Source organism: Sorex fumeus, unplaced genomic scaffold (assembly GCF_029834395.1).
Source record: "Sorex fumeus unplaced genomic scaffold, SorFum_2.1 ptg000169l, whole genome shotgun sequence".
Classification (NCBI taxonomy): Eukaryota; Metazoa; Chordata; class Mammalia; order Eulipotyphla; family Soricidae; genus Sorex; species Sorex fumeus.
In genome coordinates, this window is record NW_026606226.1 from 4,284,683 (window position 1) to 4,356,771 (window position 72,089).

The window sequence follows — 72,089 nt, forward strand, 5'->3', positions numbered from 1 at the left end:
ACACATACACCCTCCAGAAACTGAGATTACATAGAGTTGCACAGTTCAAGCAATTCCAGTCAAATCTCAACAGGTTGTATGTGTGTGAATGTGATAATATGGTCAAATTTCTAAGAAAATTCCAAGTCAAAAGCCATCAAGACACTGATTTAAAAAAAAAAAGTCACTGGACTTACTTTGCCAGGCATTATTTTACTTCCATAAGCATAATTATGGCAATGAGGCTCAATTGCTAAAGAAACCAAAGTGCTTCCAATAGAATGAAAAGAACAGAAGTCCTAGGGTGGGAAGGAGAGATAGTACAGTGGGTAGTGCGCTTGCCTTGTACACGGCAGACCCAGGTTATATCCCCAGCTCCTCAATGGTTCCCTAAGCACTGCCAGAAGTAAGCCCTGAGCAATGCCAGGTGTGGCCCCAAACAAACAACAACAACAAAACACAACTCCTAAGGCATGAGAGACAGACACTGCAGAGTAGGCAGTGAAGGATACGGCATTCCAGCAACTGCCTCAGGGATGACAGATATCCAGATGAAAAAATGCAAATCCTAGCACAACATGATGCTACACTCATAGGCATGTGTCCATAATGGCTATGGACCTACCATGTGAAATGCAAAGCAAGGGTTCTCCCTCAAACGTTCACTCTCATGCTCTAGACCCATTCTGGGAAAACTGTCTCCACTCTCCAGCATTCCCCTGCTCGATCCCTCTGCACATGATCAGGATATAGCTGGGCCTCCTGAACCCCAACCCACCCACTACTCCTAGGGGCTGGACAGCCAGGATCAGTGAGATGAGTCCACTAGTCACACACTTAGCTGCCTTGGGCAGGTCACGTTTCGCTAAGAACTTCTGAATGGGTTTGTTCAATGGTGCCACAGCTGGAGGTGAGAGAAAGCTCCTCACATGGTGGGGGCATGCTCTAACACTGAGCCACATTCTCGATCCCAATGCCGATCACATACCAGTAAGAAGCACATTTTAGAAAGTAGCTCAGAGTCTCAGATTACTTTTTATTTCCATAGAATTAACAATACTGCTCGGCAAAGTCTGGCAAACTTCCCGTGGTGTACCCAATATGCCAAATACCAGTAACAATGATGGGTCTCATTCTCCTAACCCTGAAAGAGCCCTGAATGTGACGCTTTTTAAAATCTCAGGGCTAGGGCAAAGGAGACATTACTGGTGCCTGCTCGAGGCAATCGACGAACAACAGGATGATCGTGAACAATACTGCTGAAGAAAAGATCTTCTTGATATCAAGTTTATGTGACTATGCATTTTTTAAGACAATGTCAAAAGAATTCAGACAAAAACATGCCAAATGTTTAGTACATTGAAATAAGGATTTTTTAAAAAATCAAAACATGTCATTTAAAAGACTCTGCTCTGTTCTCTTCCGGGAGCTGGGTTTTATAGTCTCTGAGTCTTGGCCGTTGATGGGATTACACTCCTCAGACCCTGACTCACCAGCCACGGGGTTATCACTGGCAGAATCTGAGCTGAGAATCAGGAGCATCGTGGAGGAGCTCAACCAGCTCATCCCAGCACGGCCGTTCACCCATGTGAGCTCCACCACCAGCGCCACACACAGCACAGCCACCATCCTCCACCCCCAAGACACATACTGCAGGGGGGACCGGCTGGACGTCCTGCTCCAGGCCAGGGACCACTTGGGACGCAGGAAGGAATATGGCAGGGATTTCCTGAGGGTGCGAATATCCTCCCCAGCTCTGCAGACTGGTGCCTCAGGGAAGGTGACCGATTTCCACAATGGAACCTATCTGGTCAGCTTCACCCTGCTCCTGGAGGGCCCGGTCTCCCTGTCTGTCCTGCTCATCCACCCCAGCGAAGGTGTGTCAGCTCTCTGGAGGGCCAGGAACCAAGGCTATGACAAGATTATTTTCACGGGCAAATTTGCTAGTGGCACATCCCATGTCTTGGCTGAATGTGGCCTGACCCTCAACTCAAATGCTGAGCTGCGTCAGTACCTGGACACTCGTGAACACGAAACTTTCTACTGTGTGAAGCCACCACATGTTCCCTGCGAGGCCCTGACCCACATGTCCACCAGGAACCGTGACAATACTTATCTGACTGCTGAGGAACAGAGCCTCTTCATCACGTAAGTTTGCTTTCCAGAGATGTGGCTGATGGGATGCATAGGTAGGAGGGTACTGCCTGGTATCAGAGACATAACACAGTGGGTCAGGCACTTGTGTTGCTTGTGGCCAACCTGGGTTCGGTTGCTGGCACCATTTTGGTCCCCCTAAGCATGATAGGAGTGATCCCTGAACACAAAACTAGGCGTTAACTCTGAGCCATTGGATGTAACCCCCAAACAAATACTAAATAAAAGAAGGGTACTGTCCTTCAATTGCAGCATGACCCCCTAAGGTGCTTCTGACACTTAAGTGCCATCATTCACAGATACCTCCCTCCAGCACTTGACTCCCTGTGTCAAGGTGAACTCTATGACATGGATGCCTACACTTCCCCACAACGGCCAGTACCCTCGCATTGGACCACATCCTCTCCACCAGCCCTCTAGCTTAACACTTTGAGTGCACTCCACAGGGTAAACAGCAGTTACATTGAAAGAGAGTAAGTGTGCAGTAATATCTCTTTTCCCACATTCCTGCTGTTCTGTTGGGATGTCGGTGAGAAAATGTCCCAGAAGATATTTCAATGGTGTGAAAAACACCGTGGGCTAGGGAGGTAGCTCAGAGGCCTAAGGTTCTATATTTTCCCAAGGGAGGCCCAATTCAAGCTCCAGCACCACATGGACTTGTGAGCACAGTGCAAGGAGTTACCCATAACCACTGTCCAGTATCAACCCCCACAAAAGAGAGGGGGTCTTGGCTAGCATGAGGCCCTTCACTTAATCTCCAGGGGTGCCACAAGTCTCCAGGAAATCCTGACAGCTCCAGAGGCTGGAATACACCCAAAGAAGGGGGATAATGCTGAGAAACCAAATTGTGGGTAGCAGACATGGGCAAAAACACACAGAAGCTTTTCTCCAGTTTTCCCAAGAAAATGTTGACATGTATCTCTTGTATAAATTCCAGGTATATAGCATGATTGGATTTATACGTACAGTGAAATGACTAGCACAACAGGCTCTGCTAACATCTGTCTTCTCATAGAGATTCAATATTAAGGAATGAAATTGTCTCCCTTAACCAGAGCCCTTCAGATTTACTCTCCGAGCTTTCTTGTAAATCATAGTGTGGTGTTCACTGTAGTCACTCATTACCTCCCATTTATTTATTATAACTCAAAGTTTGTTCATTCCGACTACTTCCCTCTACTTTCCCTTCCTCGCTCCAGCCACCACACTGATTTCTTTTCTATGAATGTTTTAAAAGTATTTCACAATATTTTATTACTTTTAATACTCAGACACCAATCCCAACACCATTACACCTTCCCACTACCATATTTCGGGTTTTTGCATTCCAAACCCCAATCCCTGCCCCAAAGTAGAACCGAAATAATATATTTTGTATTGTTTGTTATGAAAAACTGCTGAAAATGTTACCAAAAAAATTATCTTTTGAGGAAAGAGGGTGAAGATTGTTGTATTTCATCCAGGGTCCATTAAACCCTTCTATAAGAGATCATAAACGTGTGGTTAAAGGTTGAACCTTGTGTGTTTATATATGTGTGTGTGTATGTGTGTGTGTGTATATATGTATACATATATATATGTAAAAAGATTCACTCTAAGATTCATTGCCTACTTCTTTGAACCCCATCAAATATGGTGCAGTACTCTTGGAGTATGGGTAGGGAGTGTCCTATAAAGTGTCGGGTGGCCGCAAGTGTGGCTGCATGGTCCAGCAATAGGTTCGTGGGTGAGGCTCAGCTCAAAGTGTGTGGAGAGTGGCAGTGAACATGGCCACAGTTGAGTTCTGGAGGTTTTTGGCTTCCAGGGCAGGGTCCCTTGAGGTAGGAAGGGCTCTCCTCCGCCCCCCTCTGGGGTGCCCCAATGAAACAGTCTAGTGTGGGTTCTGATGGCATGGTTATGGCAAGCATCATGTAATGTTTCCTTCCAGGAAAGAAGGTTCTATGAATTTTTAAGACTACATATAAATGAGGTCATCATGGTATCTTTTTATATCTATGTAACCTCATATAATGACTTCAAAGTCCATCCACCTTAGAGCTGACACTAGCATGTCCTTGTTTTCATGGCTGAGTTCAATATTTCACTACGTATGGCCAATCCCTGTCTATTCATCAAAGGATGCTTAATCATGTCAGCCGTGCTGTGTTTCTAAGATTTTAATCCATTTCCATTTAAAGTCATTATTGATAAGTTAAAGATTTCTTATTGCATTTTGTTGTTTCTAATCCTCCTTGTTTGCATTTTAATGTCTTCGGTATTATGCTTTGTTGTGCTTATTATCCTTCTCTGAGTTCCTGCAATTAGTATATAACTTTCCCTTGTGGTTCCATGTGGTTACACATAAAATCATAAACTCACAACAGCCTGTTTAAAATTGATCATTTCAGGGACAAGGAGGCAGTACAGGGTTAGGTTCAATAACCAGAACCCTATGCCCAGCCAGATGGTTGAACATCACTGAAAGTGGTCCCCTAAAAACAAATAATACTGACCATTCCAAAAGAGTTCATAAACTTTGTGCTTTTACTTCATTTTCCCCTTAGGTTTTATTAATTATTTTTTTCTGGACTTTGTATTTATATTGTGCAACTGAAAATCTGTAGTTAAGGTCATAAAATTACTTTTTTAATCTTAATGACTAAATAGTTATCATTTTCAAAGTCGCTTTTATGGTTTTATAATGTTTGTATTTTCACTTTCAACTCAACGAAACTACTTTAGAAAGTCAGACCGGGTGAGAATAAACTCCCCAGATTTTGTTTGCTTAGGAACATCTTGATCCTTCTTCCATTTATGGACAGATAAGCCATCACAAACTTCTTAGTTGGCAATGATTTTCTTTGAATATTTTGATTATTTTGCCCAACAATTTTCTGACCTGAAAAGACGAACTGGCCAGTAGTAGTATGAATGTCCCTCGTATAGTTTCTCTTTGCTGTTGCTGTTCAGGTTTTTGTCTTGACAATGGGCAAGCATCATGTAGATCAGTGAGACCCTGTGAAGGGTTCATTCATCTGGGTCCTTCCCCGGTTCAGGAATCTTTCAGCCATGAAAAACACTTTCTGATCCTTCCCTTGTCTCCTATAACTCCCACCGTGTGTTGATTCTGTCATTAGCACATTAATTCCGCTGGGCTTTCTTCGTTCTTTGACATTCTTAATTTTTCTTTTTGCTCCTCTGACAGTTTCAAATTTCCTGCGGTCCAAGCCACTGATTATTATTGGGGTTTTGTTGTTGCTGTTGTTGGTTTGGTTTTCGGACCACATTTGGCAATGCTCAGGGGTTATTCCTGGCTCCACACTCAGGGGTTACTCCTGGTGTTGCTTGGGGAACCATGTGAGATGCCAGAGATTGAACCCAGGTCAGCTGTGTACAAGGAAATGCCCTACTATCTCTCCAGTCCCAAACACTGATTCCTCTGCATGAACAAGGGATCAGTTCTACATTTGAAACTTGGGTTTGGTTCATAGAGTCAAAATCAGTTCCACTACTCTAGAGTTCACCACAAGAATTTTGTTTCCCTGGTACTGTCCTATTCACCTGATATTTTTGCGACCCATACTTCCTTATCCTTATACCGGTACATCTGAGTAAAGGACTTTATTTTCAGAAAATATAGGTTTGCTTGGGCAGAAACAACTCAGCCTGAGTTCCTGCCACTATGCTCTGTCTTGGATGAGACAACTCTTTGTCTCCAGAGAGGGGACCAGTGAGGATGCTCCTTGCTGGCTTAGGTCAGGATAAGCTCTATGGGTTTCTGAATTCTCTGACTGGTTTACCAGATATTTTGCACTGGGCACTATGCTGGATAATAGATGAGACTAAGAATTAGCTGTTATAGCCTAACAGGGCCATAGGCCTGCACCTAGATCATGTAAAACTCAGTGTTGAAGGTCAGTTTCAGGCCGGAGTCTGCACCCACTTCCCTGACTGCTGAGAATTCTGGGTTCGTCCCACAGACGGGAAGACACAGCTGTGCTCTGTCCACCCAGCACAGCTTTTGGTGCTCCTGCTTAGGATCCCTGCACCTGTGGGATATACTCCACTGTGAATGGACTACAAACCAGACTTCTATCTCAGGCAGAGCCAGAGAATCAGTCTTCAACTGAAAATACTTTGTGATCTCAACAAGAACCAGTCACACTTACAGGGTTCCTAACCAACAGGGCATTTTGTTCTGTTAGCTTTTCTCTTGGCTTGGGCCCTGCTGGACCCTCAGAGTATCCCCCAGATCTGCAGGCCAGCTGGAGCTGCAGGGCGGAACTGCCTGCTCCGGCAGCCTGGAAGGCATCCGGGTCTAGTGTTGGCTGTGCTCTGGGAAGTCATTTATCCTGCCTCTTATTAAAGCATCCCTTGGGCATCTGGAACCAGGAAACACACTTACCAGCAGTTGGGGTTAGTTTTCAGCACCCTTGCATGGTCATGGACACACCAGGTTCAAGAACCAGCAAAAAAAAAAAAAAACATCCTCTTTCCAAAGGATCCAAACAGGTGGATGGGCACCCGCCATGTTTCCTGCTCAGAATGTGGGTGTGTCATAGATGATCCCAATTTGTCCTGATCCCGTGAGCAGTCGGGCCCTCTTACCTTTCCCCTTCCCTGCCACAGTTACATTCCCAGAAGGTGAGACTGGCATGTGTCATGGCTGTCCTGGAGATACAACCTGCCCCACAGTGTCTGGCTTCTGCCCACCACACCAGGGCCCCGTGCCATGGAGCGTGCAGACCTGGCAAGGAGCTGCATCTCCTCCCCTGTTCCACAGTCTGTCTGCAGCACTGAGGTGCTCCAGCCTCACCTCTGTGTTCGAGACTTCTCCCGGTGACATCTTGTTCTTCAGTTGCCATTGTCTTCTTGCACATAAGTCAGGAATCCATTATAGAATCTTACTGAATTCCCCAAGCTTTGGTTCTTGAGCTATATGGTCTGATTCTCTTCAGCAATAGCTTATAGCACTTGGACGTCTGTTCAGTCCCTTTACCACAAGTGATTCCGATCACCACATCTCCTCTGAGCCCCTAACCAACTCTGCTCCCAAATCCAGAGCAGGAATGTTTCTCCCCTCCCGGGACTCAACCTGAACAAACTTATCTGAGAATCAAGTCCCACTGATCTCTGCAGGACCTGGGTCTCCCTTTCACTCCTGAGTCCCCTTTTCTGTCTGTCACCAACTTACCCCTAACATGACTCAGAGCCATGCAAAGGGAAAGCGAAAGCTCTGAGACAGTCATCATTTCTGGAAGGCGAACGTATCCTCTCTATTTATTCATGCATCAGATTGAACAGGACTTCCTGTCAAACACTCTCACAGATATTAGGGTAACAGCAACGGATGGAGTGCTTATCCCATCCTTCTAAATTTATCTTTCTATGGGAAAATTGCAGAAAAACATGGTAGGAGTCACAGATTTAGAGGAAAGCAAGTGCCCCAGGATAAGAGGTTTGGATGTCCTGTTCAGAATCCTGAACTCCTTAATAAACACAGTGTGGGTTTTAAAAAGTACCGCAGGGATTGGAGTGATAGTTCAGTGGGTAGCGCACTCACCTGCATGTGGGCAACGCAAGTTTGATCCCTGACATCCAACATGGTCCCCTGAGCACCACCAAGAGTAATTCCTGACTGGAGAACCAGGAGTAACCCCTAAGCTTTAGCATATAAAGCCCCCAAACTAAAAATTTTTTAAAAAAATTAAAAGTACTAGAGTTTCTTTAGGGTTCCGGGCAATTGCGTTGAATTTATGAGGGATAGAATGGAAATGGTATGTCCAATTAGCAGCTCATAGTAATCCAAGACAAGGTGTTTGAACTGGAGAGTGATAAAGTAGTATAAAACATAATTTATGAATTAAATAATCTGATGCTCAGATTTTAGGACACAGTGATGGCAGGGATCAGAAGAACAGAACACTGTTAGATCTTAGGGAGTCCCAGGAAGAGAAACAATCTTCTAAAACTCCTCCTCCATACACAGTAATTTATATCAATACAAATAAATAAATACTCACGTTCAGTCACATGGAAAAAAATAAATCCTTTACTCAGAAGTGAGTGTCTTCTATTCTTCTCATGTTTGGACAGACATCAGACTAATTCATTGTCCTGTTTTCCAAGGTCCAAAGTGGGAGTGGAAATGCTGAAACTTTAACCCATTAATGTCTCCAGATGTGATGGTAAGTCTGGGCACAGCTTCTAACTATGGGAGAGCAAGCACAAGTGGACATGATGTTCCTGGACCACCATTTCTACCAAATCTCTAGGGGTATCAATCCCAATGAACATAAAAGATAAATTAATCCAAGGAAAGAATTGCAAACTCTGCTGATAAGTGATTTCATCTGATGGTATCCAAAAGAAAGTATTAGTGTCCTGTTTGTTTGGGAACCATACTCAATGTGCTCAAGGATCATTACTGGTGGTGCCACTGGACCATATGCAATTTCAGGCTTCAAATTTGGGTCAGCTGCATGCAAGACTTCCTTCCTTCCTTCTTTCCTTCCTTCCTTCCTTCTTTCCTTCCTTCCTTCCTTTCTCTCTCTCTCTCTCATTTTGGGACTACACTCAGCAGTTCTCAGGACTTGCTCCTGGTTCTGTGCTTAGGGATCACTCCTGGTGGGGCTCAGAGGACTGTATGTGGTGATGGGGATTGAACCTGTGTTGGTTGAATGCAAGAGACCCCTTGATTTCTTTCTTATTTCCTTCTCTTTCTCTCTCTCTCTCAGTCTCTCTCCCTCCTGCATCTACATATGCAAGTGCATCTTCTAGAGCTAGTTATTCCAGAGATCCAGTACAGAGCTCTGATGTATACTCACCACGTTTGAGTAAAAATATTTTTGTTTAGTTATCCAAGTTCCCTGGACGTGACTTTCTAATCCTCACTTGATGCGACTTAGCGATTTTGTATGAAGCTTTCATTTTGTCAAGTGATCTTTGGTGGAACACATACAACCCTGTGACTTTGAAAGAATTATGGGTACAGGACCTTATCTTGGAAACTATGTCCCCTAAAGCCTCTGGGTTTACCGAAAACAGTCATGAAGCAGCTTTAGACTGAGTGTTGGAGAGGTTCTAAGAGACAATAGAAGTAGAGAGACACCTCAGTTAGGTCACAATTTGACGTCCACTCAACCGGCCAGCCAGGCACAGTAGATACTCCTGCCTCACTCACAGGAGGAACACCCAGTTAGAAATTAAACAAAGTGGGTGGGGCAGAGCAATAGTGCAGCAGATAGTACATTTGCCTTGCACATGGCTGACCCAAGTTCAATCCCCAGCCCCCATATGCCCCCCCCCAAGCACCGCCAGGAGTAATTCCTGAGTGCAGGGCCAGGAGCAAACCCTGAGCATCACTGAGTATGACCCAAAATAGCCAAAGGGGGGAAAAAAAGAAATGGAACAGAGCCGGGAGAACCCCACAGCACTCTCTGCACCTGCACAGCAGAGAGGAGGAGAGGGGAGGGGAGGGGAGGGGAGGGGAGGGGAGGGGAGGGGAGGGGAGGGGAGGGAAGGGAAGGGGAGGGAGGAGGGGAGGGGAGGGGAGGGGAGGGGAGGGGAGGGGAGGATTCTGGGAGGAGAGAAGAGGAGAGGAGAGGAGAGGAGAGGAGAGGAGAGGAGAGGAGAGGAGAGGAGAGGAGAGGGAAGGGGAGGGGAGGGGAGGGGAGGGGAGGGGAGGGGAGGGGAGGGGAGAGGAGAGGAGAGGAGAGGAGAGGAGAGGAGAGGAGAGGAGAGGAGAGGAGAGGAGAGGAGAGGAGAGGAGAGGATTCTGGGAGGAGCACATGCTCCTACCAGGGGATAACCAAGGCAGAGGAGATTAGGGGGTCCACACAGTTCAGAACCCCAACAAGACACCCAACCCCAGTTCCATTCTCAGCACTGCATATGGTACTGCTAGGTATAAGCCTTGAGCACAGCATGGTGTGGCCCAAGCACCAGAAAAAAAAACAGAACTGAACCTTGAGGAGTGGTGCCAAGACACAGACTGCTGAAGCTCAGATCAGGAAGAATGAAGAAGCAAGGACAGTGGGGTCACACCCACAAAATAGCCTCTCTCCCAAAGCTCTCTGCTGCAGCCCTCTGCTCCACTGACACCTAGAGTGTCCAGTAGGAGCCAAAAATGAAGACATAGCACGAACTACTGGAAATGTCAAAGACATGCAACTCAGTGCTGACTATGTGATCTTCTAAATCTTAAATTTTAAGCCCAAAAGTCAGGGATGTATGTCTGAAACTCGACTATGAATAAATCATGGTGCCTTGATTAAAAAAGGAACCCTAAAATATAGACTACTAGCCACCTGGCCAAAAGAGCAATAGCACTTGGGACTTGATGCTAAAGATAATAAGGCCTCCCAAGGAGAGAACAATTCTCCAACAACCAAACTAAAAGACAGGAACAAACCTGGCCTGAGGGACGGGAAATTCATAATGGCTCTTGTGGACCACTCAGATACAAGGAAACTCTGGCAAAGCAATTCAGTAAGCTCAGAAATAAATTAATAACCAGAAGATAGAAACTGAAGCTAGAAGCAACCCATTTCAGAATGAAATGACAAACAAAAGAATGGTGGAAACACTAAGGAAAGTGAGCCTGGAGAGAGAGGGACTTTGGGGGTTGGGGTGACTCAGGGACAGACACCGTTCCTGGAGAAGAGAAATAAGATTGTGAAAAAGGAATATTGTGAGAGCTATGGGAAACCACTAGAAAAGGCACCCCCACAAAAAAAATAGCGGGAAGCCCAAACGGGACAGAGGATGAGAGAGAGAGGAGAACGAGATTACTCAATGAAATAATAGCTATGGACATTCCAAAGCTGGGGGAACAGCTGCTAGGCAAGGTTGGAAGAGGCAGACAGGTAGGCTGATCTAGAGACAAAGCACTTAGACCAATACACATGCTAATGGGAAGATGTTTAAGTGCACGACAAAGAATACAAAATATGTCTAGAAAAAAGAAGCAGGAAACATAGAAAGGTGCCTCCATCAAAGTATCACCTAAGTTCTCAGCAGAAAATTCACAGACTGGGGGAGAGTGGAGGAATATTCAAAATACTCAGAGATGAAAACTGTTATACGACAGCAGGTGATGGAGTGTACCCCTGACCCCCAACTCCCTCCCCTAGCACAGAGTAACCCCTGAGCAGTGCTGGGTGTGGCAAACACACACACACACACACACACACACACACACACACACCCTTCAGCCAAGAATATCTTGCAAATCTCTCTCTAACTTGAGAGAAGTAAAGGCTTTCACAAACCAACAAAAGGATTCACTACAATACCTTCTATACAATAATTGTAGTAAGGAAATTATCTATTGTAAAGAAGTTCAGGGGGCCAGAGCAATAGTCCAGAGGGAAGGGTGTCTGCCTTGCATGTATCCAACCCAGGTTTGATCCCTGGCAACCCATATGGTCCCCTGAGCACTTCCAGGAGTCATTCCTGAGTGCAGAGCCAAGAGTAACCCCCGGACATCGCCGGGTTTGACTCAAAGTGTCAAAATAAATAAATAATTTTTAAAAAATTGTTAAATGAAAGGAAATTCTCACACACAACAACAACAACAAAAACAACAACAAGATGTTAAGTGGCTCCAGCAAAACCTCATATCAAAAATTACTGTTAGTGCTTCTTGATTAATAATTCAGCCATTTGCAATGATTAGTTGTTCAGTGCCTTTGGCTAAAAAATAAAAAGGCAGCCGAAATTTTATAATGTGACATGCTACCTCAAGAGACTCACTTAGGCATCAAAAGAAAAAGATTTGAAGTTAAGAGGTGAAAGTGGCACTCCAAGCCAAAGGGAATATTTTTAAAGCAGGAACCATGTAACTTAGGTAAAGAGAAGTTTGATAAAGAGATCCATGCAGCAAGAAGACATAACGCTTGTGTATGTGGTGCAGGAGCACCCAAACCTATAAACAAATCCTAACAGACTTGAACGGGGACATGGGACAGGTTTTAGAACCCTACTTCCACCACAGCACAAGAAATCCCAAAGGAAACACTGGCTGTAAATGGCAGAGGACATGGACTTCTACTCCAGACAGAATATGCATTCTTCAGTGCACATGTATCACTATTGGGGATACAGTTTGGACCCCCAAAATAGGTACTGTCACTGTCCTGTCACTGTCCTCCCGTTGTTCATCGATTTGCTTGAGCGGGCCCAGTAACGTCTCCATTGGAGACTTTGCTGTTACTGTGTTTGGCATATCGAATATGTCACGGGGAGCTTGCCAGGCTCTAACCCTCAAAAAACCAGTATGGTTGTTGAAAGAGTTTTAGCATGTGCTGGAGCCCCAGGTCTGAACCCCAATATCACAGATTCCTTGAGAACTGCAGGGTATCCCCCCTCAAAAATAAAAATCAGAGCAGAAATGAATATGATCAGAAAGAAGAATAGCACTGCACTATAGCACCATTCTCCCGTTGTTCATTAATGTCTCCATTTTGAGACTTGTTGTTACTGTGTTTGGAATACTGAATACGTCATGGGGAGCTTGCAGGCTTTGCCGTGTGGGAGGGATACTCTCGGATACTCAGCCGGGCTGGCCGTGTGCAAGGCTAATGCCCTACTGCTGTGCTATTGCTCCATACCTAAAAAGAAGAAGAATTACAAATCAAATTTTAAAAGGCCACTTGATCACTTGATACCCCGTTAATCATCGATTTACTCGAGCGGGTGCCAGTAATGTCTCCATTCATCCCTGTTGCATGCTAGCATAGCCCAGTGGCATCTGCTCATTCTAGGAACATGCAGAGCCTCAAACCGATCATTCAGAGTCTTGATGAAGAAGTCTGACCATCTTGTAGGTGGGCGTCCACGAGATCTTTTGACGTCCCATGGAATCCAGTCAGTAATGGCTCTAGTCCAGCGGTCATCTTTAAATCTCATTACGTGTCCAGCCCATCTGATTTTTGATGCCTTGGCAAATGAGACAGCGTCCCTGATTCTTGAGCGTTGACAGAGATCGAAACTCCAGATTCTATCTCTCATTTGAGTGAAGCGTGATACTCCAAGCACAGCTCTTTTGATTCCTCTTTGAGAGACCCGAATAGTGTTCTCATCCTGTTTTCGTAGGTCCCAGGTCTCTGAGGCATATGTTAATGCAGGAAGAACAGTGGAGTCGAAGAGATGTTTTCATAGCTAGAGGTTCTTTGTCCTCTTAGTTATTTCTTCAATGCTCTTGAAGGCATTCCAAGCCGCTCTCTTCCTCCTGCATAATTCAGGTGCCAGGTCATTCATCATGTTGATTTCTCGACCTAGGTATATACAACTGTTGCATTCGGAGATGGTGGTTCCATTGAGAGTGAATGAAACATCAGGAACAAGACTGTTTCTCATGAACATTGTCTTTGTGAGATTCAGTTGTAATCCGACCTTTCCACACTCACAGTCGAAGTCAGTTAGCATTTGTGCCGCTTGGCTGATGTTTGGTGTTATTAGAACGATGTCATCAGCAAAGCAGAGGTGGTGTAGTTGCCGACCATCTATCTTCACTCCCATTCCTTCCCATTTCAGTTGTTGCATGATGTCCTCGAGGGTGGCAATGAAGAGTTTTAGTGAAATGGTATCACCTTGCCGAACCCCTCTCTTGACATGGATGATTACTTCTTTGTAGAATGGTGAGATCCTGATAGTGAATCCGTAATACAGCTCACGGAGGATCCTGATATATTGAGTTTGTATGCCCTGATTGGCTAGGGCTTTGATGACCACTTCCATCTCAACAGAATCAAAGGCCTTCTTTAAATCAATGAACATTAGACAGAGCGGCATCTTGAACTCCTGAGAAACCTCAATGAGCTTGGTTATCATGTGTATATGGTCGATGGTGCTGAATCCTTTTCGGAACCTGGTTTGTTCTCATGGTTATCCTTCATCTAGTGTTCTGCCAATCCTATTTAGGATGACTCGAGTGAACAGTTTGTAGATGACAGACAATAGGCAGATTGAGCGATAGTTGCCAATGTTGTGGATGTCTCCCTTCATGTATAGTAGTACAGTCTTGCTGGTTTTCCATTGGGATGGAATCTTGCATTCAGACAGGTAGCATGTGAAGAGCCGAGCCAGTGTATTGATGAGTACTGACGGTAAGTTCTTCAGGTGTTCAGGTCTGACCTTGTCTGGGCCAGGTGCTCTTTGTTTCTTTACCGACGAGATGGCATGTTGGATTTTGGAAGGGAGAATATTGGCCAGATACTACATAAATACAATGATTCAGAGAGTTTTAGGAACATCTACATTACAACAAATTAGAGAAAGCAGAAGTGGGTCAATTCCTAGAAGCACATTTTAAGATTGAATATAGGGCTGGGAAAAGAGCTTAAAGTCCTGGAGTATGTGCTTTGAATGCAGAGTACTCGGGTTCATTCCCTAGCACCCAGGCTAGTGAGAGCTCAACATGATGAACACATGAATCCCTGTCACAAAACGGTCTCCCAGGGCAGGGAAGTAGACCCTGCTGGCAGTAGCCCCCAAGCAGGGAAACACTCTGCTATTGATATAAATAGATAGATAGTAATGATCTATATGAAAAAAGAAAATTTGTTTCTCCCCTGCACCTCAACCTTCAAAAAGAATTCCCTGGCATGAGATGAAGCTCCTGAGCACCTCCCTGTGTGTCAAAAGTATAATGATGATGATGATGATGATGATGATGATGATGATGATGATGACAGAATTTGAAAGAGAAACTCTACACAGACTGATCACAAGTGTGGAAAAGAAAGGAATAATCAAAAGGGTCTCATGAAGCAAAAGACAAGGGTCAGGTGGCTTCTACTGTAAAATTTACTGAGCTTACAAAAAGTAGCTTATCCTTCCAATATTGTTTCCAATAAGTTGAAAAGGGTAAATAGAGTACCCTGATTCCAAATCAGAAAGGAGTCACACACACACACACACACACACACACACACACACACACACACTTCTTATTATGGAAATGCAAGTCAAAGAAACAATGAGATATAATCTCACATCTGTGAGAATGGCTATTATCAAAATGATAAGAAATAGTAAGTGGTAGAGAAAAGCAAATTCCTGTACACTCTAGGAGGGGCAATAGATTTGTAGTGTGGTCCTTATGGAAACAATATGGAAGGAGGGGGTGGTTTTTGGGGGGTGTGTGTGTATGTGTATGTCGGTGGTGGTGGTGGTGGGAGAAGCAGGGGATATACCTAGCAATGCTGAAGTCTTCTCTCAGCTCTGTTCTTGGAGCCATATAGTGAATGAAACCAGTGTTGGCTGCTTGCAAGGCAAGCATGTCTTAACTCCCACACTATCTCTCTGGCACAGTATGGAAATTACTTTTTTTAATTTTCATTTTTTTCATTTTTCATTTCATCATTCTGTTAATCGTCGATTGCCTCGAGCAGGCCCCAGTAACGTCTCTTTCATCCTAGCCCTGAGATTATATTCACGGCTCTTTAGGAGAATGAGACCCATCATTGTTACTGGTATTTGGCATATTTGGTACGCCACGGGGAGTTTGCCAGACTCTGCCCTGTGGGCAGGCTACATTCGATAGCCTGCAAGTTTGTCCAAAGTAGGAATGAGATAATAAGATGTCATAAAGACATCTTATTATCTTTTTTTAATAAAAACTAGAAATATAAACACTTATGATCCAGTTATCTTAGTTCCAAAACATAAAACCATTTATGTTGCCTAAATATGTACCTTCATGTTTACTGTAGCATTACTTACAATAGCCAAGAAGTAGAAAAACTTAAGTGCTCACCAACAGAAGAATAAATAAGTAATAAAGATACAAAAAAAATTTCTTTAAACACCCTGACAAAGAATCCAGGTATTAGAACAAAATAAATGTACAAAGATATATATATTTTGGAGGGGAAAACTCTGCTATTGATATAGATAGATAGTAATGATCTATATGGAAAAAGAAAATCTAATTGACTAATACTACAACAAAATTCCCAAGTTAAAGATGAGCAATAGAAGATATAATATTAATGAAAGAAATTAAAGAGAAGATAGAAGTGGAATAGTCTATGCTCATGACTGAATATTGTCAAAATACATTCTACTTGGGCTGGAGAGATAGCACATCAGGTAAGGCATTTGCCTTGCATGCAGCCAACCCAGGTTTGATTCCTCCGTCTCTCTTGGAGAGCCAAGCAAGCTATGGAGAGTATCCCACCCGCACAGCAAAGCCTGGCAAGTTCCCCGTGGTGTATTAGATATGCCAAAAACAGTAACAACAAGTGTCACAATGGAGACGTTACTGGTGCCCGCTTGAGCAACTCGATGAGCAATGGGAGGACAGTGCTACAGTGCTACACATTCTATCCAAAGCAATCTATACTATACATACAGGTGTATCACTATGATACCTGTATTTCAATGCCTTTCCCAAAGGGAAAAAAATGCAACAATCTGTGTGGAACCATAAAAGACCCCAAAGAGCTAAATATTCAGAAAAAATAATTCTTTCCCCCCACCCCACCCCTGCCTGAACGAGACCCCGAGTTGCTGCCCACGAACAGCCTCTCTGGCTCCTGATAGAGTTGCTGAATGGCCATGATCCCAGAGACTCAGAAAAAAAAATTGGAATCCAGCGGCTTTTGACAGAAATCTCTCCAGATTTAATTAATAAAATTCCAGAATTCCAACATCATATGCTATTTATAATCAGCAATAGAAAACAATGTGTCTACTGTTGCCTTTTCAGCAGATCTAAGCGCTGGGGGAAAATCTCAAATAACAATGGTGGGGCTGATGTCAAAATATAGAATGTAATCAAAGTAGAGAGAGAGTAATGTGCACATCATCTGCCACACAGGTAGGGGGAGGTTGTGGGATGGGGGTTATACTGGGGTTGGTGGTGGTGGGAAATGGGCACTGGTGAAGGGATGGGTGTTTCATTATAGTATGACCGAGTCTTAGACCCGAAAGCTTTGTAACTGCTCTCACAGTGATTCAATAAATAAATATTTTTAAAAAGGAACAGTGCTATAGGCACCAACATTCCTGCTATCAAATTTATATAAAAACTAAGATATTAATCTAAACGGTATAGTACTGGCATATTTACATTGACATAAATCAATGGAACAGGAAATGAGTCCAAAAATAAACACAAACATATATCCAATTTATGACCAAAATATATACAATGGATATAAATATCCAATATATGGCCAAAAATATACAATGGGAAAAAGACAGTTTCTTCAATAAATGGTGCTAGGGAAAAAGTGTCACATGCAAATGAGTAAAAGCTATATGATTGTATTAGACCATCCCCAAATATTAACACACAGCAGCAAGATGTAATTACATAGCAAGGCAGGAATACATCAGGAAACAATAATTTTGAAATATCCAGCCACACATTTAAAGGAACTAGAAAAGGAAAAATTGCAATCACAAGTCAGCAGAAAGGAAATAATAAAAATTAGAGTATAAATTTTTGCACAAAGGAGACAGTGGTCCGATCCCGTTTGGAATTTTGGGACAACAGCGACATCGGTCAGGCAAAATCGTCGATTGAATATGATGTAATCTATTTCATTGTGGAATCGTCCACTGGGAGACTCCCATGTCCAACGTTTAGATTCGGCCTTCTGGAACTGTGAGATACCATGGATGATCTTGGTAGACATGATGAACTCAGTCTCTCACCCTGTTCGTTCCATTCTAGGCCATGGGTCCCTATGTGAAGTTCTTTGACTGATCTTCTCAGTCCTATCTTGGCATTAAAATCACCCACAATGATCTTGTAGAAGGTGTGGTCTTCTTTATAGAACTTCTCCAGCTCCATATAGAACTTCTCAATTTCTCCTTCATCATAATTAGATGGAACGATAGCACAGCGGGTAGGGCGTTCGCCTTACAAGCGGCCAACATGGCCGACCCGAGTTCGATTCCTCCGCCCCTCTCGGAGAGCCCCGCAAGCTACCGAGAGTATTCGATATGCCAGACACAGTAACAACAAAGTCTCCAATGGAGACGTTACTGGGCCCGCTCGAGCAAATCGACGATCAACGGGAGGGCCTTTACTTTACTTTTACATAATTAGATGTTGGTGCGTAGACAACGAAGATAGAAACTGCCAGCAGTGAGCCACATCTATTCAAATGTAAACATCCGATTCGGGTTGTTAGGCATTCAAATGAATCAATGCTCATGGCCAAGTTTGTGTTGACAAGGACACCAGCGCCTCCGACACCTCTTTTATCGCATGTTCTGAGGAACAATTCTTCTCCAGTGTCGAAAACGGCATGATGAGATTGGTGCCTTCTTGTCTCGGTCAGACCAATGATGTTGTACTTGATCTTTCACGCTTGTACCATCAGGTCCTTGATGGATGCATCTGATGCTAGCGTATGTGCATTGAAAGATGATCATTTTTGTATTCCTTCGTTGTGGCAGCCTAGTTCAGCCTTGAGATTTTATCGGCCTCTCCTTTCTCATCCTTCTCAATGCTGCCATATTGGTGAAGCCTTCAGGGTCAGGGGAATGAGACCCATTGTAATTACTGGTTTTGGCATATTGAATACACAACAGATAGCTTGCGAGGCTCTGCTGTGTGGGCGGAATACTCTCGGTAGCTTGCCAGGCTTTCCAAGAGGGATAGAGGCTTTTGGGGCAACCTCTAATCGCCCTTGTAGGTGTTACCATATTGGAACCCTATCAAATATGGTACGGCAATTCTGGAAGATGGGTATTTAGTGTCTTATAATGTGTCAAGCAGCCGCAAAGCGGCTGCGCGGGTCCAGAAAGCATCCTGGAGTGTGGCAGCGGCTGGGTAGTGGAGGTAGTGTCGGTAGTGGAGGTCTGCCAGTGAGGTATTTATCTGGTCCCGGTAGGGGTAGGGTGGATCTTCTGTGCGCAATCCAATCCCTGGGTCTTTGGTGGTTGGTGGAAGCAGACAGGGCAGGGTAGGGTGGGGCTCTGTGGGTGATTTTAATCCCTTCGTCACCTGTGGTTGGTGGGAGCAAGCAGAGAATCTCTGTCTCTGGGTCTGTTGAGCCTGGAGTCCAGGGTCTCAGAGTTCCACTTATCTTGTTCTGTGGGGCTTCAGTCGTGTGTGAGTCTCGGCCGGAGTGGCTGCCCAGGTCCAGAAAGCATCCTGGAGTGTGGCGGTGACTGGGTAGTGGAGATAGTGTCTGACCGATGTTGCTGTTGTCCCAAAATTCCAAACGGGATCGGACCACCGTCTCCTTCGTGCAAAATTCTACTTCACAGAGCAGGGAGAAAGGGATGCAAAGTTTAAAAAGAGAACTCCCAGAATGACCACCAACTGGGAGCTCCTTGGAACTATTGCAGCAACATGGGAAGATGCCATTGTTGACAACATTGACGAGGAATACGATCGACTGGTTCAGCACCTCCATGATTGTGCGAGGAACGCCAAGAGAGAGATAGCCACAAAAAAACGCCTGTCTTCGAAAACTCTCAAGCTTATTTGCCAACGTGGTTTGGCGCATACCTCAGGCAACCGCAAGTGAACGTCTGAGCTTGCAAAGCAGTGCAGAGATGCGATCAAGGAAGACCTCAAAGAGAGAAGAGCAGAAGTGCTGGTAGATGCGGCAGAAGCCGGGAAAAGTATTCGTAATGCCCGCCTGTCCTTCGCCAACTACAAGACCAAGATGACTGCCCTCTGACGTCCTGATGGATCTATCACATCTTCCAGAACGGCAATAGAGAAGGTTATCCATGACTTCTACTCAAATCTCTTAGATAGCCATGTCCACTTGCTGACATATCAAATTCCACAGGATGGATATGTCATTCCCAATGTTCTCCCTTCCGAAATTCGGCACACCATTTCGTCAGTAAAGAAACAAACAGCACCCGGCCCAGACAAGGTCAGACCTGAACACCTGAAGAACCTGCCCTCAGTACTCATCAATACGCTGGCTTGGCTCTTCACACGCTACCTGTCTGAATGCAAGGTTCCATCCCAGTGGAAAACCAGCAGGACTGTACTACTGTACAAGAAGGGAGACATCCATGACATTGGCAACTGTCGCCTGATCTGCCTATTGTCTGTCATCTATAAGTTGTTCACTTGAGTCATGCTAAATAGGATTGGCAGAACACTAGATGAAGGACAACCATGCGAGCAAGCTGGGTCCCACAAAGGATTCAGCACCATCAACCATATCCACACAATAACCAAGCTCTTTGAGGTTTCTCGGGAGTTCAAGATGCCGCTCTGTCTAATGTTCATTGATTTAAAGAAGGCCTTTGATTCTGTTGAGACGGAAGCGGTCATTGAAGCCCTAGCCAATCAGGGCCCTCAAGCTCAATACATCAAGACCCTTCGTGAGCTGTATTACGGATTCACTACTAGGATCTCACCATTCTACAAAGAACTAATCATCCATGTCAAGAGAGGGGTTCGGCAGGGTGATACCATTTCACCAAAACTCTTCAGTGCCAACCTCAAGAACATCATGTGACGACTGGAATGGGAAGGAATGGAAGTGAAAATAGATGGTCGGCAACTACACCACCTCCGCTTTGCTGATGACATTGTTTTAATAACACCAAACATTAGCCAAGCGGCACAAATGCTGGCCGACTTTGACCGTGAGTGTGGAAAGGTCAGACTACAGCTGAATCTTATGAAGACAATGTTTATAAGAAACAGCCTCGTTCCTGACGCCCCATTTGCTCTCAACGGAACAACCATCTCTGAATGCAACAGCTATGTGTACCTAGGTCGAGAAGTCAACATGACAAATGACCTAGCACCCAAGCTGTGCTGGAGGAAGAGAGCAGCTTGGAACGCCTTCAAGAGCGTGGAAGAAATAGCTAAGAGGACGAAGAACCTCCGGCTCCGGGTAAATCTCTTTGATTCCACTGTTCTTCCTGCATTAACATACGCCTCAGAGACCTGGACCCTACGCAAACAGGATGAGAACACTATTCGGGTCTCCCAAAGAGGAATTGAAAGAGCTATGCTTGGAGTATCACATTTCACTCAAATGAGAGAAAGAATCCGGAGTTTCGACCTCCGTCAATGATCAAGAATCAGAGACGCTGTCTAGTTTGCCAAGGTGTCAAAAATCAGATGTCACGTAATGAGATTTAAAGATGACCGCTGGACTAGAACTGTTACCGACTGGATTCCACGGGATGCCAAAAGACTGCGTGGCCGCCCACCTACCAGATGGTCAGACTTCTTCATCAAGATCATGAACGATCGGTTTGAGGCTCTTCTTGTTCCTAGAGCGGACAGACGCCATTTGGCTACACGAGCACATGACAGGGACAAATGGAGACGTTACTAGCGCCGGCTCGAGCAAATCAACGATTAAGGGGAAATCAAGTGATCAAGTGATCAAGAGTATAAATAAATGAAATGAAACAGAACTAAAAAGGCAATAGAAAAGTTCCATGACACCAAAAGCTAAGTTCTTCATAAGTGTAAAAAAACTGACACCTAGGTGAGCTCCCTGAGAAACAAAATGGAGAAAATCCATTAATTAATCTATGAGAAATGAAGGGGAGAACTGCAGAAATTCAAAGGATGCTAGAGAATCCTAGGAATGACTTTATGCTACTACACTAGAAACCCTAGAAGACTGACAAAGATGATCTGACCAAGAAATGGAAGCAGAACGAATACCCAATGACAGTAGCTGAAGGTGAGTTCCCAAGAGGAGTGGGCAGATGGCTCAGGGGGCCAGCATGCAGGCTTTGCACACAGGAGCCCTAAGTTTGATCTTGGCACTGTAAGTTATTCCAATCATTACTGAATGTGACACCAAAAAGGAAATAAAAAGAAAAGGAACTATAGATTCACCCAAAAATGCATAATAAGATCTCCCAAGCACTACTGGGTGTCACACCAAAAAGGAAAAAAAGAAAAGGAACTATAGAATCACCCAAAAAGTGAAAAATAAAATCGAACAGCTTGTTTTTGAATGACTTGATTGAAACTGGAAGGGGCTATACTAAGTCAATAAGTCAAAAGGAGAAAGATAGTTATCAGATGCTCCCACAGAGGATCTTTGGGATACAGATCAAAGCTGTATTTTGCCTGTACCTTAACAAGCACAATTAAAGAAACCAAACTGTGTGTGCAGACCATGTAACAGAGGTCACAAGTGGGGCAAGAGACAAGGGTCTAAAGCAGGTGGCAGTGAGTAGTGGTAGAACAGGATATGTACCTGGTGTTGGTGGGAGATGACAAACACTCAAAGAATGTATATTGTAAGCATATATCCTAAAAGTAGGGATTTTGGTCTCTTGTAAGCAATTACCTTAATTTATTTTATTTATTTATTTATTTATTTATTGCTTTTTGGGTCACACCCAGTGATTCTCAGGGGTTATTACTCCTGGATCTGCACTTAGGAATTACTCCTGGGAATCGATCCCTGGTCAGCTGTGTGCAAGGCAAACACCCTACCCGCTGTGCTATCACTCATCCCTGATTACCTCAATTTTAAAAGAGTTTTATTATGTACCAGGTCTTATTCACTCCCTTGTCGTGAGATGCATTATAGGTGAGTGCTTCCAGAAGCACTTTAGATTCATTACATGGTTGTTTTTTTTAAAATGTTTGATCCCTGAATGTTCAGAAGCCTTTTGATGTTCCCAAATTTTTCACAACCTCCACATTCAGTTTCATAATCCCTGGGGATCACACTGTATACCCACTTCACGGAATATAGTTCCCCATTTCACAGAATAGAGTCCCCTCCGAAGTTAGAGCAACTTCAAAGGAATATTATTCAATCAGGATAATGAACAAAATATGTGTGTAACATGGTTGGACCCAGAGGGTATGATGTTATGTGAAATAAAGGTAAAGGTAAAGGTAAAGGTAAAGGTAAAGGTAAAGGCCCTCCTGTTGATCGTCGATTTGCTCGAGCGGGCCCAGTAACGTCTCCATTGGAGACTTTGTTCTTACTGTGTCTGGCATATCGAATACTCTCGGTAGCTTGCCGGTCTCTCCGAGAGGGGCAGAGGAATCGAACTCGGGTCGGCCATGTTGGCTGCTTGTAAGGCGAATGCCCTACCGCTGTGCTATCGCTCCAGCCCGAAATAAGGCAGAAAAAGTTAAATATAAGATCATCTATTGCACGTGTCATCAAAACAATTTTTTTTAAAAAAAGGAACAAGTTGATAGATACAGAGATAAGAATGGAGATTGTGTGAGAGACGGTAACGGGTGTGAGAGAGATGACGACAAAGGGCAGAAGGTCCCCACTTATAGCAGAAACAAAGTCATGGGGATATAATATGCAGGGTGGTGATTAATAAACTGTTGCATACTTTTATCTAATTAGAGAACCATGACATATTTACAGAGTGCTTGAGAGTTGAGTTTTAGACATATAAAGTTCTAGCACCAATCCCACCACCAATGTCAACTTCCTCCACCAGCGTCCCCGAGTTCCCTTCATCCCCCCCACCATCAGGCCTGTCACCTTGATAGACACATTCTACACTTTGGTGGTCCTATGTGGGATCTCATGTTTCCAGTATAATTGAGTCTGTAGTGTGGACACTGAGTTATCTCCCTCCCCACAGAGTACATTACCAATATACTCTAGGCCCCTCATCCTGTTATATCTCCTTTTCATCTTCTTCCTTCTCCCCAATTTCTTTTCATCTCTGTTCTCCTTCTCCCGGTACCCTGCATATCTGAAAGCATTTTAAGCCATTTGTAGATTTTAACTTTCACACCTATATATTGTTTTAAACTTTTGAAAATTGGACTGGAGAGATACATAAGAGTTAAGGCACTTGCCTTGCATTCGACTGACCTTCATTTGATCCCTGGGATTGCATAAGGTCCCCTCAGCTCGACCAGAAGTGATCCCTGAGCACAGAGCCAGGCATAAGCCGTAAGCACATCTGGGTGTGGCATCAAAATAAAAAAAGAATTTTCTTGATATTCTTATAACTGTCACTGTCCTCCCATTGTTCATTGATTTGCTCAAGCGGGCCCAGTAACGTCTCCATTGTGACAATTGTTACTGTGTTTGGCATATCGAATACGTCACAGGTAGCTTGCCAGGCTTTGTTGTGTGGGCAAGATACTCTCGGTAGCTTGCCGGGCTTTCCAAGAGGGACGGAGAAATCGAACTCGGGTCAACCATATTGGCCACTTACAAGGCAAATGCCCTACCCACTCTGCTATCGCTCCAGCCCATATTCTTACAAAGAATTAAAAAAAAAATTTAAAAAAACTAACAACATTGCCTCAATAATGGAACTCAGAAGCAAGGGCACAGATTCCAGCCCTTCAGGAAGAGACAAAGCAAGTCAGCACTGATGGCAAAGACAACAATAGTAGGGCAGTGAGCAGACCTGGGAGAAAATGAATTGGGTGGCATCACCATGACACAGAAAATCTCAAAAGAAAGTCCAATGCTTGCTCTTCAAGCCTGAGTTGTTCTCCTTTGCACACAGATCTCGCTAGCTTGTCTTTGTCTCTGCTGGCCTATTTCCACTCTGGAGAAGCCCGTGTTCTCTCTTGAACACACACTTCCCCTTCTTCCCCCTTTCTCTCCCCTCATATCTTTCTAAATAAGTTTTAATAAAAAACTATCCTGCCTTGCAAAATAAGAAAAGAAAAAATCAAGAGAGCCTTAAGGAGAGGTTTCCAAATGCATCTGACAGGCCGGTGATGGAGAATAGCAGAAATATTGTGAGGATTTGGATTTGGGGCAAAATCTGAAGTGGAGGATACTGCCCTAGAGGTACTCTCTGCTTCAAGTAGGGAAATTTCTAGGGTGCCACTGAGTGATTTTTTTCTTCAAAGCAGGTAGCAGGACAAAGTTAACTTTGTAGACAAAGATAGAACCTGAGTTAGAGAGAGACTGGCCAAAGAGAATAGAAATGGGTGTTTAAACTACACTAACCAAGCACTCGCATCTTGTACTTTTGTCCCCAGCACTATCTCTGTCCCCAGAGAGCCAGAGAAAGAAAGAGAAATGCCACATTGGCATGGAGGTCCCGGTCCCCAGCGGCTACACATTAAGCGGAAGGTGGGTGACGACATTCTGTGACCAGATTCAGTTTGACGCTGCTAAGGCAACTGACTGTTTGAAAGGAAAACTTGTTTATCTCCTGGGAGACTCCACACTGCGCCAGTGGATTAACTACTTCCCCAATGTTGTAAAAAGTAGGTGAATTTTCCCTTCTTCTTGGAATTCAGGCCAACTTTGAGGTATTTTCACAGAGGGTTATAGTCCCCTATGTTGGCTGTTTTGAGTTGTACTTCACTTAAGCTTTCTAGATTTGAGCCTTTAAGCTTAAAATATAATTGAAGACTTCTTTGGTGGGAAGTGATGATTTCTCTTTATATATTACAATGATGAATTTACATTTTGGTTGACATTTCACACAGAGGAGCAAGTACTTTTCTTAGCATTCTCCCCCTAGAAATGATCTCGTTGAAGAGACAGAAAGATGGAGCACACATTCTGCATGTGGGGCCCCAGATCTGATCCCTGACTACTGATCTAGGAGTGATATCCAACTCTATTCCCATCAGTATTAAGAGTCAAACAAAATTAACAAGATCCACCCCTAAAATAAAACAAAAAGGCCTAGGTGAATGAGAATTTGCAATTATAAGGCTTTTTGTTTTGTTTTGTTTTTAAATAATCACTGCTTTCTAGTAAAAAGAAAATTTTTTTTATTAGCACTAAAGTCTTTTGATATCCATGGAATTGGAAAGTTTAAGAAACTTCAGCTTCTGGATGCAGACAGGCAGACTCAGATTTTGTGGATAAAGCACAGTTACCCTTTCGTCACCGTGGGATTCTACTCTGTGATGGATCAAGTGCACATCGGTCAGGAAATTGACCAGATTTCTGGTGACCAGAACACAGCCATTGTCATCACCTTTGGCCAGCACTTCCGATCCTTCCCCATTGATGTTTTCATCCGCAGGGCCATCAGCATCCGAAATGCTATTGAGCGTCTGTTTATAAGAAGCCCAGCCACTAAGGTGATTGTGAAGACAGAAAATATCCGAGAGATGCACATCAACACAGAGCGGCTTGGAAACTTCCACGGCTACATTCAATATCTCATCATGAAAGACATTTTCAAAGACCTCAATGTGGCCATCATTGATGCCTGGGACATGACCATTGCCTACAATGCCAACAACCTTCACCCACCTGACCAAGTAATTGGGTATCAGATTAACATGTTCCTGAACTACATTTGCTAAAGCATAAATATCCAAAATCCCTGGGGACTAATGTCCACAGATAACCCTCCTTGCATTGTCAGGAAAGTTTTATTTATGTTACATAGAAGATTTCAAACAATCTGGAAGGGTATTGGAGAACAAAGACAGCCAATATGATGTGAAGAGCCAAGAGAGTCCCCAAGAGTAGCTACCCCATGCCTAGAAATTATCCGTGTGAATGAGAACTGTTCTGATTCAGCTGATTCGGGGCTGGAGCAATAGGACAGTGGGTAGAGCATTAACTTTGCACACAGCCAACCCGGGTTCAATGCCAGCATCTCATCTGGTCACCCGAGCACCATCAGGAATAATTCCTGAGAGCCAGGAGTAACCCCTGAACACAGTTGGGCGTGCCCTACCCATCCACCAAAAGAGAACTGTTCTGATTCTTTAAACAAGTTTAATTCCTCTTACCAGAGGTCTCCTTCCTAGTAAATGTGGTTGTGTGAAAGAATAAATGTGTGGGTCCCATGAATGTCTTAGGGAGTCATCTCATTTTCCATAAAGGGAAAAATAGTAAAACTAATGGTTTCAAGACTGCAGTTCACTTTCTCTTCACAAATTCTCAGCTCTGCCACTTATGGGTGAAAAATAACCACTGGAATTGAACAGCTAGGTAAGGACAGGTCTGTTCACACATATGTGGACAATGAAGTCTGTGTTTCAGAGAGTATCCACAGGTCAGGGAAAAATTTTCTTCCTGGATCTTCTTGTGATTTGCCTCAACTTATTCAACATGGTAGCACTGTAGCACTGTCCTCCTGTTGTTCATCAATTTGCTCGAGCAGGCCAGTAACATCTCCATTGTGAGACTTGTTGTTACTGTGTTTGGCATATCAAATACGTCACGGGTAGTTTGCCAGGCTTTGCCATGCGGGCGAGATACTCTTGGTAGCTTACCGGACTCTCTGAGAGGGACAGAGGAATCGAGACTGGGCTGACCAGGTCGGCAGTGTGCAAGGCAAACGCCTTACCCACTGGGCTATCGCTCCAGCCCTTGCATTAAACATGCAAAAATAAAAATAGCCCTTAGATTTGGGGCTTTAAGAAAATATATAATACCATGTATTACTACCAGTCAAAGTTTGCCAACACCCAGTTTTAACCAAATGAAAATGTTTTAGTAGAATTGAACACAAATTCCTTCAGAAAATACTAGTAGTATTTTTAATGAACTAGAATTTGTTTAATCAATTCTGATCAACTGGAAGTAGGAGAAAAATGTCCATAAGTTGAAAAAGTTTAACTATCAGAAAACGAAACAGAGTCAACTTAATAAAACCTAAACATTTCTTTCTAAACTCAGGAAAGAAAAAAAGGTAAAATTTATTGCCTTAAAAAATGTACTGGGGGCTGGCGCTGGGGGTGGCTGCCGTGGGCCGCGGGGGTCGCTGGTGTCTGACGGAGCCACGGCCCTTCCCCGCCTCCCGAGGCCTGACGAGAGCTGCGCTCCCGGAGGCGACTCGTTTACCACAGGGCTCAGAGTGATGTGAGAGGTGAAAATGCCTCTTGGATGCAAAGAGAGGCCAACGTTTTGGGAAATTTTTCAGACGCGATGCAACCCAGCAGGGTCATTTCATTCCTTGAAAAAATTGCCAGTTCATCCAGCTCAAAAGTGTTCTTACTACAGCATACAGCCAAAGAGAAGGACCACATGGAGGGCGGGATCCACAGGTCCCGAAGAAAATTAAAAAAAAAACAGGTTCCAAAAAGAGCCGAGATCATCGGGAAGTCCCAGATGGGGTAGGTACCACAGCCTGCCTCCCCCAGATGGAATCCCAGTGACCAGAAGCCTCTACAAGCACAGCTCGAGTATGCGGGAACTAGGACTTTTCCTCAAAACATCTCTCTATATACAAAGTAATCCATGGGAAGTAAACCACCCAACGTTTCTCCCTGAAAACCAGAGTTAAGTTTGGAGCACGGCCAGAGCCCCAGAAACACAAGGACTTAATGCATAACCCAGCAGCTTGGAGCAGAAAAGTGAACGGACTATGCCTTAATCCAGGCCATCATATATGCCCAGAGGGGAAAGGGTGTTGCTCCCTTCCGCCCTCCTCCCTCTGGAAAGAAAGATGGCGGCCACATGGGAGCCTTGTGTACAGCAGGTATGAGCCGGAGGTGTGGGGGCAACTAAAACCCCATGGGAAGCGGGGCGTTCTGGTCCATCCTTCACGCCCTACCGAGGTCACCAGTTGCCCCCCACGAGCGGCTCTCCAGCACAGCCACAGCCCCAGAAGCACAAGGACTTAATGCAGAACCCAGCAGCTTGGAGCAGAAAAGTGAATGGACTATGCGTTAATCCAGGCCATCAAGTCTGCCAGAGGGGAAAGAGGGTTGCCCCATTCACCCTCTCGTCTTTGGAAACAAGGATAGCGGCCGCATGGGAGCCTTGTGGACAACAGGCATGAGCCGGAGGTGTGGGGGCGACTAAAACCTCATGGGAAGGGGGGTCGTTCCAGTCCGTCCTTCAAGCCCTACCGAGGTCACCAATTGCCCCCCACAAGCGGCTCTCCAGCACGGCTACAGCCCCAGAAGCACAAGGACTTAATGCAGAACCCAGCAGCTTGGAGCAGAAAAGTGAAAGGACTATGCGTTAATCCAGGCCATCATGTCTGCCCGGAGGGGAAAGGGTGTTGCTCCCTTCCGCCCTCCTCCCTCTGGAAAGAAAGATGGCGGCCACATGGGAGCCTTGTGGACAGCAGGTATGAGCCGGGGGTGTGGGGGCGACTAAAACCCCATGGAAAGGGGGGCGTTCCGGTCCGTCCTTCACGCCCTACTGAGGTCACCAGTTGCCCCCCACGAGCGGCTCTCCAGCACGGCCACAGCCCCAGAAGCACAAGGACTTAATGCAGAACTCAGCAGCTTGGAGCAGAAAAGTGAATGGACTATGCGTTAATCCAGGCCATCAAGTCTGCCAGAGGGGAAAGGGTGTTGCCCCATTCGCCCTCTCTTCTCTGGAAAGAAGGATGGCGGCCACATGGGAGCCTTGTGGACAGCAGGTATGAGCCGGAGGTGTGGGGGCAACTAAAACCCCATGGGAAGGGGGGCGTTCCGGTCCATCCTTCACGCCCTACCGAGGTCACCAGTTGCCCCCCACGAGCGGCTCTCCAGCACGGTCACAGCCCCAGAAGCACAAGGACTTAATGCAGAACCCAGCAGCTTGGAGCAGAAAAGTGAATGGACTATGCGTTAATCCAGGCCATCAAGTCTGCCCGGAGGGGAAAGGGGGTTGCCCCATTCACCCTCTCGTCTTTGGAAAGAAGGATGGTGGCTGCATGGGAGCCTTGTGGACAGCAGGTATGAGCCGGGGATGTGGGGGCGACTAAAACCTCTTGGGAAGGGGGGCGTTTCGGTCAGCCCTTCACGCCCTAACGAGGCCACCAGTTGCCCCCCACGAGTGGCTCTCCAGCACGGCCACGACTCCAGAGCACAGAAACCTATTTCTTAACTATCTGACTTTCAGTAGAAATACTTCCAGGGTCAATAGGTAAAATAGCAGAAATCCAAAACCAACATTTAATTCTTGAACCCAGCTGTAGAAAGCAAATCACTTCACAATGCTTTTTCAGCATGTCTGATTTGGGGGGGGGGGGGGCGGGGGCGGTAAACTCTAAATAATAGTGGTGAATCTTTTATTGAAACAATGAATCTAATCAAAGCAGATAGAGTGTTAACTAGAATTCATCTGCCTCACAGGGACGGGGAGGGGTGGGGGGTGGGTTTTTATTGGGGTTCTTCATGGTAAAAAATAAGTATTGGTAAAGGGAAATGTGTTCGACATTTGCATGACTGAGACCTAAACCTGAAAGCTTTGTAACCTTTCCCACAGTGATTCAATAAATAAATAAATTTTAAAAAATGTACTGACATTACTGGTCATTAGAGAACAGAAGTCCTGGTTACTTGACCTTTTTAAAAATAAAAACCTAAGAGTATAAATAAAAAATTAGAAGGAGACATAACACACTCAGTGAACAAAAATTGATCATGTCCCATAACCATAGATAAGGAGACTGATGATCTGATGATCTTCAACCTCTTAACTGCTAGTGACCTGAAAGCTTATGAACTTTGAAAACCAATAAAATGGAACACAGAATGAAAACAGCATGCTCTCACTACAGATACGTATATGTATATGCTTCATTCTATGCAATCCTAGCACCATGGTGCTTTGATTATTGTAACCAAATTCTTTATATTTTTTTACCGTAGTAAAACGTGCAATATGTTTACCACTGTGCAGAAAATCTGAAAGAACAGCTCAGTTGAGAAATCTCAAAGCTCACTTAGGACAGGACTGGGTCTCTTCCCCTGCCCCCTGGCTCCCCAGTTTATCAGTAGCTTGGCAGTCACACCCACAAACTGTCTCCAGTGCCATATAATCTCACCAACAACCAAGATCCAGAGACTATGAAATAAAGCTCCTGGAAGAGAGCAACATAGAATGTCCTGGAGCATGAGGCCACATTTGTGGCCGTGAAACCTCTTATTCTCTAGCCCACTGATGTACCAAAAGTAGCACACATTTGTTTGGGTTTCACATATATGTGTGTAATCTCTTATATGGGCTGGAGTGATAGCACAGCGGTAGGGCATTTGCCTTGCGCGCAGCTGGCCAGCCAAGCCCGGTTCAATTCCTCCGCCCCTCTCAGAGAGCCCAGCAAGCTACCGAGAGTATCTCGCCCGCACAGCAAAGCCTGGCAAGCTACCCGTGAAGTATTCGATATGCCAAATACAGTAACAACGAGTCTCACGATGGAAACGTTACTGGGCCCACTCAAGCAAATCTATGAACATTGGGAGGACAGTGCTACAGTGCACCACTAATCTCTTATATAAGAGCTTAAATGGATCCAGAATGAAATACAGCAATCTTCACACACTTTCCTCTTATGGTGGCGGTAAGGTACACAGTGGTGGGACTGATGTTTTAATATTATCTGTAATGAACTATTGTGAAAAACTTTATAAAAATAAAATTAAATTTAAAAAAAGAACAGCTCAGTGAGCTCTCAAAAACATTGAAGTGGTTAGGAAATCCTGCAACTAATGTTCTGTCATCACACATACACACCCCAGAAACTGAGATTGCATAGACCTGTAGAGTTAAAGCAATTCCAGTCAAATTTCAACAGGTTATATTATTGCTGGTATCTTCAACAACAAACTAACATACCTATTAAACAGAACTCTTAATAAGCGAAAAAGAAAGGGCCAAAGAGAATACAGTGGGTAACAGCACATGCTTTACATGCGACTGACCTGGATTTTAACCCCAACACCTTACATGGTCTCCAGAGCCCACCAGGAGTGATCCCTGAATGCAGAACTAGAAATGTGCCCTGAGAACATGACATTTTGGGGTGTGACCCAGAAGCAAACAACAACAAACTAAAAACAAGATATCCCAGCTTAAAAAATTAAGATATGAATATACAAGTGAGTTGAACTAAAACTGGACCTTAACACAGAAAAATAAATACATATTGAAACTATATTCCTTTCTCATCTCTCAAGATGCCAAAAATGCAAAAGTATGAAAACATGGTTTTGCAGAGATGGCAGAAAGATGGGCATTCTCATGCACTGCTGATATGAATCCACACTGGCACAGGTCCTGTGGAAGGAAGCAGGGCAAGTCTTAGGGAAAATTTGCCATTGGCCTCACACTGTGAGACAGCAGCAAGGAAAGACAGTGACTGTGCACAAAATTAGTCACTGGTTCATTAGTATTGGCAAGAGTGGGAAGAAACCCAAATGCACATCAACAGAAGACCCACCAGAAAGGCAAACCAAGTGGGAGGGATTGCTCGGGGCGGGAAATGTGCGCTGAAAGCAAATAAAGGACCAAACATGATGGCCTCTCAGTATCTGCATTGCAAACCATAATGTCTGAAAGTAAAGAGAGAGTAAGAGGTATATTGTCTGCCATAGAGACAGTGGGAGGGTTGGGAATAGTAGGGAGGATACTAGGGACATTGGAGGTGTAAAATGTACATACTGGTGGAGTGATGGGTGTTTGATCACTGTATGTATGACTGAAACTCAAATATGAAAGCATTGTAACTATAGCTCATGGTGATTCAATGTTAAAAAGGTAAAGGTAAAAGGTAAAGGCCCTCCCGTTGATCGTCGATTTGCTCGAGCGGGCCCAGTAACGTCTCCATTGGAGACTTTGTTGTTACTGTGTCTGGCATATCGAATACTCTCGGTAGCTTGCCGGGCTCTCTGAGAGGGGCGAAGGAATCGAACTCGGGTCGGCCATGTTGGCCGCTTGTAAGGCGAACGCCCTACCCGCTGTGCTATCGCTCCAGCCCAATGTTAAAAAAGGCAAATCAAATGCACATCAACAGAATACCAACCAAAAAGGTACTTCTGCAGGAAATTCCAATGCAACTATAAAAGTATTAAGAGCAACTCCACAGCCCGAGACGCTCTAGAGGGCAGGATTAACAGAAAAGCTGGAGGGTGTGTTCTAGCTGGAGTGATAAACAGAGGATGTATGTTAGTATATATCCTGACATATGCAACAGCAAAAAGATCAAAATTTAAAAAATGCTATCCCACAAACGCCACAAAGTGTCGATGTAGAGGGACATGAATATAAACAAATGTCTCAAGATAGCTTTTTAGATTTTGGAAACCATGTGCATGATTTACATAGAGAAAAAAAAGTAATTTTGAAAAACAGAACAACTAGCAATCAAGTTGATGACACCAAACACTTCCTCTCTGTTTAAAAGACACAGTTTGTGGGGCTGGAGTGATAGTTCTATGAGCTGAGGATGTGATATGTGGGTTCATATTTTTGGTTTTGGTGGTATAGGTCTCAGAATACTTCTGTGAATTAATCCCCCCCAAAAAACCCACAGTATTTAGGATGTTTATATGTCATAGAATATAAATGTAAGCATAAAAAAAGCTGAAAAACATTCCAAAGCATCACATAATAGTCATCTATATGTTAAAGGTAGTATTAGTATGCATGACTGGTGCGGGGGTATAATTTTTCACCTCTTTAAACATGTTACCACCCCACAAATACTACCAAAGGTAGTACCAACACCCCTCCACCACCCTTTTAATAATATCAGCTCTGTGGTCTGAGTTCAAAAGTCTATTTTTGTCTGTTCCCTTGTTTTGTTTCTCTAAATTCCAAATAGCTGATGTCCTGCTATTTTTCTCTTGCTTTCTGACATATTTCATCTACCATGATTAATGTTGAGAAAGGCAAGATTCCACCCCCACTAAAACATAAACATTAACTTCAGAATGTCGATGCACACCCATGTTCATGGTGATTCTTAGTATGACCGCCAGGAAAGAATTCAAGTCAAAGGTCCAAAAATAGATGAATGGATCAAGAAGCCATGGTACATGGACACAATGGAGTCCCATGCAGCCACAAGGAAAGACAGTCATGCAGTGCACAAGGATTTGGACAGAACTGGGGGAGAGGGTATTGTGCTGAGTGGAAAAAACTAGTGGCAGAAGAACAAATACAGGATGACCAACCTCATCTGTGGAATATAGAGAAATCAAGGGTATGGACAGTATCAACCATAATAAACTTTGTATCCTTTGGATTGCAAATCTGAGAATATCATGTTTGGGAGAGGGTCTAGGAGAAGGGGAATGAAGAGGTTATTGGGGAGAACATGGGAACATAGGTGGAGAGTCTGGAGCAGAAGGGTGGTACTAAGTGCAGTACACGCTCAAACCATAACTATCAACTAACAAATCATGAAGGAGGGGTGAGAAGGGATGAATGTCAGACTGGAGGTGACAAATAGGGAAGGGGGCACAAGAGGGTCATGGACACTTCGGTGATGATGGTATGTGGTAACTTTTTTGATCAATAAATTTCAACACTATTTTTGGGGCTTTACTCAGCAATACCCAGGGCTTATTCTTGACTCTGGGCTCAGACATCACTCCTGGGAGGACTTGAAGGACCCTATGGGGTGCCAGGGAGCAAACCTAGGTTAGCTTATAAGATATACTATCTCTACAACCCCATAAATTTTTTTTTATTTTTTTTATTTTTTTATTTTTTTTATTTATTTATTGAATCACTGTGGGAAAGGTTACAAAGCTTTCAGGTTTATGTCTCAGTCATGCAAATATCAAACACATTTCCCTTTACCAATACTTATTTTTTCCCATGAAGAACCCCAATAAAACCCCACCCCCCACCCCTCCCCGTCCCTGTGAGGCAGATGAATTCTAGTTAACACTCTATCCGCTTTGATTAGATTGTTTCAATAAAAGATTCACCACTATTATTTAGAGTTTACCCCCCCCCCCCCAAATCAGACATGCTGAAAAAGCATTGTGAAGTGATTTGCTTTCTACAGCTGGGTTCAAGAATTAAATGTTGGTTTTGGATTTCTGCTATTTTACCTATTGACCCTGGAAGTATTTCTACTGAAAGTCAGATAGTTAAGAAACTGGTTTCTGTGTTCTGGAGTCGTGGCCGTGCTGGAGAGCCGCTCGTGGGGGGCAACTGGTGGCCTCGGTAGGGCGTGAAGGGCGGAGCGAAACGCCCCCCTTCCCATGAGGTTTTAGTCGCCCCCACACTCCCGGCTCATACCTGCTGTCCACAAGGCTCCCATGTGGCCGCCATCTTTCTTTCCAGGGAGGAGAGGGCGAATGGGGCAACACCCTTTCCCCTCCGGCAGACTTGATGGGCTGGATCAACGCATAGTCCGTTCACTTTTCTGCTCCAAGCTGCTGGGTTCTGCATTAAGTCCTTGTGCTTCTGGGGCCATGGCCGTGCTGGAGAGCCGCTCGCGGGGGGCTACTTGTGACCTCGGTAGGGCGTGAAGGACGGACCGGAACGCCCCCCGACCCATGAGGTTTTAGTCGCCCCCACACTCCCGGCTCATACCTGCTGTCCACAAGGCTCCCATGTGGCCGCCATCTTTCTTTCCAGGGAGGAGAGGGCGAATGGGGCAACACCCTTTCCCCTCCGGCAGACTTGATGGGCTGGATCAACGCATAGTCCGTTCACTTTTCTGCTCCAAGCTGCTGGGTTCTGCATTAAGTCCTTGTGCTTCTGGGGCCATGGCCGTGCTGGAGAGCCGCTCGCGGGGGGCTACTTGTGACCTCGGTAGGGCGTGAAGGACGGACCGGAACGCCCCCCGACCCATGAGGTTTTAGTCGCCCCCACTCCCCCGGCTCATACCTGCTGTCCACAAGGCTCCCATGTGGCCGCCATCTTTCTTTCCAGAGAGGAGAGGGCGAATGCGGCAACACCCTTTCCCCTCCGGCAGACTTGATGGCCTGGATCAATGCATAGTCCGTTCACTTTTCTGCTCCAAGCTGCTGGGTTCTGCATTAAGTCCTTGTGCTTCTGGGGCCGTGGCTGTGCTGGAGAGCCGCTCGTGGGGGGCAACTGGTGACCTCGGTAGGGCGTGAAGGACGGACCGGAACGCCCCCCTTCCCATGAGGTTTTAGTCGCCCCCACACCCCCGGCTCATACCTGCTGTCCACAAGGCTCCCATGTGGCCGCCATATTTCTTTCCAGAGGGAGGAGGGCGGAAGGGAGCAACACCCTTTCCCCTCTGGGCAGAAATGATTGCCTGGATTAACGCATAGTCCTTTCACTTTTCTGCTCCAAGCTGCTGGGTTCTGCATTAAGCCCTTGTGCTTCTGGGGCTGTGGCCGTGCTGGAGAGCCGCTCGTGGGGGGCAACTGGTGACCTCGGTAGGGCGTGAAGGACGGACCGGAACGCCCCCCTTCCCATGAGGTTTTAGTCGCCCCCACACTCCCGGCTCATACCTGCTGTCCACAAGGCTCCCATGTGGCCGCCATCTTTCTTTCCAGAGAGGAGAGGGCGAATGAACAACCCCATAAATTTTTTAAGGCAAGATTCCCTCTTATAGTGAGTAGTACTGCATTGTATACATAAAATATCTTTATCAATTCATCTGTCAGTGACACATGTTTGTATGTCTTGACTACTGAACTAGCACTGCAACAAACATAGGTGTGCATACATCTTTTTGCATGTGTTTTAATGTTTTTGGATAGATACCAAAGAGTAGAATCATAGGGTAGAAACATTTTTAATAGTTTGAGAACTCTCCATACTCTTTTCCATGGATGGAGACCAATTTACATTCTCACCAACAGTGAAGGTATTTTGGTTGTTTTTGCAGTGCTAGATTTGGACCCAGAGCCTCGCATATCTATATTATGTGCTCTACTGGGGGGGCTGCACCCCCAAGTCAAAGTTTCCCCTTTCTCCACAAATAGACTCTCAACAATTGTTTCTGGCCTTTTGGTGTAGGACATTCACACAGATGTGGGGTGATATTTCCTTGTTGTTTTCATCTGATTTTTTCTTTGTTGTCTTAAGTAAAACAGTCTTTCAGAGAAATATTAACTTTGCAGCTGATTCATTTTTATTGAACATAGCTTTATATGTTGAAATATTTTATCATTGTATTGGTGATATCAACAAGTGCTATTTTAGTGTAAAATACAATGAAATAATGAAAATGTTTTTAAACACAAATATCTGCACAAAATCATGATTGTCTATCAACAGAGGACACCTAGAGGCAATACCCTATTAGCAGTGATCACTCTGAGTACCAGAACCATCATGGTCTCAAAGAATCCTTCCTTGATAGAGGGATTCAGAGAACTTTAGCTAAAAGTTCCAGATCTTTTTAAGGTAGGAATGAGTTGGAACATCTTAAAATGCAAGAAAGTAAAATCTGGGCTGGAGAGATCGCACAGCAGGTAGGATACTTGCTCATACATGGTTCAATCCATGATACTACATACAGTCTTTCAAGCATCACTAGTGATCCCAGAGCACAGTTAGGAGTTAGCCCCGAGCATCTCAGCTATGATCCCAAAACAAAATAAACAACAACAAAACAGTATCTAGGGAAGGGGGATTCGAGAGAGCAGAGGCCCCATGGACTGGTGGGAGATCAGTACATTGGTGGTCGATACGGTAAAATACTTTGACAAGGTGTGAGATAGTATTCCTAAAACATATACACCCATGTAAACTTATTACAACTAGAACAAAAATGTTTTTTAAGTTAGCACAGCGGTAGGGCGTTTGCCTTGCACGCAGCCAACATGGCTGACCCGAGTTTGATTCCTCCGCCCCTCTTGGAGAGTCCGGCAAGCTACCGAGAGTACCTCGCCCACACGGCAGAGCCTGGCAAGCTCCCCATGACGTATTCTATATGCCAAACACAGAAGCAACAGTTTTAAGTTATCAAAGACAAATTGCATCATGTCAAAGGACATAGAAACTAACACAAAAAGGCCTCCTCATTGACCACAGCAATTTCAGCACCAGAAAAGAGGACAGCGGCTGGGGAGGGGCTCTGCAAAGGATGGAGCTGGAGCTTGCCACTAGCAAGAAGCTGGAGCTGCCACAGCACTGCACAGCTCATCACCTCCCACTCTGCCTGGGCCCCACAGCACTGTGTCTGAGTCAATGATTGTAACTCCTTTACATTCCAGCTGAGGGGCATAACGGCCCAAGGCCCCCCCACCGCCACTGTCGGGGAGGCCACCCAAAAAAAATTACTGTAGTATGCTGAAATACACTAAAGATGTAATATGCATGAGCTCATCATAACAGTGGAGGCCTGTAAAAAAAAGGCAAAGAAAACCTGTCTGGGGCTTTGGGCGTAACTGTGATATTTACTCCATGGTATGGAAATTGGCGATCAAAGGGAAACGTAGGAACAGTTCATCCTCTTTTCTGTTAAACTAGATTTCATGAAAAAACACAACTTCAAGAGATTAAAACAAGTTCGTTGTAGAAGAATGATAGCTTATAAAGGTGGGAAAGAATTGAAGTTGAACGTCACCGTTTCAAAATTTCTAATTTGGAGGGAGGGTATCATGGTAAGCAGAGTGAATCGGAGGAGGACAAATGATGGATGATCTCATCCAACTGCGGTATATGGAGAACAAGACAAGGAAAAGAAAGGGACCAAATGATGGCAAGCCCTTGGCCCTGGACTGCAGAATGGAGAATGCCAAAGAGGGAAGTAGGCAGGGGTATGGAGTATGAACTGGAGGTAGAAACGGCCCATCAGTCAAGAGTCTTAAATGGTTTGATGGTGTACAAGTGTCCAAGGAGAGGTAATTGTGTCCAGCTAGACCATAAGCATCATCCCTATTATAAATGCAAGACCCAAACCATAATAATTTTTGAAAATGTTAATGAACTTATTAAGGACGCAGGGAGTGGGATGAAAACCATGAGACAGTGGTGGTGGCTGTGGATTTGACACATTCTAGACCTGAAACTCTTTTATTAACTGTATTGTAAATTATGGTGCTAAAATTTAAAAATAAATCTCTTTATCCAGTTTTCTGTTCTCAGGCACTTTGGTTGTTTCAAGATTCTGGCTATTGTGAATAGTGCCTCAATGAGCATAGCAATGCAAATGGCATTTTTGCTGTGTGTATTTGGGTCCTAAACATTAAAAGACACTTCCTGACTATTTATGCCCTTGGAGAGCCCAGCAAGCTACCGAGAGTATCCTGCCCGCACAGACAGAGCCTGGCAAGCTCCCCGTGTGGTGTATTCGATATGCCAAATACAGTAACAACAATAGGTCTCATTCCCCTGACCCTGAAAGAGTCTCTAATCATTGGGAAAAGAAGAGTAAGAAGATGCTGCTAAAATCTCAGGGCTGGGGGGAATAGAGATGTTACTGGCACCCGCTCGAGTAAATTGAAAATCAATGGGATGACAGTGATACAGTATTTGGGTCCCTGGGGTATACAGAAACTATGGTACATATATACAATGGAACATTTTGCAGATGTTAGGAAAAATAAACTCTTGAAATCTGCTTATATGTGGATGGATATGAAGAGTATCATGCTGGGTGAAATGAATCAGAAGAAGAGGGACAAATATAGAATGACCACACTCATTTGTGGGATATAAAAAAAAGTAAAGTAAAAAAAAAAATAAAGGCCCTCCCGTTGATCATTGATTTGCTTGAGCGGGCCCAGTAACGTCTCCATTGGAGACTTTATTGTTACTGTGTTTGGTATATCGAATACGTCACGGGGAGCTTGCCAGGCTCTGCCGTGTGGGCGAGATACTCTCGGTAGCTTGCCGGGCTCTCCGAGGGGGGGCGGAGGAATCGAACTCGGGTCGGCCATGTTGGTTGCATGCAAGGCAAACACCCTACCACTTTGCTATCACTCCAGCCCTACGGCCATACCACCCTGAACGCGCCCGATCTCGTCTGATAAAAAAAAGCATGAGACTAATATCCAGGGTCAGTAAAAACAGGGACCAGGAGGACTGGCCTACGGTTGGAAGCTTGCACAACTGTGTAGGGAGAAAAGGGCAGTTAGGTATATAGAAAGCACCACCATAACAATAATAGGTAGAATGATCACTCTGAACAAAAACAGTGTTGAAAGTAGGTAAAGAGATATAAATAATATTTCATATCTGTATTGCAAACCATAATGCCCAAAAGAGGAGAAGGAGAGTGGGAGAGAGAGAGGAAAACAGAGGGAGAGAGAGGGAGAGAGAGAGAGAGAGAGAGAGAGAGAGAGAGAGAGAGAGAGAGAGAGAGAGAGAGAACCACCCCACCACAGAGGCAGGCCGGAAACTCGGGACATCGGTGGTGGAAAATGTACACTGGTGAAGAGAAGGAACTGGTGTTGGAATATTATATGACTGAAACACAATAATGAACAACTCTGTAACTGTGTATCTCACTGTAATACAATAAAAAAAGGGAAAGACAGAAAAAATGTAACTACTAACTGGATGTGCCTCTAAGAGAAAAAAAAAGCTAAACTTCTAATTGAATCAGGACAGACTGTCAATGATTAAAAATCTCAGGCAATTTTTCCAATAGCTGTAAGTAGGTGGTCAATGCTGAGTCCACTAAACCAGGTCAGCTCTATACTAATAATATAGAGAATATAGAACAGTTGTCACTATGTGCCCTGGGATATGGTGCAAAGTAAACAGGGGCAGTACCTCTACATCCAGCATGACTTTTCCCCTTAGGTGATCCCATCCAGCGACAGGCAGATATTCCACTTCTCTATCTACACAACGTGCTTTGCATCAGGCATCTCTGCTGGGCTTCTCAAACCCAACACACTCAAGTCAAAACACCACCAGTAATAGCGTGTTTTCTTCCTTTTCCTACAATTTCATTTTTGTTTTTATCTTTTGACCCATTTCATGGCCATTCTGTCTCTTTGATCCCATATTCCACTTCTTGGTCAGAGACATGAGCATTAACCTCGAAGCTAAAATAATAATAAAAATAAAACCGAGTCATTCCACAGTCATAGAGCAGCTATTATGGACCCGTGCACAAGTAGCAAGGCCGAGTCTATCATCTCTCTCACAAGCAGACCAAGAAGGGAATGTCGCACTGGGAACTCTGTGGTCAAAGTTATACTGAATTAGCAGGAAAGCAAAGAGGCTGGAAGGTTTGTTGAGGACATTTATATTGAGCACACCTATGTAGTCAGGCTGATGAGAGGAGAATAAATGTAAAGGGTAGAGCCTTTACACCGAGAAAGCCTCATACTGAGAATGGAGAAAATTTTGAGACAGGAAGCAGTTAAAGGGAAAACAGAGGGAGGGAGACAGTGCCAAAGTGGCAAAAGAATTTATAGACCATGCCAAGGAATCGGAAGCGCACCCAGAAAGCAATGGAGAGTGATTATATAATATGTCACAGTCACAGTCACAGTCCTCCCATTGTTCATGGAAGGAAGGAAGGAAGGAAGGAAGGAAGGAAGGAAGGAAGGAAGGAAGGAAGGAAGGATGGATGGAAGGAAGAAAGGGAGGCAGGAAGGGAGGCAGGGAGGGAGGCAGGAAAGGTAAGAACATAAGGGAAGCACCTAAGAGAAGGAAGGAAAGGAGGGAAGGAAGGGAGGGAGGGAAGGAAAAGAAATGAAAAGAAAGGTAAAGGAAAGAAAGGAAAAGAAAAGAAAAAAGAAGTCAGTTGTAAAAAATATTAGTAGTATGCGCGGAGAGATGTAGTGTGTTCCTAGGCTCTCTGGGCACTCTCTCTCGCCACCCATGTTCAGTGCTTTTGAGCCGCTATTATGGACTGGATCAGGATGGCTGTTGGCAGTAGGCAGGTGTAGGAAGTAATGAGGGCCAGGCTGGTTGGTATCCAATCTCCTCTGATTCCCCTTCATCTCTTACAGTCAGTTTATATAGCAATCACATAGGGTGGTGATACAAAGGTGGGTTGAACATTAATAAATCAACAGAGAGGGGTAAAATCACTCCTCCAGGAGATTAACTCAAGGACAAAATCTCTCTACGGGGATTACTCCAGATTACTAGATCCACTTATGGGCTGGATCCCATCCAGAGTGTGTCACTTTCTTCTTTCATCAGCTAGTAATCCACTAAAATAGTAAATCTTTTTCTAATATTTCTAGCAATGTCATTCTGTATGAGCACAGTAAGAGATATATCAAATTAAAGTTGGGTTCTTCCTGAGGACACCTCACTATATATTCCAGACCACAGTGCTCAGGCCAGGTTAGTCTTCCTAACCCCAGCAGGACCCTAATCTCAGCGTTACTTTTGGATCATGAGAGCATTTGTCCATGACCGTGCTCTCAACTTATAGTTGAGTATATTGAGCGCTTTGGCCTGGCCCATTTTGATGACAGGGTAGCTCACAGCTTGCCCTGGGTCCTTTCAGTCCCTCGCTGGGACCCTGCTTTTGGGGTGCTAGGAACTAAGGGCAACTGAGTCGAGAAAGCAAATGCCCAGGAGTAAATATTATTTGGAGCCAATCAACTCCCAAGTTACAAAAGCATAATATTAACTGTCATCCTGTGTTCATACAGAAAGGACATTGCTTTAAGATAAACTAAATTCCCTGCAACAAGGCTGAAAGGACAAAACCCAACGTTACCCTGCAGTCAGTGTACAACTTTTTGGAGGGTGGGCATGGGGGGAAGTGGGTGCAGGTCTGGGCAACAATGCTCACGGATTACTACTCTGGACTCTGATCTCAGGCCTGGAAGTTCTTGGGGGACTTGACAGGGTACTGGATATTGAACCCATTTCAGCTACAAGCAAGGCTTCCCCCAAGACTATCTCTGGCCTCAGCACAGGACTTTTGACTCTGCCATAACTTGACTAAAAGCTCGCTATAGACCAGAATTGTATCCATAACAGTTAACACATTGTTTGTAACATGTGTATCACACACTATATTCTTAAAACAAAGTGGGCTAGTGAACATATTAGAAAGCTAGGAAAATCTTGAGAGCCAGAGAGATGGTACAGGGCTTAGGCACACACCATGAATGCTGCTGACCTAGGCTCAATCCCTGACACCATATGGTCCCTTATCAGTAATGCCCTAGGTACACCGGGGTGCCACCCCCCCAAAAAAATTAAAGGTCAGAAAATCTTGAGAAGACACATCTACATACTGTACAGCATTTGTCAATAATTTAGGTTTATGTCCCCTGTTTTCATGCAAACGCATCTTTCAATGGTGAGAGTCCCTTCTCTGCAGTAGGGGACTATGAGCCCCAAGCCAGGGCAAGTCAAGAGACCTCTGGCTGCTATGTGGGGCTGTCAGGTATTTGCAAATCAAGGATGTGGCCACAAGTAATTATGGTTGCAACTGTGTGTGTGTGTGTGTGTGTGTGCAAGCATGCACATGCACCAGTGCAATACCGAGTCCGAAGTGACCCTGGCGAGCACTCAAGTCAAAGAGTACAACCCTCATAGGTCCAGTCTGCAAGCACCATCATAACCGAGCATGGGCTTGGCTCTATCTTCAGGATACCAGGGGGACAAAAGGGGATGGATATCGAGGTACGAAAATCTTGAGGCGTCAATACAGAGCAATTCTCTCAAGATTTTAATTTAAATATATACTAACACCTTCACAGAACAGACAAAAATCCCACTTAAACACACAAAAAATTCAGGTGACTCTTCAGCCTTATATGAGAGAGTAGCACCATCTTTAAAGACAAAGGTTGGGCAGAGCAGTGGGTAGGACACTTCATTCGCATGTGGTAGAGCGGGGTTCAATCACAGGCAATCCCATATGGGATGGTTCAATCCCATATGGTTCCTGAGCCCTCCAGGACTGATCCCTGAAATGAGCCAGGAGTAAGCCCTGAGCACAGCTGAGTGTGGTCCAGAAACAAACACAAAGATGAGGGTTTACTTTCTTTAAATGTTCTTGAGGGGGCCAAAGCGATAGGACTGTGGGGAGTGCATCTGCTTTGCCTGCATCTGACCTGGGTTCCATCCACAGCATCCCACATGGTCTCCTGAACAACCCCAAGAGTGATTCCTGAGTTCAGAGACAGGAGTAACCCCTGAGCACGTTGATCCCTAAAGCAAAAACAAAAGAGGGGCTGGAGCGATAGCACAGCAGGTAGAGCGTTTGCCTTGCACGTGGCCAACCCGGGTTCAATTTCCAGCATCCAATATGGTCCCCGAGCACTGCCAAGAGTAATTCCCGAGTGCATGAGCCAGTAGTGACCCTGTGCATTGCTGGGTGTGACCCAGAAAGCAAAATAGAGAGAGAGAGAGAGAAAGAAAGAGAGGGAGGGAGGGAGGGAGGAAGGAAGGAAGGAAGGAAGGAAGGAAGGAAGGAAGGAAGGAAGGAAGGAAGGAAGAGAAAAGAAAATGTTCTTCCACAGAACTCTGGTGATAAATACATGATCTGACCTGTAAACAAACCAGGAACAACTTCGCCTGGTCTGCAGGACTGAGCAGAGCTGGAAGAGACAGGTTGAGGGCTCTGTGCACCATCACTCCTGCCACTGCTCCTGGTCTCAAAGCCTCAGCAGTGCTTAGGGATTACTACTGAGATCACACCCAGTAGAACTCAGGGGATCATCTAGGGTGCCAGGGATTGAGACTGGGCAGGACATGTGTAAGCGCCCACTCCCCTCCCACACTGTATCATCTCCTCAGCCCTTTGGCCACTCCTTCTGGACCCACCATCTTCCCCCACGCTGGCTTGGCACAGAATTTTGGAGAAGGAATGTTTCTAGGCCACGCCTATGAAGACATGGACTCCCCCCAACCCCTGCCAACACCCACCCACTTTCCCTAGCCAGAGATTCAGTCTAGCAGTCCCACGCAGGAAGATCCAGTCCCCTGTGAAAGGATCACAGTGACTCCTTTCTGCCTCCAGGTCATGGGTTTACAACCTAATAAGAAAAACTTTTTTGCAGGTACCTGTCCAGTTTTCCCAGCACCACTTGTTGAAGGGGCTTTCTTTGTTCCACTTCACATTTCTTGCTCCTTTATCAAAGATTAAGTGAGCCAGGGCTGGAGCTATTGATAGGACAGTGGATAGGGGGTTTGTCTTGCACGTGGCTGACCCAGGTTTGAGTCCCAGCATTCCATATGGTCCCCCGAGCATAGCCAGCAGTAATTTGTGAGTGCATGAGCCAGGAGTAATCCCTGTGCATCGACAGATATGACTTAAAAAGAAAATAGAAAGAACAAGTGATAAAGATCAAGTGATCATATATTTGAGAGTCTGTGACAGAAAATTCAACTCTGTTCCACTGGTCTGTGGGTCTGTTTCTAGCCCAATACCATGCTGTTTTAATTACTACTGCTTTGTAGTACAGTTTGAAGTTGGAGAAGGTGATGCCACCCATCTTCTTTTTCCCAAAGATTTCTTTAGCTATTCGTGGGTGTTTACTGTTCCATATAAATTTTAGGAGTGTTTTATCTATTATTTAAAATAAAAACAGCCAAGCCAGGTTCGATTCCTCCACCCATCTCAGAGAGCCCACAAGCTACCGAGAGTATATTCAATATGCCAAACACAGTAACAACAAGTCTCAAAATGGAGACATTACCGAGCCCGCTCAAGCAAATCGATGAACAACGGGAGGACAGTGTTTGTTTGTTTGACAGTCTTGGGTATCCTGATAGAGACTGCATTAGGGTGTTTGATCATTGTATGATTGAAACTCAAACATAAAAGCTTTGTAACTGTATCTCACGGTGATTCAATTTAGAAAAGAAAAAAAGAAAAAAAAGAAAATGTAAACACACAAAGCTTAACCTGTAGAAAGAAAGAAAGAAAGAAAGAAAGAAAGAAAGAAAGAAAGAAAGAAAGAAAAGAGAAACATGCCAGACCCCAGACATCTGACCTCAGATAGCAAGGGTGATTCAAGTCAAAATAACAGGAAGTATTAACCAATGTTTCACTTCTGTACCACTGCTTGTTCAAGGCCATGAGAATGCACCTGCAGGGGGCACCCAGGGACCTCAGTAGAAGGACATAAAACCTCTCCCTGAGGGCAATTGGGGTTCTGAGCCCAGGAAGCAGGTCCTAGCTTGCAAACCCTCCAGCACTGAGTCCCTTGCATGAGTGTGTTTGGGTGTGTGAATAAACCCTTAAAAAATCTGTCCTGTATCTGTGTGTCTCAGTCAGAGAGCTCAGGCTCGTGGCCACTTAACACTCTGCATTCCTAACCCAGTCTCCACCACCTTCAGTGGGGGTCTCAGGCCTGCCTGAGGAACAGCCCCAGTTCTCTCCACCAAGCCAGCAAAGTCCTTGCAAGTGGTTTCCTGGGACTTCCAACTATACTCTGATTCTCCATAGGGTCCCTGCAGCCACTGCTGCCTCCTACTGTCTTCCAAGCTGTGATCCTTGGGGATGATAGCAGTGCTGACTTCAGGCCATAACAATACTACTGCCGGTAAGCCATTTGCCGATCCTGTTCCAACCCCAGCACCCCAAAGGCCCCCTGAGCCCACCAGGAGTGATCCCTGAATGCAGAGCCAGAGGAAGCTCTGAGCACTGCCCGATGTGACCCAAGGAGCAAAAAAGAAATAGTCAGCGATGTCATCACACCTGTCATGCAGCCACAAACAGCCAGAGCAGATCTGAGTCTGGAACCGACCGACAACCCTAAGACCTTGCAGGTTACTTCCAGCCCTTCTGTGCTTCTCCTCATCCAGACTGTAATCGACTCGAACTCTTCAGGCCTCTTCCTGATTGCTCTTGCCTTTTTTGACCTCTGCTATTTGGTTTTCTCCTTTCGGACTCTACCTCCTAGAAATCCTTTCAGAGTCAGCCCCTGTCTACCACCCTTTATATTTCAGTTTTTTTAAGATGTGTGCACAGATTACTAGCATATTTTGTGAATTACTATACAGAGACAACTCTCCACAACAGGGTTGCTCAGCCCTTTCTCCTCTGTGACTGCCCCTTCTCACTGTGGCTCCCAGCTCACTCTGGCCTACTGTTGGCCTCCTAGTCTTATGCAGTGACCAACTGGGACATATGGCCCCAATTGAGAAACAGTGTATCTCTTCTGTTTTTTTGGTTTGGGGGGTTTGGGGGTTTATTTTTTGTTTGTTTTAGTTTCTGGGTCACACCCAGCAATGCTCAGGAGTTACTCCTGGCAGTACCCGGGAGACCATAGGGGATGTCAGGGATCGAACCTGGGTTGGCCATGCACAAGACAAGTGACCTACGTGCTATACTATTGCTCCATCTTACATCTTTCTCTTCTGACTGGAGTTGTTTCCTTCATCTCTCAGCAGGTTTTGACTCGTTGTTGTCGGGAAAGTACTGTTTTGAGTCCCTTGCTCAAGTCAACTCACGCAGCTGCAGATCCTGAGGATCAGATGTGGACATCTGGGGGGTACGGGGGGTATCATTGCACCAATTACCTCTAGGACCATGTCAATATTTCTCAGGGATGACCCATATGCTGTAGACCATACTTCACATTTGACCTAGATTTTTCACTTTTTTTAAAAAAATATTATATTTTCATGGCAAAGCCTGGCAAGCTACCTATGACGTATTCAATATGCCAAACATAGTAACAACAAGTCTCACAATGGAGACGTTACTGGGCCCACTCGAGCAAATCGATGAACAACGGAAGGACAGTGCTATATTTTTGTGAATCACCATAAGATGCCGTTGCAGACTTACAAATTTTTGTGATTACATTTCAATCAAACAATGTTTGAGTACTCATCCTTCCACCAGTGCCCTTTTTCTACCACCATTGTTCCCAGGATCCCACCCGCCACCCTGCCTCTGTGACAGACACATTCCCTCTTTCTCTCTTTCCTTTTGGGTGTTATGGTTTGCAATATAGGCACTAAGCAGCCATCATGTTTGGTCCATATAGACTTTTCTCTTTTTTCTGTTGGTGTTGATTAGTGTTTGTTGCTTGCTGCATTTTCCATGTGCTTACACACCTCTTTTCTACCTTCTACTTTCAAATACTAAAACTCTTTGTGTGCCAAACATGCCAAACACAGTGGGCAAATTGTTCACTCCTGTACAGGTTCATTCTGTACATCACCTTGGCGGGGCCGTGCTACCCAGGCACTCTGGTCAAATATATTTTTAGATATTTCTTGAGTCAGTAGATTTTGATGAATGCAGGTTGCCCTTATTGACGTGAGTCCTGTTCAATTAACAGGACGTCTTAAGAGAATGAGACTAACTTTCCTAGAAGAGACAGGTGTTCTCTAAGCTTTTGAACTCGGACTCCACCCCTTCCTGGATTTCCAGCCCAGTGATCAATGACCAACCTTGCAGATCGGAGGCCATCAAATTCATTTAGCCTAAAGTTCCCTTTTCATTATTTTTGCTTTTTGGTTTTAGGACCACACCCAGTGATACGCAGGGGTTACTCCTGCTCTTTACTCAAGATACACTCCTAGTGGTGGTAGGGGCACCATGTGGGATGCCAGGGATTGAACCTGGGTCAGCAGCATGCAAGGCACATGCCCTGCCTGCTGTACTATTGCTCTAGCCACGTCTTTTCGAGAGGGGTGGTGAGGGATCGCTCAGAACTGCCCCAGAAATCCAACTTCTCAAATTGAACGAACAGAAATGCCCCACTATGGCACCAGAAACTACTAACCCCATCCCCTCCGCATCATTCCAGTGACTCCAGAGGGTGATTTCCACCTGTTTTGGAAAACTCTATTGTTGATTCTGGATCTTCCAAGACTTCACTGCTTAGGGGGTGCCAGTTTCTTCAGCTTGGCACTTTGACTCACTCTGAAGACATGTCTGTCTGCCTGGAGTCTGTTTCCTTCAAGGAAAGCAGCTCCAATTCTTCATTCGACTCTTAGACATTTCCAGCTTCTGATGGTTAAAGGAATAATTAGTTCTTCCACTATGGTGAAGTAAGTATTCCTGAAAGCCACAAGTCAATCTTACTGCACTTCAAACAAATTTCGGTCATTTACAAATTCAAGTATTTCCTTTGAATCTACTACAACAAACCTGGTACGTTGATCCTAAGAGCCCTTCTTTTAAAAATGCAGAAGGCCAACTTCAGTTAAATGTAATTTTTATCAATAATAAATATAAATATCACTTTTTATCTGCACGTGAAATGAGTGCGTGCACACATACATGCATAGTTCTAAAGCTACATGGACATCTATGTTCAGGAACAGAAGAAGTACCCAATAAGCGAGTGGGCTTAAAAGAATTGGTCCAGGCTTGTTCTTCCTTTAGAGGAGTCCATATTCCCTCTTGAACAAATATTCGTCTCTTTCTCTCCTTTCACACTGATTTGTTTTCATTTGTGGGGCCACACCAGGCGGTGCTCAGGGATCACTCGGGGATCACTCCTGACGGATTGGGGAATCTTACAGGAATCAAACTCAGACTCGCCAGATCCAAGGCCAAGACCAGCCACACACTCACTTCAGCTCTCTTTTACCCTTCCTGTAAGTAAATTTCTTTCAGTAAAAACTATTTTGCATCACTTTTTTGGAAAAAAAATTAGAATTGATACAAGTACACAATGGACTACTATACAGCTGTAATAAACTATTGCTTTTTTGTGACAACATAAATAGAACTGGAGGGGATCATGCTAAGTAAGGCAGAAGAAGAAAGATATCAAATAATATCAAGTATCAAATAATATCACTTATATATCAAACATATCAAATAAGCACACTTATGTATGGGATATTAAGGAAAAAAAGCAAAGGAATGGTCAAAGTCAAATGAAAACAAGCCTGGAAATCTGTGCATATGAAATAACTGAAGGGTGATAATACAGCAAGCGGGGCATTTGTCTTGCATGTGGCTGACCCAGATTCTATCCCCAGCATCCCAGATGGTCTCCCAAGCACTGCCAAGAGTAAATTCTAAGTTCAGAGACTGGAGTAACCCCCTAGGCATCAGCAAAAAGAAAAAGAAAAAAAAAGAACTGAACTTCCCAAATGGGCAAGGCAGCAGGTATGGCATGCTTTTGAAGAGATGTAAAATTGAACCTCTAGACACATTGCAGTCTTGTAAACCAATGTTCTTTCAAATTTTTTAAGGTCTTATGGGAAACAACAAAACAATGACCACAAAAAAAAATTTCCAATATTCCCTGGGAATTTCTGGACATGGCCCTGTAAAAAAGAAGAATTTAAAATTAAATTCTTCAAAAGAAACTCCAAATAAAAGAACACACAGTAGATTTACAATACAAATCTGGCAGAGATTTTATATCCATTATACATGAAGGATTTCAACAACTCAACAAAAGATAAATAAGGTGCTTTGCTCATTTTATTTGTATAGCAAAAGCAAATTTTTCTGTAAAATAAAAATAAGACATGATAAAAATAATGAACAAACTAACAACAACAATAACAGTTATCAAGGACGAGTTTCAAGAATTCAAGAACAGGGGGCTGGAGCAATAGCACAGCGGGTAGGGTGTTTGCCTTGCACGCGGCCAACCTGGGTTCAATTCCCAGCATCCCATATGGTCCCCTGAGCACCGCCAGGGGTAATTCCTGAGTGCAGAGCCAGGAGTAATCCCTGTGCATTGCCGGGTGTGACGCAAAAAGCAAAAAAAAAAAAAAAAAAGAATTCAAGAACGGGTATAACAAGCATTTCTGTGTGGATGGGAAAATAACAAATCACTAAAGAATTTGACAAATTCTTATAGAATTAAACATAAACTACTCCCTGACTTAGAAATTTCACTAACTTTTTACCCAAAATAAATGAAAATGTGCTCACAAAAATAGCTTTTTTTTTTTTCACAAAGAGGCTCACACATTTATTTATTTTCATTTATTATTTTTTACTCTGCCCCTCTCGGAGAGCCCGGCAAGCTGCCGAGAGTATCTCGCATGCATGGCAAAGCCTGGCAAGCTACCTGGGACGTATTTGATATGCCAAACACAGTATAACAGCAAGTCTCACAATGGAGATGTTACTGGACCCACTCGAGTAAATCAATGAACAATGGGAGGACAGTGCTACAGTGCTACAGAAATAGTTTTTAAAGCACCATCCAAGCAGTTATACTGATGATAACACCAAATTCCATCCAGATCTAGTTACGATACTCCAAACATCTAGTTATGAACATCTAGTTATGACACCCCAAAATCTATCCAGAACAAATAGGATAAATAAAGTGTGCTCCCATCAAACAATGGAATTATTTTTAAAAACTCAAAAACTACCAGGATCTCACCATTCTACAAGGAAGTGATCATCCACATGCAAAGCAAATACCTTACCAGCTGCAATCTCTCTCTGTTCCCAGAATTCGATTTTATTCACAGAGAAGTACTTTATAAAACTATCAGAAACATGATGTACTACTCTAATATGAACACATAAACTTCCAGAAATGACTTGCAGAGAAGTCCATCTGGTTAGCACCGATGGAAGAAGCATAAATGCTCACCTAAGGAATAACTCCAAGTCCAACACCACATTCAGACAATTTCCCTAGTGAGTTCCAGCAGAGCTTCGAGGAAAGATTATTCATGTATCATTTTAACTGTTCCAGAGCACAGAAAAATAGGCATTCCTCCCAATTCATGTTCCCCCTCAGCGATGTTCAATACCCCGGAGCCCAACAAAGTGAGTGCATGCACACAGGTGGGCGCACACGCACACACACACACACACACACACACACACATATCGAAAACTAAGCTCCCTAATTCAGTAGCATGTTAACTAAGCCATTCAATTAATTAATCACGTCAAATACCTCAGAAGATTAAGAATTAATTATTTTAATAAATGCAGGGATTAAAATAATTTAAATCAATGCAATACTAAAGTAAATACCAAATCTTCCTGATAATAGAAAGCCTACTTAATCTCTTAAAGAGCAGCTATTGCATATAGCCCGCCAATGTGTGTGGAGGGGGGAGGCTTCCTGAGGAAAGCTGGGGGTACTGGACCGCTCCCAGCAAGCCTCAGCCTTGATAGACAGAGTGATGGTTCAGTGCTGAGGCTTCTGCCAGGCGCTGCTCTATCCAAGGACCACACTCACACTGCACGCATGTGCCTCAACCTCTGAGTTACCTCCCATGACTAATCATACTGAGGAAAACTAAAGCCCATTCCCATTCAAGTCATCAACAAGGGGCTTGAGAGATGGCCCAGCAGGGAGGGAGTTTGCCCAGTACATGGCAGACTCAGGTTCGATCCCCGGCATCCCACTGGGTCCCCCAGGCACCATCAGGAGTGATTCCAGAGTACAGAGCCAGAAGTAAGTCCTGAACATCACCTGGTGTGAACCCCAAACCAAAAATAGGTAAATAAAAACGAACCCATGAACAAGAACAAAGTACACAGATCATTTTGATATTTTTCTGGAGCCAGAGCAATGGAGGATGGGGGACTGATTTCTTTTTTTTTTTTATTACTAAGATGGTTTAGAAACATGGCAGCCGAATTAACTAATTATTCAGAAGCTTCTTTATATGGCTGAAGGGGATGAAATGAAAATTTTTCTCACAAGGAAACTAAGGTAAGTAAAGCACAAAATACACAACATTCAAAGGCATGGAGCACAACTGTGTCCCCTCCCCCCATGCTCAAGGTCCTGAGTTTGATCCCCAGGACCTACAGGTGTGGACATGTAGGCGCCCACCAGACCTTGTCGGCCCTGAACCTGGAACTACTGACCAGGTGTGGACACATAGTCCCGGTGTACAGGAGGAGCTGCTAGCCACCACTCAGGGCTGGGACACAAACGAACACTTCTGCCGGCCCCTGAGTGAGAACATTCTTCTAAGGGAGCCCAAAGGAGGGAGGAGGAAAAAGGGTCTGATTGTTGGGGTGCATGTGAGGGTGGAAGGGGGCTGTCCCTGAGAGAGCGGTGCTGATGGTGTGGGATGCAGGGCATCATTTAGAGAAGGGTTCGGGGGACAGGGATGGGTCAGGCAAGTCATAGACAATATGCTTGGTCCCATGCTTATCTGCTTATTGGTCAAAAGACAGACATCAGTTTAATTTCTCAGTAAACCTGGTCCTGAGTTGTTGGGAGTCTGGCCAGAGGCACGACAGTGAATTTGATGTATCAAGAACTTGGGCTATCTGAAGACTGGTGATGCACTCGCCTGGCGTGTCCAGGCTGGCCTCCTGGAGGCACTGGGCCAGGGCTAATACCATCCGAGGTCTGGGCACTCTGGGTGGGCTGCAGCCACCATTTCAGCAGAGCCTGAACTGGGGGACACATGCCCCATCCTGGTTCTCCAGACCAGGCACCCAGTCCCCATGTACAGGCAGCTGGCACAGGGAGGTTTTCCTCCATATTCTGAGAGAAAGAAGAAGGTGCCTGCCATAGGGCAGGCTGGGAGGGAAACTGGGTACATTATTGGTGGGAAATGTAGACTGGCAGACAGATAGGTGTTGGAACATTGTATGACTGAAATCCACTCATGAATAGCTTTGTAACAGTATATCTCATGGTGATTCAAGAAAAAAATAAATAAAATCACTATTTGAAACAATATCCCTAAGGTTGCAGATATGATGTAGTGGTGATATTTTTTCTCATCACCGTCACTGTCACTGTCCTCCCGTTGTTCATTGATTTCCTCGAGCGAGCGGGCCCAGTAACATTGTGAGACTTGTTACTGTGTTTCACATATCGAATACACCCAGGTAGCTTGCCAGGCTTTGCCGTGCAGGCAAGATACTCTTGGTAGCTTGCCGGGTTCTCCAAGAGAGGCAGAGGAATTGAACCAGGGTCAGCCATGTTGACCATGTCAGCTGCATCCAAGGCAAACACCCTACCCACTGTGCTATTGCTCCAGCCCATTTTTTCTCATAAGATATTAAAACAAATACATACTATTACACATTACATATATCAAATAAATACTATTAATATTTAAAAAAACTAAAAGTAAACATCACTTTGCCACCAATCTGAGTCCATCTGAAAAGAAAACTTTCCTTCTGGGAATCTGCCTCTGAATTTACTGCTTCCCAAATCCATTTGATGAGGGGCCACCCATGTGGTGCTCAGGGGCCAATGCAAGGCTGGGGATCAAACTCAGGGCCAAGACATGCCAGGCATGTACCTCAGCTCTTTCAGCGCTCTTCTCAGTTCACATTTTTATTTTTTTTTAAGTTCAAGCTTAGTTTCTGATCTTTCTAGTTCTCCATCTTGTTTGGGTTTAGATTCACCTGTTCAATGTGTAAGATTTTAACGTTTTTTTAAGAAACATTGATTTCCGCTATCAAAAAATATTAAAAATATTCACCCTCTTCATATGATCTAGTGAAAACATCTGGTGGCAGGTATAATTCACCTGTGCTAGTGCTCAGCCCTTCGCAGACAATAATGCTTTACATGTGATGATCTTAATGTGTATTCTCAGGATATGGGATGGAGATATGTCTGGCGCCACACCTGGTGATACTCAGGGAGTAATGATACCCTGAATCACCCAGGTTGCCTACAGGCAAGTACCCAACCCCTGTCCTCTCCCTCTGATCTTTATTGCACTTCTAAGCCTTACCAATATCAGGTCTCCCCATATGTGGCAGAATGCCTACCTTGCATGAGTGAGACCTTGAGTCTGATGGGTAATAACCCACCTCCAGCAAAACGCAACACACACACAACCACAAATCACACACACCAACATACCAACACACACATGCACGCACATGCACGCACACACACACACACACACACACACACACACACACCTAAGTTATATCCCCAGGTGCAGCCCCTGGATACAACAAAAACAAATTCCGCCCAAGTCTCAGATAAGTTCCTTTTTTCTGCGCTCACTAGGAAGTGTGTGGAGTGATGAGATGGTCCTTCTGGGACACTGGTGAAAGGTTCGTTCTTGCCAAAGCAATGCCAAGCAGCATTCAGATATTTCATCACAGTCCTCAGTCTTCTGTACTAGTTAATGGACTGGGCCCAGCCCACACTAGCCAAAGAACAATCTGACCCTCAGGATGAGAGACTACATCCTGGGAGTACAGCAGGGTACCTCCAGCCCATGGCCAGCTGCAAACCCACCAACCCCAGAATATTTATCAGAGTTTGATGCCCGACTCTGACCCCCTGTGCCGAGAATGATCCTGGTGGCATTAGCTACCATCTGTGATCCCCAGTGCAAAAACAAAAGTGTGTGTGTGTGTGTGTGTGTGTGTGTGTGTGTGTGTGTGTGTGATCTCTGGAGTATCACAATCAGGTGGCGGTGAGCACACAATTCAAAGTACAGCTTGGCACAACCACCAAATCTTCACAGTTGTGACCTCTAGTCACACCACCACAGAAGAGAGGGGAGAACCTCGAAGGTGTTATAGCCCCAGAAGGGATGGCTGCAACTCACTGCACTGCAGGGACCAACAGAGGTCCCTGTTAACTGTCAACAGGGGCTGGAGAGACAAGGCAGTGGGGAGAGGGCTTGCCTTGCACGCAACCGATCCCAGTTGGATCCTTTTCATCCCATATGGTCCTCTGAGCACCACCAGGAGTAATCCCTGAATGTAGAGACAGAAGGAAGCCCTGGGCATAGCCAAATAAAAAAAAAAAACAACAAAATAATGACCAAATCCAAAGAAAATCTCTAAAAGAGACCCAAAACTCTGGATTTCTATTTGTACTGATTATTATTAGCCATGGGCTGGAGCAATAGCAAAACGGGTAGGATGTTTGCCTTGCACACGCCAGGTTCGATTCCTCTGTCCCTCTCGAGAGCCCAGCTAGCTACTGAGAGTATCCCGCCCACATGGCAGAGCCTGGCAAGCTCCCCGTGGCATATTCAATATGCCAAAAACAGTAACAACAAGGCTCACAATGGAGACATTACTGGTGTCTGCTCGAGCAAATCGATGAACAACAGGAGGACAGTGCTACAGTGCTTGATCACCTGATCACTTGATATCCCGTTACTCATCGATTTGCTTGATCGGGTGCCAGTAATATCTCCATCTGTCCCTGTCATGTGCTAGTGTAGCCCAATGGTGTCTGCTTGCTACAGGAACACGTAGAGCCTCAAACCGTTTGTTCAGGGTCTTGACGAAGAAGTCTGACCATCTCATAGGTGGGCGGTCATGCATTCTTTTGACATCCCATGGAATTCAGTTGGTAACAGCTCTAGTCCAGTGGTCGTCTTCAAATTGCATTACGTGTCCAGCCCATCTGATTTTCGATGCCTTGGCAAACAAGACAGTATCCCTGATTCTCGATCATTGATGGAAGTCAGAACTCCAGATTCTTTCTCTTACTTGAGTGAAGCATGATCCTCCAAGCATAGCTTTCTTGATTCCTCTTTGGGTGACCCGAATAGCGTTCTCATCCTGTTTTCGTAGGGCCCAGGTCTCTAAGGCGTATATTAGTTCAGGGAGAACAGTGGAGTCAAAGAGATGTGCTCAGAGCTGTAGTTTCTTCGTCCTCTTAGCTATTTCTTCGATGCTCTTGAAGGCGTTCTATGCCGCTCTCTTCCTCCTGTGTAGCTCAGGTGCCACGTCATTCATCATGTTGAGTCCTTGACTTAGGTACACATAACCGCTGCATGCAGAGATGTTCATTCTGTTGAGAGCAAATGAAATGTCAGGAACTTGTCCATTTTTCATAAACTTTGTCTTTGTGAGATTCAGCTGCAGTCCAATCTTTCCACACTCACGGTCGAAGTCGGCCAGTATTTGTGCTGCTTGTCTAATGTTTGGTGTTATTAGAATGATGTCATCAGCAAAGCAGAGGTGGTGTAGTTGCCAACTGTCTATCTTCACTCCCATTCCTTCCCATTCTAGTCATCACATGTCATTTTCGAGGGTGGCACTGAAGAGTTTTGGTGAAATGTTATCACCCTACCAAACCCCTCTCTTTATGTTGATGATCACTTCCTTGTAGAATGGTGAGATCCTGGCGGTGAATCTGTAATACAGCTCACAGAGGATCTTGATGTACTGAGTTTGAATGCCCTGTTTGGCTAGGGCTTTGATGACCGTTTCAGTCTCAACAGAATCAAAACAGAATCAGAACATGTGACAAAAGAGGCACTGGTGGTGTCAGTGTCCTCGTCAACACGAACTTGGTCATTAGCATTGATTCATTCGAATGTCTAACATCCCAAATCGGACTCGTAAGTTTGAACAGATGTGGCTCACTGCCAGCAGTTTCTGTCTTCATCATCTATGCACCAACATCCAACTACAATGAAGAAGAAATTGAGAAATTCTACATGGAGCTGGAGAAGTGCTGTAAAGAAGATCACACATTCTACAAAATCATTGTCGGTGATTTTAGTGCCAAGATAGGACCGAGAAGATTGCCCAAAGAACTCCACATTGGGACCCATGGCCTAGAATGGAACAAAAAGGGTGAGAGACTGTCTGAGTTCATCATGTCGACCAAGACCATTCATGGTAACTCACAGTTCCAGAAAGCTGAATCTAAACATTGGATATGGGAGTCTCCTAGTGGACAGTTCCACAATGAAACTCACCACATCATATTCAATCGACAGTTTAGCCTGACTCATGTCGCTGTTGTCCCAAAATTCCAAATGGGATCAGACCATCATCTCCTTCATGTAAAATTCTACTTCACAGAGCAAGGAGAAAAGGCTACAAAGAAGAGAACTCCCAGAATGACCACCAACTGGGAGCTCTTTGGCACTATTGTAGGAACATGGGAAGATGCTGTCATTGACAACATCGACAAGGAATACGATCAACTGGTTCAGCATCTCCATGATTGTGTGAGGAACACTGAGAGGAAGCCAAAAAAAAAAAAGATTCCTGTCTTCGAAAACTCTCGAGCTCATTCACCAACATGGCTTGGCATGCGGCTCAGGCAACCACAAACTAACGTTTGAGCTCACAAAGTTGTGCAGAGAAGCGATAAAGGAAGACCTCAAAGAGAGAAGAGCAGCAGTGTTGGCTGATGTGGCAGAAACCAGGAAAAGTATTCGCAATGCACACCTGTCCTTTGCCAACTACAAGACCAAGATGATTGCCCTCCGACATCCTGATGAATCTATCACATCTTCCAGAAGGGCAATGGAGAAGATTATCTATGACTTCTACTCGAATTTCTTCGATAGCCACATCCAACTGCCCACATACCAAATTCCACAGGATGGATATGTCATTCCTAACATTCTCCCTTCCAAAATCCAACACGCCATTTCGTTGGTAAAGAAGCAAACAGCACCCGGCCAAGACAAGGTCAGACCCGAACACCTGAAGAATCTGTTGTCAGTACTCATCAATACACTGGCTCAACTCTTCACACGCTACTTGTCTGAATGCAAGGTTCCGTCCCAGTGGAAAACCAGCAGGACCGTTCTACTGTACAAGAAGGGAGACATCCACAACATTGGCAACTACTGCCCGATCTGCCTGTTGTCCATCACCTACAAGCCGTTCACTCATGTCATCCTTAATAGGATTGGTAGAACACTAGATAAAGGACAACCATGAGAGAAAACCGGGTTCCAAAAAGGATTCAGCACGATTGACTATATCCACATGGTGACTAAGCTCATTGAGGTTTCTCTGGAGTTTAAGATGCCGCTCTGTCTAACATTCATCGATTTAAAGGCCTTTGATTCTTTTGAGACTGATTCTGCTACAGTGCTACAGTGCATTATTATCCATGCCAAAGCTGTATTTGTGACTTAAAGATTAGCACAGGGGTGAAGGCACTAGCCTTGCATGTGGTCTTGAATCCACACCACATACTTCTGAGCACAGACTTCTAAGCACCACCAGGGGGCACTGCTGAGCAGAGAGCCGGAACTTGCCCCTGAGCATAGCCAGGTGCAGCAAAACCCAAAGAAAGAAAAACTCCAGGTTCAATCTCCAGCACCTGCAGACCCACCCAAGCACCTCCTGGAGCGACCCCAGCACACAGCCTGGTGGGATGGGTACGTGGGCATCAGGAGGTCGGGCCCCTCAGAGCATGCATGCTGTCCCACAGACTTGGGGTGGGCACAGTTCCCCCCACAGCGATTCTCAGCGCTGGCGGAGCCAAGTTGTGGGGGCAGCGGCAGGTCTGGCTCTTGGGGGGGTGGGGGGGGCGAGTGAGGTGGTCTAAGGCCACGTGGCCCAGCCCCCTCGGAGTACTTCTGCAACTCCCAGCCCAAGATCCATGGAGGGAGGTGACAGCTTCAGTCTGATGTCCCGGTGGCCCCTTTACCCCCCAACCCGGCACAGCACACACTGAATTTCAGTTCCCACCACCTGTGGCTCCCAGGCCGAGCCAGGGCTGGGCTGAGCCTCTCCCCCAGGGTTACTGAGAGTAACGTGCATCCTCAGTGGCCAGGCCCGGGGCTGACCAGCATCTGCTGCTGGTGTTCGTTGGCTGAACAGGAGCAAAGAGAACAAGAGGGCGAGAGCTCTCAGCACAGCGGGGCTGGATCAGCAGCCCGGAGACAGCTTCATTTGTTGGTGGTGTTGAGAGCAAGGAAAGAGAGGGCTCAGATAGCAATCATTCGAGTAATTAATTAGTGGCCTGGAGGAGAAAATTTAATCTGCAAAATCAAAGTCATAATTTGGAAGCTGCTAACAAGCTCCTCGCCCGTCTCCAGTGAGATCAAGTGATGGAAAGCAGCTTCAGATTGCATGGAGAGCTTTCGATCCGTGTGTCAGTGTAAACACGGGTCCTAAGGGCAAAACACAGCAACTTGTCTCTGGCGGGTCAATGGACACACACACAAGTGGACACACACACACACACACACACACACACACACACACACCTCTTTTCTTAGAGCATTTCCTTTAGATAACTTGGTTTTATTATTTGTTTTGGGACCACATCCCAATTACTCCTGGTGGTGCTCAGGAGACCATATGGGATGCTGGGGATCGATCCCTGGTCCTCCACGTACAAGGCAAGTACGTGTACCTGCTGTATTCCAGTTCCAGACCCTAGAAAACTTGTCACTGTCAGTTATTTCTCAGTCTTTCAGAGATGTATGTAGATCTTTTAATCATGAAATGAGCCTCTAGCCAGTTTCCCAGCCCAAGAATGTCTTTCCCTAGGGTCTAGATCGCTAGAATATCACAGGGAATTTGTCAACATCCCATGAGCAACTTCCGAAGAGGTATCTGGCACCAATCCATCACACCCACATGACACAAGAAGCTAGAAGCTGTTACAAAGAGGGTCACCCCCAAAATCAGGTGGATCCAGGAGGTAGCCCAGGTAACCAATGGTGATGCTGCCACATACACTTACCTTCAGGGCTGGGGATGGCCCTGAAGACGAGAAGTAAGACATCTGCCCCTGAGGAAAGGCTGAGGGTCCTTCTGTCCTTCACTGATGGCCTCTCAGGCTCAGTGCACTCTGGATTAATGCTCCTTTGGTTAAAAAATAAAATGCTTTGTCTTCTAACTTCCTGGAGAAGTTTTCTGAGTTGGCAGGAGGTTGTGTTCTTGATTCTATGCCCCCAACAGGAAGTTCCAATCATCCACCATACTGGATCAAAGGTGCTGAATTCCCAGCCCGGTTGAATTGGGGCAAAAATACCTTCCCTTTAAGCTCACCCTTTCCCAGGAGAGTCGCGTCTGCCCACCACCATTTTCTCTTCTGGATTCAGCATGCTTCATCATTTGTTGCTTCTCCACAGCTGGAGGAGGCGGGTGAGGGGAAGGGGTGATCAAACCCAGGACGTCACACATGCAAGCCATGTGCCCTGCCACATACCTGGCCCTCTCCAGGCTTTTTATGTTTCAGTCAAGCTTTTGTCCACAAAACTGCTTCTCAAAAACAATCGCTGGAGCTAGAGCGATAGTACAGTGGGTAGGGCGTTTGTCTTGCATGCAGCGGACCCGGGTTTGATCCCTGGCATTCCATATGGCCCACCCATGCATCGCCAGGAGTAATTCCTGAGTGCAGAGCCAGGAGTAACCCCTGAGCATCGCCGGGTGTGACCCAAAAAGTAAAAAAGAAAAAAATGAAAAAACACCACCAACTGCAGAGTGGTTAAATCCAGCAACAGCTCTAAATCTTATTTGATATAGTAGCTGGGAGCATTTCATTCAACAAGCTACAAAGGGGGCTGGTTTCTGAACAACACACTCCCGCCGGCTTCCCCTGCTGCCCACGCTGATTCTTGGCAATTGTGTATGCAAGTTACTCCCCTTTCTCTCTTCCATCCCCCCTCTCCAGTTCTCTCTCTCATCATACACACACACACACACACACACACACACACACACACACACGCGCGCGCGCGCACACACACACACAGAGTTGACGTCACCACTCATGCACTGATAACTTTGTTTGGTAAAGACAAGCAAAGATCCTGTTCTGAAAATAAATCCAACAAATCCTAAAAATGAAACAGCGACTTTGCTCAGGAAGCAACAGCACTGGATCCACTTGATCTAACGGAATCAGACTTGATCCTTGGATTCAGGGCAGTTGCGTCTTGTGAGATCCTCAGCAGAGCTCCAGGCCCCTCCATCTGATGCTGCTTTGGCAAAAAGGAAACAAAATCGGCACATGGGAAGCCTTGTCCAGGACGCTTTGGTTAGATCAATGTCCGTCTGTTCTTCCCCAAATGATTCTCCACATTCCAGGAGAAAACAAACAGCACCTCAAAGTCATGTGCTCAAAACCCTTGTAAAAGAGTGGAGTGTTTTCAGAAAACCACAACGTACCCTTGGGCCCAGAGGGAGAGTGCTGGGGTAAAAATGCTTACGCGGGTCACTTAGTTCTGGTTCATCACCCGCACTGCAGTGTTCCAGAGTGTTCCCTGAGCACAGCGCTAGCACTAAGCACCACCAGGTGGGGCCCAACCCTACAAAGTACAAGGAGAGGGTGACCAGAGAGACAGCTTGGGGCTGAATATACGGGGCTTGCATGCAGGGTCCTGGGTTCACGATCTTGCTTACCTCCAGGCAGAGACAGCTGTTCCCCCCCAAAAAATCCGATGAGACCCCACTACTGCCGTGGTCTGAATGCTGATGTTCCAGCCCCAATACATTTGTATGCTGACCTCCCAGTGCCCTGGGAACGGTATTTAAGAACATGGGAGAAAGCTGCTCAGGTCACCACAGTGACCATCTCCTGAATGGGCTTCATACCCTGACCAAAGAGGCCTCGGAGACCTGCTCACCACGTGAGGTTGGCCTAAGAGAAGGGAAGCAGGTGTCCCCACCAGGATCCACCCCTGGCACCTTGAACCCCGGTGTCCCAACCTCCAACCTGAGAAACCAATGCTCTCTGTGTCTCGGTACCCAGGCCCTGGGACTTTCTTCTTGCAGCCCAAACAAAGACAATGAAACACCGATTAGGACATCAGTCAGCATGGCAAGGGCTCCTGTAGCTGTAGGACGTTTGGAAGTTTCTTAAGTGTCATAGTCAGCATATGCTCCAACCACCCCATTCCTGGATATCCATCCCCCTCCAAAACCCAAAACCTACATCCACAAGATAATCCTGAACATTCATAACATCCTTCTCTGCAAGAACTCCAGATAATGCACCCCAATCAGGAAGTAAATGTGGCAAACCAATTGTGGTACCTTCAAACAATGGCATGCTCCGACACAGACGTACAGACACACACCAGGATCCACATGTCGTGTCCGTTTCTTTACAGAAAACTCTAAGGCGGGGCTGGTCAGTCTTTCTTCTACCCGAGGCTGCTAGGATGTTTTAGAAAATCATCAACGGATCGTGCAATACAGGCTGGCAGACTGCAGGCAGCTGACAAGACACATGTCTGTCCCATCAGGCACCAGGGCCAAACCCCATGACATTGTGTGTCTCACATGGCCTGTGCCATGGCCCACATGTTCTCCATCTCTGCTCTAGAAGATGCAAACTAGAGTGTCAGAGGTTAGCAAGGGGTCAGAACTGTAAGAGAGGGAAAGGAGGGTTAGAAAAGGCAGAAGAGCCCCCAGTGCCATCTTGCCACAGTCAGCAGTGAAGAATCCCGGCGGGCACCACAACACCGGAGAATTCTCCAGGTCCCAAACCGAGCCCCAGATGGAGCAGATTCAGTCTCCCCGCCTTCTCCAGATGGAATCCCGGTGACTATGAGCTTCTAAAAGCATGGCTCCAGTATGTGGGTACCAGGACTATTCCTCCAATCTTTCCTAATATACAAAGTGAGCAATGGAAAATAGATGATCTAGCGTCTGCCCCTAGAAAGCAGGCTTGAGGAGTGGTGGGAATATCCAAGCAAAATATAATGCCCAAAACTATAGAGAGTATCTGAGCAATTGTCTGCCGTAGAGGCAGGGTAAGGACTGAGATGAAAATGGAGGGGAAAACAGGGATATTGGTGGTGGAAATTTTGCACTGGTGGAGAGATGGGTGATCAATCATTGTATAGATGAATATCAAACATGAAAGCTTTGTAACTGTATCTCACGGCGGCTCATGCTTCTGGACTGTGAATTAAGCTACGGCCCCGTACCAACCCTCGGGGGGAAAGGGCACTGTCCCTTCTGCCTTCTTCCCCTCAACAGCATCGTGACCACCATCTTTCAGAGCCTATTGGACTAAGAGGTATGAACCTGCAGTGACGAGACACGCAGGGCCTCATGGGGTGGGGGCTGGAACCGGCCTTTCTCCCTGCCCTGACGAGACCTCGAATTGCCACCCATAAATGGCTCCTCCGGCACCTGAATGGCTATGATCCCAGAAGCACACAAACCAATCTCAGAACCCAGCAGCTTCTGGCAGAAATCCCTCCAGACTTAATTACTAAAACATCAGAAATCCAAAATCATGTGGCTGCTTTTGTGGCTGTGTGACATCATATGCTCTTCATTATCAGCAATAGGAAACAAATTATCTAATGATGCCTTCTCGGCAGGTCTGAATGTTGGGGGAAAATTCCAAATAATAATGGTAGGTCTTCTGTCGAAAAATTGAATGTAATCAAAGTAGAGAGAGTAAAGTGAAAATCATCTGCCACACAGGCAAGGGGTGGGGTGGGATGGGGAGTATACTGGGGTTCTTGGTGGTGGAAAATGTGCACTGGTGAAGGGATGGTGTTTGATCATTGTATGACTGAAACTTAAATCTGAAAGCTTTGTAACTGTTTCATGGTGATTCAATTAAAAAAGAAAGAAACAGGCAGAATAAAACTTTTGGAGGGATGACATGTTTGGTTTTTGTTGAGTGTGTGTGGTGGAAATTTCATAGTGAGAAACATTGATATATAGACACTTCACATCTGTCCGGTTTGTTGTATGTCGATTATTTATCAGTAACTAAAAACTCCCCATGCCATGCTGGCCTTCAACTACTCCCTCTGTCCATCAGTCATCTTAGGTATCTGAGGGATAAATTATTTAGTGTCCAAGGTTTCCTTGACGAGGACCAGATAGTCAGTCCAGAGCTGAAGACACCTGCCTTGCACAGAGCTGGCCCCAATTGGATCCCTGGCACCCAATACAGTTCTTCGAGCCCCATCAGGTATGACTCGTGAGCACACAGGCAGGAGTAAGCCCCGAATATGGCCAGGTGTGACCCAACAGAGCCAAAGTTTCACAAACAAAATATTTTCTTCTTGTAAATTATATCTTTCCTTCGAAGGAGGGGAAAAAGCAGCCCCTAGGTCACTTCACTTCAGGTCCTCTAGAGGCTAACATCCTTCTCAGCGTCCGCACGCCACTCCCTTGGGCCACCCTCGAGATCCACCAGGCGGGGCACGAGGCACCTGAGCTCTGCATGGCAGTGAGCCTGTCAGTCCCTGGGTTTTGCCCACCGGGTGCCATCTCGACCCGAGACACCCCAAGATGTCTAGACTTTCCCCAGTGACCGGTGACCACTAAGTCACCCAGATGAGAACCATTAACACAGAGCAATGCTAAGGGTCTGGTAGATCAATCTTTCTAACACCTATCAAGGGCTCTGGCATGCTGCTCCTCTCCCCGGCGTCTCCGCATGAGAGGGCAGTCCACTGACTGCATGCTCGTGTCCGTCCCTGGGCCTCCCGGGAAACTGTGGCAGCTCTCACCCCTCTGCCCTGAAGAGCTCTCAGCAGGGAGCCGCATCATTCCCTTCCTCCTTCCCTGTGATTTTTGAAATAAATCCTGCAAACAAGTTCTGATATTTCCTTTCAACCTTGCTCCTGCCCTGTGTCACTGGCCGTCCGGTCTCTGGGTATCGTCTCGTCCCATTTCCAGAAGGCTGTTAGCACTTGTCCTCTTTCGGGGGGTGGTCACCTTCAGTTTGTCCTGGGGGGGGCAGTGAAACATGCATGTTTCCTACAATATCCCCCATCCTACAGCTCCTCAGAGATGCTGCTTAGTCTCCCCCAAAGACTTTGCTTCTACCCGTCGAAAATAGAACAGAGAAGGCAGAGAGATACTGCAGGGGTGAAGCACTTGCCGCACTCAACCCCTGGTATTATATTAGGTGCCCTGAGCATGGTCAGGAGAGACCACTATGTATAGGGAGAGCCAGGAGTAAGCCCTGAGCACTGTCGGGTGTGGCCTAACCCCCTGACACCGAGAAAAAATTAAAAAGGGAACAGATTAGGGCCTGAGAAATAGAGCAAAAGGTGGAGCAATTGCCTGCTTGCGGGTACCAGGGCCACACCCCTGGTTTATTCAAACCTGACAATGCACATATACGTCCCTTGAAAGCCACCAAGGATCGGACCTGAGCATCAGTGGATGTGGCCCGAAGGTCCAAACAAAAGCAACCAAAATATGAAACAGATTTTAGTAGACAAACAACATAACTAAAATGTTTATGTGGTGGGGCAAGGGGGGGTAACTACAAAAAATTTTTTTACACTCCTGTAGAACAATATTCGCATTTTGGATGAGTAACGCTATATTTTAGCCCTGGCCCTTGGCCAGTGAAAATATCTTTCAGCACAGATATTTTCCTTGGTTTGTTCAGTCGAGTCATTAGTCAATGAGACAGAAGGCTGTAGATTCTCAATGTGCTGAAATTTGAGGACACTCCTACATCGTGAGGCTGAAGGCTCTATCTCAGGGTTCCCTGCGCTCCGGAAGCTCTCCGGGTTCTTCGTGGACAGGCAAAGCCCCCATGCCAGAACCTCTGACCCAGCCAGCACAACTCCTCATGAAAAGAGAAGATGTGGTTGCCTGTCGACGAAGGAGAGGGAGAGAAGAGGGAGAAAAGAAAAAGGTGGAAAAAACAAGTTGAAAATAAAAAGCGAAATGCAAATTGAGGGAGATATCGAATAAATTGTATCCTAAATCCATGAGTAGGATTTAAAAATTAAATTGGGCGGGGTCGGGGGGGGGAGCAGGAGAGATAGCTCAAAGGAGCACAACTTTGCAGGCGGCAGCCCCAGGCTTGGTCTCTGATGTCACGCTGTCCCCTGAGCACTGCTGAAGGAGACCTAGAGGACCTGCTGGATGCAGCCCCTGTTGTGGCCCCCAAACTAAACAATCAATTTTATAAGTTGCTTCTAAAAGAAAAAATTCAGTTTTCTTCCCAGCACATAAAATTAGCAGATACAAATAATTCAGAATGATAACTGGTCTATATACAAAAATAGCAGTCAAGCTTTACTTACACGTAAACGAGTAAATATTTTTATCTTTCAAATTACCAGAAAACTGCCGGGGGAGGGTGCAGGGAGCAGGCACCCTCACAAACTGCCGGGGAGGTCTAACCTGACAATTAAGTAAGACGCAGACAAAACCAGTCTATTCCATAATATCATTACAGCTCCCACAGTAAGAAACCTCAGGTGTTCAAAAACGGAGCTATAAAAATCAAGGCTGTAATGAGGAAAGGAGAAATGGAGGAGAGGGTTGCAGGACTGAAACACTGAAATTATTTTCACTGCAGGAATTTCAATAAAGGCATTTTTATTCATCTAAGTACATTGTGTTATTGCAAGCCTTAATACAAATTTATTCCATAAATGTCACACTACCTTCAGAGAAACTGTTTTCTGGATATAATGCAGCACTGCTACGGAAAGAGAACAAGGGATTGGACAACCCTGTGTGTTTGGAAACTAAAATAGTCTCTTAAATATTTGTTTTAAGGAGAAAATTAGGAAGGAATTTTAAAGACTTCAAGCTGAAAAAAGCACTCCATAAAAATTTCAGGAGCTGCATCAATAACATTTAGAAGGGTACATTTGAAATCAAGCAATAACAAAACAATCGTGAATAAAATATAGGGCACTTGCTATATGCCATGCATTTACCAGTATGTCCATATATCATCACAGTTAAGCTTTCTAACTGTATTTTTATTATAAAATATATGCTGGTTTAAAAAAATGCCTATTTTTTCCAAAAACAATCATTTTCTCAAAGCCAGCACCTAGGTAAACATCACATTTTACATAGTAACAGGACTGCCAAGGACGCCAGAAGTTTCTGCGGTGCCTCTTCCAGTCATGCCCTCTGCCACCCAGGATCCACACTGAGGCCGGACCGACTCAGGGTTGCTCCATTCATGGGTCAGTGCTTAACGAGACACTGAGCGACTCCTCTGACTTAGCTCAGTGGGCCAGAGCACCTGTGGACTTCTGTCAGATGCGGTTCCCTCTGGGGCAGCCTCAGGTCCATCCTGTTGCAGCTCGAAGCTGCACAGCTCACTTCTGTTAACTGGAGCATCAGTCACACAGAATACTTACGCATGGCCTGGGTCCTCTCAGGCACAGCTGTCTTCCTCTTGGGGATGCAATGAATTGGCTGACACCTGGTCTTTGGAAGGTCTTACCTGGTCTTCCCGTGGAGGCACAGAGAAGATCTAGGAGGGGAACCGCTGGATCTCAGTTATGCAAATGAGGGGGGGGTGAGTGTTCAGAGGAGTGGGGGAGGACAGGTCGTGGGGGAGTCACTCCTAGCAACATCAGACCAATTGGACAGGATGTCAGGCCCAGGGACAGCATGCTGGAGGCACCAGGGTCACAGCCTGTGGTGTTCTTGATATCAGTCACTGTCCTCCTGTTGGTCATCGATTTGCTCGAGCAAGCCCAGTAACATCTCCATCGTGAGACTTGTTGTTACTGTGTTTGGCATATCGAATACATCATGGGTAGCTTGCCAGGCTTTGCCGTGCAGGTGAGATACTCTTGGTAGCTTGCCGGACTCTCCGAGAGGGGCGGAGGAATTGAACTCGGGTTGGCCATGTTGGCCGCTTGCAAAGCAAATGCCCTACCGCTGTGCTATCGCTCCAGCCCATTCGTGATATGCATATCTAAATTTACTGATGAATGGCAAATTAGTAGCCCAAGCGACTGAGCCAATCTACCTCCCCAGAGAGATGCCTGACTGTCCCAACTACAATTCATTCCTAATCCCAAATTGTCAGACTTGAAAAGAGGGCCAATCTGGTGGGAATACTTTTAATGGATATTTGAATTTCCTAATCAATAATGAAACTGAATGTCTGTTGTAGGCCTACTGACATTCAGGTCTCTTCTTTGCTGAAGTCCCTTTTCTCATGCTTCCACTCTTTTTTCTCTTTCCTGCTAGGCACCTTTTGAAAACTTTCTGCTATTTGGCAGAACCTTTATATCAGAGAAAATTGGCTTTTGTCTGTTATCTGATTAGTCATCAGCTGGTTTGTGACTTGGATCTTCTCTTCTGAGGCCTTTTTTCATTTTCGCCTAACTGATTGGAGGGTGTGGAGGAATAGCTCAGTGGTTCAGAACAGCTACCCGGCAAGCAAGCGGTCACAAGTTCAAGTCCTGATGCTGCCACATGCATAAAACATGACACTGGCACCTCAGCTATAGGCCATTTCCAGCCACACTGTGGCCAGGTGTGTATAAACTCCACAACAAAGGGAAGTGGCCCCGTCCCGTCGTTCCCCCCCCCCCCCACGTCCCTCCAACGCCCCTGCCATGCACCAAAGCAGTGTCCAGCAAGCAAGGCAGCAGGGAAATGTGCAGATGTCCCTACAGCAAGTACAGGAGCTAGCACAGGTAACAGGCATGACGCATTACGGTACTTGCTCACGACCTTTTAAGGTACTTGCTCATCTGCTGCCAATCCCTGTTGGATCCCTGGCACCGCATATGGTCTTCTCGAGCACTAAAGGGTCACTCTTTTTTTTTTCCCCTTTATTTTATTTTATTTTTTTTAAAGTTGTAGATTTACAATTTTTTGTGCTTTGGTTTCAATTATACAATGATCAGATACCCATCCCTCCACCAGTGCCCATTTTCCACCACCATGGATAATATCCCTCCCACCCCCATCCCCCCATCCCCCCTGTCTCTGTGGCAGGGCAATCCCCTGTGTTCTCTCTCTCCTTTTGGGTGTTGTGGTCTGCAAAAGAGGCATTGAGTGGCAAACATGTTCAGTCCAGTCTACTTTCAACATGCATCTCCCCTCCTGGGAGGATCCTCCAAACATCCTTTATTTGGTGCTCCCTTCTCTATCTGAACTGCCCTTTCCTCTAGGATACCCGGCTGGCCTCTAAGTTATGGAGTAATCCTCCTGGTGCTGATCTCAGCTATTCTTGGGTATTAATCTCATACTTTGTTACTTTATATCCCCCAGATGAATGCAATCTTTCTATGTCTATCCATCTCTTTCTGACTCATTTCGCTTAGCATGATACTTTCCATATTGTACCACTTGTATGTAAATTTCATGACTTCATCTTTTCTAAGAGCTACATAGTACTCCATTGTGTAGATGTACCAAAGTTTCTTTAACCAGTCATCTGTTCTTGGGCATTCAGGTTTCTTCCAGTTTCTGGCTATTGTAAAGAGTGCTTCAATGAACAAACAAGTGCAGATGTCACTTCGACTATACATTTTTGCCTCTCTGGGATATATTCCCAGGAGTGGTATTGCTGGGTCAAATGGGAGCTCAATTTCTAATTTTTTGAGAATCGTCCATACTGTTTTCCAGAAGGGCTGAACCAGTGGACATTCCCACCAACAGTGAAGGAGTGTCCCTTTCTCGCCACATCCATGCCAGCATCGGTTGCTTTTGTTCTTTTGAATGTGGGCCAGTCTCTGAGGTGTGAGATGGTATCTCATTGTGGTTTTGATCTGCATCTCCCTGATGATTAATGATGTAGAGCATTTTCTCATGTGCTTTTTTGCCATTCGGATTTCTTCTTTGAGAAAGTTTCTGTTCATTTCATTGCCCCATTTTTGGATGGGGTTGGATGTTTTCTTCTTGTGGAGTTTAACCAGTATTTTGTATATCCTGGATATCAACCCCTTGTCAGATATGTATTCGGTGAATATCTAAAGGGTCACTCTTGAGCCACAGAGCCAGTAAAAGATTTGCAGCATTGCTGGGTAAGGCCCCCACCCCGTGCACCCGCTCCCCTGCATACACACACACACACACACACACACACACACACACACACACGAAATAGAGAATAACCGCTGGTGAGCCCCATAAATGAGTGCGTGACCTCCGTCACTGCAACATCTAAGGGAAGTGAGAGGAAGGGAATAAAAGAAATGATCATTAATGGGAAGCAACAGTCTCTTCCCTTGCCCCGAGGGACCACGCTTACGTGTGCAGTCACATATATGACGTGTACCTTCTTTTGCTTTTGGAATGCATGTGTGAGCGTGGTCTTGTTTAGAAAACGCTTTCTGACCTGGGAAATGCAAGCGTCACGAAATTTAGTTGTGGGGGACATGAAGTTGGGGCCCATTTTGGTTTTTGACACTTGGGCACCTGCAGCTGGAGCGAGTCAATGGGCAGGGCACTTGCCTTGGACACAACTAACCCTGATTTGGTCCACAGCACCACACAGGGTCACCCAAGCACCACCAGAAGTGAGCCCTAAATACTGCCAAGTGTAGGAAAAAAAATTTTTTTAATTAAAAAAAAAAAAAAGCATGGGCACTGAATCGTGCCATGCAATCTACTGAAAAATGAGTCTTCTGTGGCTAGAGAAAGGACGGTGGGTAGGCACCTGCCTTGCACCTGATGGACTGGGGTTGGATTCCCCTGAGTACACAGCCAGGAGGAAGCCCTGAGCACTGCTAGGTGTGACCCCAAGCAAAAACAAAACCTTTTCTTTCTCCAGCAGCCTGAAAACTGGCTTGGTTTGTTATCAAGGGTCCCTGGCGGTGCTGGAGCACAGCAGAGCCTTTGCCATAAGCACGTGAGGCCTGGGTCTGAGGCCCAGCGCTGCGAAAGGAAAGAGGAAAAAAGAGAAAAAATCCTTGACTGTGTGGCCCTGTGTCCAAAGTCTCGGCTCTGCTCGCGTCTGTCCCTGGTGCAACGCTGAGAGCATCCACCCTCCGCAGCTTTGCAAGGCTTGGCCGCTGGACACATGTCTGCTCTGCCTGCCCATTCAACAGTGTCAGCACCACTGAATGGCAAACACAGCTGAAAATCTCTTTCGCCAAAAGGCCACAAAGTAAGAAGCTGGGGTGTATTTTTAGGGTCGCACTGACCATGCATACTATTCAGGAAAACCGCCGGCGGCCGAGTTCCTGGCCCTTCCGGTCCCACTGGCAGTTTATGTGAGAACCCCTTGACTTCCTCCAACACAGCTTTACCATGCTCTCCGTTTGAGGTCGGAAGAAGACATTACGAAGTTTAATGCTAAGTAGTTCATACTTCCCGATGCTGTTATAGTTTTTAAAGTTCACATTCAAACCAATGATTGCTGGTACGATAAAGTAATGCAAACCAGGCTGGGAAGACATGCACGTAGGTGCCAGGCCCTGATTGTATCCGGCCAGAGACCCCCACGGCCGAGTCCTCTCCCCAGGCATCACTGGTGCAGCCCCAGGTGTTCCTTGAACACCCCTGGGATGGTCTTGTTCCCCAGTACAGCAAGCCCAGCAAAAAAAATAGATTAAAAAAATAATAAAAATCCAACTATTGGGGCTGGAGCAATAGCACAGCAGGTAGGGCATTTGCCTTGCACACAACCAACCCGGGTTCGATTCCCAGCATCCCATATGTTCCCCTGAGCACCGCCAGGGGTAATTCCTGAGTGCAGAGCCAGGAGTAGTGACCCCTGTGCATCATCAGGTGTGACCCAAAAAGGAAAAAAAAAATCCAACTTGTTTTTATGTTAAATATTTTTTATATTTTTGTTTGTTTGGGAGCCTCACCCAGTGCTTACTCCTGGCTCTGTGCTCAGGGATCACTCATGGTGGCAGGGCTTGCGGGCCATATATGGCTATAACCCAGGTACATCATCCCTCCTGCCCTATAAAAACATTTTTTTTTAACAGTACAGTGGGTAAGGTACTTTCCTTGCACATGGCCGACCTGAGTCCGTTCCACAGCATCCCATATGGTTCCCTGGGCCTGCCAGGAGTAATTCCTGAATGCAGAGGCAGGAGTAGCCCCTGAGCATCGCCAGGTGTGGCCCCACCTTAAAAAGACAAAAAAAGAAAAAAAGAAATGTCTCCCTTTTTAAAATTAAAGGAAAAAATTAGATATATACAAGCCCCAACTAAAAGAAAAATTTGAAGAAAAGAATAAATAAATCAACAGTGGCAGGGGCTGGGAAGATAGCGCAAAGGGAAAACAGATACTTAACTGCTTGGAATGTGTAAGGCCCAAGTTCCATTGCCATGCACCAAAATACTGGG

At 45.3% G+C, this 72,089-nt stretch overlaps 1 protein-coding gene across 1 annotated transcript; it reads left to right on the top strand.

Moving 5' to 3' along the window:
- Positions 1-1,441: 1,441 nt before the first annotated feature.
- On the top strand, positions 1,442-26,311 carry LOC130016837 (NXPE family member 1-like). The gene is given in 4 exon segments (XM_056107539.1): positions 1,442-2,127; positions 8,242-8,300; positions 25,040-25,252; positions 25,776-26,311. Coding segments are annotated over 4 exon segments (1,494 nt in total).
- The last annotated feature ends 45,778 nt before the right edge of the window (positions 26,312-72,089 follow it).